Genomic DNA, 72089 nt, shown 5'->3' with positions numbered 1-72089 from the left:
CTAAAACTGGACTAACAGGGGGGTTCAAATCATAGAAAGTTAGAGAGTAAGTCCTCTTGTACTTAAGTCGGCATTGTGCCTTTTGTATTTAATTCCGATGCAATTTCTGTGTTTCATCATCAATAAGAAGGTCCTAGGGATACAGTAAACCTGAAGCGAAGCATCGGAATCTAAAACTGAACTCACAGGAGAGGTTCAAATCATAGATTGTTAGAGTGTCAGTCCTCTTGTACTTAAGTCGGCATTGGGCCTTTTGAATTTAATTCCGACGCAATTTCTGTGCTTCATCGTCAATAAGAAGGTCCAAGGTATACAGTAAAACTAAATTGAAGCATCGGAATCTAAAACTGGACTTACAGGAGAGGTTCAAATTATAGAATGTTAGAGTGTCAGTCCTGTTTTACCTAAGTCGGCATTGTGCCTTTTGTATTAAATTCGGTCGCAATTTCTGTGTTTCATCGTTAATAAGATGGTCCAAGGCATACAGTAAACCTGAAGTGAAACATCGGAATCTAAAACTGGACTCACAGGAGAGGTTCAAATACTAGAAAGTTAGAGTGTCAGTCCTCTTGTACTTAAGTCGGCATTGTGCCTTTTTTTAAAATTCGGATGCAATTTCTGTCTTTCATCGTCAATAAGAAGTTCCAAGGGATACAGTAAACCTGAAGTGAAGGATCGGAATCTAAAACTTGACTCCTTGGAGAGGTTCAAATTATAGAAAGTAAGAGTGTCAGTCCTCATGTACTTAAGTCGGCATTGTGAATTGTGTATTAAATTCGGATGCAATTACTGTGTTTCATCGTCAATAAGAAGGTCCAAGGGATACAGTAAACCTCAAGTGAAGAATCGGAATCTAAAACTGGACTGACAGGAGAGGTTCAAATCATAGAAAGTTAGAGTGTCAGTCCTCTTGTACTTAAGTCGGCATTGTGCTTGATGAATGTAATTCCGATGCAATGTCTGTGCTTCATCGGCAATAAGAAGGTCCAAGGTATACAGTAAACCTGAAGTGAATCATAGGAATCTAAAACTGTACTCACAGGAGAGGTTCAAATCATAGAAAGTTAGAGTGTCAGTTCTCCTGTACTTAAGTTGGCATTGTGCCTTTTGAATTTAACTTCGATGCAATTTTTGTGTCTTATCGTCAACAAGAAAGTCCAAGGGATACAGTAAACCTGAAGTGAAGCATCGGAATCTAAAACTGAACTCACAGGAGAGGTTCAAATCATAGAATGTTAGAGTATAAGTCCTCTTGTACTTAAGTCGGCATTGTGCCTTTTGTATTTAATTCCGATGCAATTTCTGTGTTTCATCGTCAATAAGGAGGTCCAAGGTATACAGTAAACCTGAAGTGAAGCATCGGAATCTAAAACTGGACTCCTAGGAGAGGTTCAAATCATAGAAAGTAAGAGTGTCAGTCCTGTTTTACTTAAGTCGGCATTGTGCCTTTCGAATTTAATTCCGATGCAATTTCAGTGCTTCATCGTCAATAAGAAGGTCCAACGTATACAGTAAACCTGAATTGAAGATTCGGAATCTAAAACTGGACTCACAGGACAGGTTCAAATCATAGAATGTTAAAGTGTCAGTCCTGTTTTACTTAAGTCGGCATTGTGCCTTTTGTATGAAATTCGGGTGCAATTTCTGTGTTTCATCGTCAACAAGATGGTCCAAGGCATACAGTAAACCTGAAGTGAAGCATCGGAATCTAAAACTGGACTCACAGGAGCGGTTCAAATAATAGAAAGTGAGAGTGTCAGTCCTCTTGTACTTAAGTCTTCATTGTGTCTCTTGAAATTAATTCCGACGCAATTTCTGTGCTTCATCGTCAATAAGAAGGTCCAAGGCATACAGTAAACCTGAAGTGAAGCATCCGAATCTAAAACTGGACTCACAGGAGAGGTTCAAATAATAGAAAGTTAGAGTGTCAGTCCTCTTGTACTTAAGTCGGCATTGTGCCTTTTGTATTAAATTCGGATGCAATTTCTGTCTTTCATCGTCAATAAGAAGGTCCAAGGGATACAGTAAACCTGAAGTGAAGGATCGGAATCTAAAACTGGACTCCAAGGAGAGGTTCAAATTATAGAAAGTAAGAGTGTCAGTCCTCTTGTACTTACGTCGGCATTGTGAATTGTGTATTAAATTCGGATGCAATTACTGTGTTTCATCGTCAATAAGGAGGTCCAAGGGATACAGTAAACCTCAAGTGAAGAATCGGAATCTAAAACTGGACTCACAGGAAAGGTTCAAATCATAGAAAATTAGAGTGTATGTCCTCTTGTACTTAAGTCGGCATTGTGCTTTTTGAATTTAATTCCGATGCAATTTCTGTGCTTCATCGGCAATAAGAAGGTCCAAGGTATACAGTAAACCTGAAGTGAATCATCGGAATCTAAAACTGTACTCACAGGAGAGGTTCAAATCATAGAAAGTTAGAGTGTCAGTTCTCTTGTACTTAAGTAGGCATTGTGCCTTTTGAATTTAATTTCGATGCAATTTCTGTGTTTCATCGTCAATAAGAAAGTCCAAGGGATACTGTAAACCTGAATTGTAGCATCGGAATCTAAAACTGAACTTACAGGAGAGGTTCAAATCATAGAAAGTTAGAGTGTCAGACCTCTTGTACTTAAGTCGGCATTGTGCCTTTTGAATTTAATTTCGACGCAATTTCTGCTCTTCATCGTCTATACGAAGGTACAAGGTATACAGTAAACCTGAAGTGAAGCATCCGAATCTAAAACTGGACTCACAGGAGAGGTTCAAATCATAGAAAGTAAGAGTGTCAGTCCTCTTGTACTTAAGTCGGCATTGTGCCTTTTGAAATAAATTCCGACGCAATTTCTGTGCTTCATCGTCAATAAGAAGGTCCAAGGTATACAGTAAACCTGAAGTGAAGCATCCGGATCTAAAACTGGACTCACAGGAGAGGTTCAAATCTTAGAAAGTTAGAATGTCAGTCCTCTTGTACTTAAATCGGCATTGTGCCTTTTGTATTAAATTCGGATGCAATTTCTGTGTTTCATTGTCAATAAGAAGGTCCAAGGGATACAGTAAACCTGAAGTGAAGCATCGGAATCTACAACTGGACTCACAGGAGATGTTCAAATCATAGACAGTTGGAGTGTCAGTCCTGTTTTACTTAAGTCGGCATTGTGCCTTTTGAATCTAATTCCGATGCAATTTCAGTGCTTCATCGTCAATAAGAAGGTCCAACATATACAGTAAACCTGAATTGAAGCATCGGAATCTAAAACTGGATTCACAGGAGAGGTTCAAATCATAGAATGTTAAAGTGTCAGTCCTGTTGTACTTAAGTCGGCGTTGTGCCTTTTGTATTAAATTCGGATGCAATATCTGTGTTTCATCGTCAATAAGATGGTCCAAGGCATACAGTAAACCTGAAGTGAAGCGTCGAAATCTAAAACTGGACTCACAGGAGAGGTTCAAATAATAGAAAGTTAGAGTGTCAGTCCTCTTGTACTTAAGTCGGCATTGTGCCTTTTCTATTAAATTCGGATGCAATTTCTGTCTTTCATCGTCAATAAGAAGGTCCAAGGGATACAGTAAACCTGAAGTGAAGGATCGGAATCTAAAACTGGACTCCAAGGAGAGGTTCAAATTATAGAAAGTAAGAGTGTCAGTCCTCTTGTACTTAAGTCGGCATTGAGAATTGTGTATTAAATTCGGATGCAATTACTGTGTTTCATCGTCAATAAGGAGGTCCAAGGGATACAGTAAACCTCAAGTGAAGAATCGGAATCTAAAACTGGACTCACAGGAAAGGTTCAAATCATAGAAAATTAGAGTGTATGTCCTCTTGTACTTAAGTCGGCATTGTGCTTTTTGAATTTAATTCCGATGCAATTTCTGTGCTTCATCGGCAATAAGAAGGTCCAAGGTATACAGTAAACCTGAAGTGAATCATCGGAATCTAAAACTGTACTCACAGGAGAGGTTCAAATCATAGAAAGTTAGAGTGTCAGTTCTCTTGTACTTAAGTAGGCATTGTGCCTTTTGAATTTAACTTCGATGCAATTTCTGTGTTTCATCGTCAATAAGAATGTCCAAGGCATACAGTAAACCTGAAGTCAAGCATCGGAATCTAAAACTGGACTCACAGGAGAGGTTCAAATCATAGAAAGTTAGAGTGTATGCCCTCTTGTACTTAAGTCGATATTGTACCTTTTGAATTTAATTCCGATGCAATTTCTGTGCTTAATCGTCAATAAGAAGGTCCAAGGTATACAGTAACCTGAAGTGAAGCATCGGAATCTAAAACTGGACTAACAGGGGGGTTCAAATCATAGAAAGTTAGAGAGTAAGTCCTCTTGTACTTAAGTAGGCATTGTGCCTTTTGTATTTAATTCCGATAGTAGTAGGCATAGGCTTCGTGTCAATCTTGGCCACAATAATGCGTTCACTATGCTGTTTGTAGTAGCTTACCCGCATTCCTATTTTCCTATTCATTATTAAACCTACTCCTGCATTACCCCTATTTGACTTTGTGTTTATAACCCTGTAGTCACCTGACCAGAAGTCTTGTTCCTCCTGCCACCGAACTTCACTAATTCCCACTATATCTAACTTTAACCTATCCATTTCCCTTTTTAAAGTTTCTAACCTACCTGCCCGATTAAGGGATCTGACATTCCACGCTCCGATCCGTAGAACGCCAGTTTTCTTTCTCCTGATAACGACATCCTCCTGAGTAGTCCCCGCCCGGAGATCCGAATGGGGGACTATTTTACCTCCGAAATATTTTACCCAAGAGGACGCCATCATCATTTAATCATACAGTAAAAGCTGCATGCCCTCGGGAAAAATTACGGCCGTTGATAGTTGTCTGAAAATAAAAGATTAAACTATTCACTCGGGAGAAGACTTAAACCAAGGACGTCTCGTTCCGCAGCTGCTCACGCTAACCATCATCAATAAGAAGGTCCTAGGGATACAGTTACCCTGAAGTGAAGCATCGGAATCTAAAACTGAACTCACAGGAGAGGTTCAAATCATAGATTGTTAGAGTGTCAGTCCTCTTGTACTTAAGTCGGCATTGTGCCTTTTGAATTTAATTCCAACGCAATTTCTGTGCTTCATCGTCAATAAGAAGGTCCAAGGTATACAGTAAACCTGAAGTGAAGCGTCCGAATCTAAAACTGGACTCACAGGAGACGTTCAAATCATAGAAAGTTAGAGTGTCAGTCCTCTTGTACATAAGTCGGCATTGTGCCTTTTGTATTTAACTTCGATGCAATTTCTGTGTTTCATCGTCAATAAGAATGTCCAAGGCATACAGTAAACCTGAAGTGAAGCATCGGAATCTAAAACTTGACTCCTACGAGAGGTTCAAATCATAGAAAGTAAGAGTGTCAGTCCTCTTGTACTTAAGTCAGCATTGTGAATTTTTTATTAAATTCGGATGCAATTACTGTGTTTCATCGTCAATAATAAGGTCCAAGGGATACAGTAAACCTGAAGTGAAGCATCGGAATCTAAAACTGGACTCACAGGAGAGGTTCAGATCAACGAAAGTTAGAGTGTCAGTCCTCTAGTACTTAAGTCGGCATTGTGCCATTTGAATTTAATTCCGTTGCAATTTCTGTGCTTCATCGTCAATAAGAAGGACCAAGGGATACAGGAAACCTGAAATGAAGCATCGGAATCTAAAACTGGACTCACAGGAGAGGTTCAAATAATAGAAAGTTAGAGTGTCAGTCCTCATGTACTTAAGTCTGCATTGTGCCTTTTGTATTAAATTCGGATGCAATTTCTGTCTTCCACCGTCAATAAGAAGGTCCAAGGGATACAGTAAACCTAAAGTGAAGGATCGGAATCTAAAACTGGACTCCAAGGAGAGGTTCAAATTATAGAAAGTAAGAGTGTCAGTCCTCTTGTACTTAAGTCGCCATTGTGAATAGTGTATTAAATTCGGATTCAATTACTGTGTTTCATCGTCAATAAGAAGGTCCAAGGGATACAGTAAACCTCAAGTGAAGAATCGGAATCTAAAACTGGACTCACAGGAGAGGTTCAAATCATAGAAAGTTAGAGTGTAAGTCCTCTTGTACTTAAGTCGGCATTGTGCTTTTTGAATTTAATTCCGATGCAATTTCTGTGCTTCATCGGCAATAATAAGGTCCAAGGTATACAGTAAACCTGAAGTGAATCATCGGAATCTAAAACTGTACTCACAGGAGAGGTTCAAATCATAGAAAGTTAGAGTGTCAGTTCTCTTGTACTTAAGTAGGCATTGTGCCTTTTGAATTTAACTTCGATGCAATTTCTGTGTTTCATCGTCAATAAGATAGTCCAAGGCATACAGTAAACCTGAAGTGAAGCATCGGAATCTAAAACTGGACTCACAGGAGAGGTTCAAATCATAGAAAGTTAGAGTGTATGCCCTCTTGTACTTAAGTCGATATTGTACTTTTGAATTTAATTCCGATGCAATTTCTGTGCTTCATCGTCAATAAGAAGGTCCAAGGTATACAGGAAACCTGAAGTGAAGCATCGGAATCTAAAACTGGACTAACAGGGGGGTTCAAATCATAGAAAGTTAGAGAGTAAGTCCTCTTGTACTTAAGTCGGCATTGTGCCTTTTGTATTTAATTCCGATGCAATTTCTGTGTTTCATCATCAATAAGAAGGTCCTAGGGATACAGTAAACCTGAAGCGAAGCATCGGAATCTAAAACTGAACTCACAGGAGAGGTTCAAATCATAGATTGTTAGAGTGTCAGTCCTCTTGTACTTAAGTCGGCATTGGGCCTTTTGAATTTAATTCCGACGCAATTTCTGTGCTTCATCGTCAATAAGAAGGTCCAAGGTATACAGTAAAACTAAATTGAAGCATCGGAATCTAAAACTGGACTTACAGGAGAGGTTCAAATTATAGAATGTTAGAGTGTCAGTCCTGTTTTACCTAAGTCGGCATTGTGCCTTTTGTATTAAATTCGGTCGCAATTTCTGTGTTTCATCGTTAATAAGATGGTCCAAGGCATACAGTAAACCTGAAGTGAAACATCGGAATCTAAAACTGGACTCACAGGAGAGGTTCAAATACTAGAAAGTTAGAGTGTCAGTCCTCTTGTACTTAAGTCGGCATTGTGCCTTTTTTTAAAATTCGGATGCAATTTCTGTCTTTCATCGTCAATAAGAAGTTCCAAGGGATACAGTAAACCTGAAGTGAAGGATCGGAATCTAAAACTTGACTCCTTGGAGAGGTTCAAATTATAGAAAGTAAGAGTGTCAGTCCTCATGTACTTAAGTCGGCATTGTGAATTGTGTATTAAATTCGGATGCAATTACTGTGTTTCATCGTCAATAAGAAGGTCCAAGGGATACAGTAAACCTCAAGTGAAGAATCGGAATCTAAAACTGGACTGACAGGAGAGGTTCAAATCATAGAAAGTTAGAGTGTCAGTCCTCTTGTACTTAAGTCGGCATTGTGCTTGATGAATGTAATTCCGATGCAATGTCTGTGCTTCATCGGCAATAAGAAGGTCCAAGGTATACAGTAAACCTGAAGTGAATCATAGGAATCTAAAACTGTACTCACAGGAGAGGTTCAAATCATAGAAAGTTAGAGTGTCAGTTCTCCTGTACTTAAGTTGGCATTGTGCCTTTTGAATTTAACTTCGATGCAATTTTTGTGTCTTATCGTCAACAAGAAAGTCCAAGGGATACAGTAAACCTGAAGTGAAGCATCGGAATCTAAAACTGAACTCACAGGAGAGGTTCAAATCATAGAATGTTAGAGTATAAGTCCTCTTGTACTTAAGTCGGCATTGTGCCTTTTGTATTTAATTCCGATGCAATTTCTGTGTTTCATCGTCAATAAGGAGGTCCAAGGTATACAGTAAACCTGAAGTGAAGCATCGGAATCTAAAACTGGACTCCTAGGAGAGGTTCAAATCATAGAAAGTAAGAGTGTCAGTCCTGTTTTACTTAAGTCGGCATTGTGCCTTTCGAATTTAATTCCGATGCAATTTCAGTGCTTCATCGTCAATAAGAAGGTCCAACGTATACAGTAAACCTGAATTGAAGATTCGGAATCTAAAACTGGACTCACAGGACAGGTTCAAATCATAGAATGTTAAAGTGTCAGTCCTGTTTTACTTAAGTCGGCATTGTGCCTTTTGTATGAAATTCGGGTGCAATTTCTGTGTTTCATCGTCAACAAGATGGTCCAAGGCATACAGTAAACCTGAAGTGAAGCATCGGAATCTAAAACTGGACTCACAGGAGCGGTTCAAATAATAGAAAGTGAGAGTGTCAGTCCTCTTGTACTTAAGTCTTCATTGTGTCTCTTGAAATTAATTCCGACGCAATTTCTGTGCTTCATCGTCAATAAGAAGGTCCAAGGCATACAGTAAACCTGAAGTGAAGCATCCGAATCTAAAACTGGACTCACAGGAGAGGTTCAAATCATAGAAAGTTAGAATGTCAGTCCTCTTGTACTTAAATCGGCATTGTGCCTTTTGTATTAAATTCGGATGCAATTTCTGTCTTTCATTGTCAATAAGAAGGTCCAAGGGATACAGTAAACCTGAAGTGAAGCATCGGAATCTACAACTGGACTCACAGGAGATGTTCAAATCATAGTAAGTTGGAGTGTCAGTGCTGTTTTACTTAAGTCGGCATTGTGCCTTTTGAATCTAATTCCGATGCAATTTCAGTGCTTCATCGTCAATAAGAAGGTCCAACGTATACAGTAAACCTGAATTGAAGCATCGGAATCTAAAACTGGACTCACAGGAAAGGTTCAAATCATAGAACGTTAAAGTGACAGTCCTGTTTTACTTAAGTCGGCATTGTGCCTTTTGTATGAAATTCGGGTGCAATTTCTGTGTTTCATCGTCAACAAGATGGTCCAAGGCATACAGTAAACCTGAAGTGAAGCATCGGAATCTAAAACTGGACTCACAGGAGCGGTTCAAATAATAGAAAGTTAGAGTGTCAGTCCTCTTGTACTTATGTCGGCATTGTGCCTTTTGAAATTAATTCCGACGCAATTTCTGTGCTTCATCGTCAATAAGAAGGTCCAAGGCATACAGTAAACCTGAAGTGAAGCATCCGAATCTATAACTGGACTCACAGGAGAGGTTCAAATCATAGAAAGTTAGAATGTCAGTCCTCTTGTACTTAAATCGGCATTGTGCCTTTTGTATTAAATTCGGATGCAATTTCTGTCTTTCATTGTCAATAAGAAGGTCCAAGGGATACAGTAAACCTGAAGTGAAGCATCGGAATCTACAACTGGACTCACAGGAGAGGTTCAAATCATAGAACGTTAAAGTGACAGTCCTGTTATACTTAAGACGGCATTGTGCCTTTTGTATGAAATTCGGATGCAATTTCTGTGTTTCATCGTCAATAAGATGGTCCAAGGCATACAGCACACCTGAAGTGAAGCATCGGAATGTAAAACTGGACTCACAGGAGAGGTTCAAATAATAGAAAGTTAGAGTGTCAGTCCTCTTGTACTTAAGTCGGCATTGTGCCTTTTGTATTAAATTCGGATGCAATTTCTGTCTTTCATCGTCAATAAGAAGGTCCAAGGGATACAGTATAAGTGAAGTGAAAGATCGGAATCTAAAACTGGACTCCTAGGAGAGGTTCAAATCATAGAAAGTAAGAGTGTCAGTCCTCTTGTGCTTAAGTTGGCATTGTGAATTGTTAATTAAATTCGGATGCAATTACTGTGTTTCATCGTCAATAAGAAGGTCCAAGGGATACATTAAACCTGATTTGAAGCATCGGAATCTAAAACTGAACTTACAGGAGAGGTTCAAATCATAGAATGTTAGAGTGTCAGACCTCTTGTACTTAAGTCGGCATTGTGCCTTTTGATATTAATTTCGACGCAATTTCTGTGCTTCATCGGCAATAAGAAGGTCCAAGGTATACAGTAAACCTGAAGTGAATCATGGGAATCTAAAACCGTACTCACAGGAGAGGTTCAAATCATAGAAAGTTAGAGTGTCAGTTCTCTTGTACTTAACTAGGCATTGTGCCTTTTAAATTTAATTTCGATGCAATTTCTGTGTTTCATCGTCAATAAGAAAGTCCAAGGGATACAGTAAACCTGAATTGTAGCATCGGAATCTAAAACTGAACTTACAGGAGAGGTTCAAATCATAGAATGTTAGAGTGTCAGACCTCTTGTACTTAAGTCGGCATTGTGCCTTTTGATATCAATTTCGATGCAATTTCTGTGCTTCATCGGCAATAAGAAGGTCCAAGGTATACAGTAAACCTGAAGTGAATCATCGGAATCTAAAACTGTACTCACAGGAGAGGTTCAAATCATAGAAAGTTAGAGTGTCAGTTCTCTTGTACTGAAGTAGGCATTGTGCCTTTTGAATTTAATTTCGATGCAATTTCTGTGTTTCATCGTCAATAAGAAAGTCCAAGGGATACAGTAAACCTGAATTGTAGCATCGGAATCTAAAACTGAACTTACAGGAGAGGTTCAAATCATAGAATGTTAGAGTGTAAGACCTCTTGTACTTAAGTCGGCATTGTGCCTTTTGAATTTAATTTCGACGCAATTTCTGCTCTTCATCGTCAATACGAAGGTACAAGGTATACAGTAAACCTGAAGTGAAGCATCCGAATCTAAAACTGGACTCACAGGAGAGGTTCAAATCATAGAAAGTTAGAGTGTCAGTCCTCTTGTACTTAAGTCGGCATTGTGCCTTTTGTATTAAATTCGGATGCAATTTCTGTGTTTCATCGTCAATAAGAAGGTCTAAGGGATACAGTAAACCTGAAGTGAAGCATCGGAACCTAAAACTGGACTCACAGGAGATGTTCAAATCATAGAAAGTTGGAATGTCAGTCCTCTTTTACTTAAGTCGGCATTGTGCCTTTTGAATCTAATTCCGATGCAATTCATGTGCTCATCGTCAATAAGAAGGTCCAAGGTATACTGTAAACCTGAAGTGAAGCATTGGAATCTAAAACTGGACTCACAGGAGAGGTTCAAATCGTAGAAAGTTAGAGTGTCAGTCATGTTTTACTTAAGTCGGCATTGAGCCTTTTGTATTAAATTCGGATGCAATTTCTGTGTTTCATCGTCAATAAGATGGCCCAAGGCATACAGTAAACCTGAAGTGAAGCATCGGAATCTAAAACTGGACTCACTGGAGAGGTTCAAATCATAGAAAGTTAGAGTGTCAGCCCTCTTGTACTTAAGTCGGCATTGTGCCTTTTGAAATTAATTCCGACGCAATTTCTGTGCTTCATCGTCAATAAGAAGGTCCAAGGCATACAGTAAACCTGAAGTGATGCATCCGAATCTAAAACTGGACTCGTAGGAGAGGTTCAAATCATAGAAAGTTAGAATGTCAGTCATCTTGTACTTAAATCGGCATTGTGCCTTTTGTATTAAATTCGGATGCAATTTCTGTCTTTCATAGTCAATAAGAAGGTCCAAGGGATACAGTAAACCTGAAGTGAAGCATCGGAATCTACAACTGGACTCACAGGAGATGTTCAAATCATAGTAAGTTAGAGTGTCAGTCCTGTTTTACTTAAGTCGGCATTGTGCCTTTTGAATCTAATTCCGATGCAATTTCAGTGCTTCATCGTCAATAAGAAGGTCCAACGTATACAGTAAACCTGAATTGAAGCATCGGAATCTAAAACTGGACTCACAGGAGAGGTTCAAATCATAGAATTTTAAAGTGTCAGTCCTGTTTTACTTAAGTCGGCATTGTGCCTTTTGTATGAAATTCGGATGCAATTTCTGTGTTTCATCGTCAATAACATGGTCCAAGGCATACAGCACACCTGAAGTGAAGCATCGGAATCTAAAACTGGACTCACAGGAGTGGTTCAAATTATAGAAAGTTAGAGTGTCAGTCCTCTTGTACTTAAGACGGCATTGTGCCATTTGTATTAAATTCGGATGCAATTTCTGTCTTTCATCGTCAATAAGAAAGTCCAAGGGATCCAGTAAACCTGAAGTGAAACATCAAAATCTAAAACTGGAATCACAGGAGAGGGTTCAGATCATAGAAAAGTAGAGTGTCAGTCCTCTTGTACTTATGTCGGCATTGTGATTTTGAATTAAGATCGGATGCAATTTCTGTGTTTCATCGTCAATAAGAAGGTCCAGGGATACAGGAAACCTGAAGTGAAGCATCGGAATCTAATACTGGACTCACAGGAGACGTTCAAATCATACAAAGTTAGAGTGTCAGTCGTCTTGTACTTAAGTCGGCATTGTGCCTTTTGTATTTAATTCCGACGCAATTTCTGTGCTTCATCGTCAATAAGAATGTCCAAGGTATACAGTACAAATGAAGTGAAGCATCGGAGTCTAAAACTGGACTCACAGGAGTGGTTCAAATCATAGAAAGTTAGAGGGTCAGTCCTCTTGTACATAATTCGGCATTGTGCCTTTTGTATTAAATTGGAATGCAATTATTATGTTTCATCGTAAATAAGAAGGTCCAAGGTATACAGTAAACCTGGAGTGAAGCATCGGAATCTAAAACTGGACTCACAGGAGACGTTCAAATCATAGAAAATTAGAGTGTATGTCCTCTTGTACTTAAGTCGATATTGCACCTTTTGATTTTAATTGCGACGCAATTTCTGTGCTTCATCGGCAATAAGAAGGTCCAAGGTATACAGTAAACCTGAATTGAATTATCGGAATCAAAAACTGTACTCACAGGAGAGGTTCAAATCATAGAAAGATAGAGTGTCAGTTCTCTTTTACTTAAGTAGGCATTGTGCCTTTTGAATTTAATTTCGATGCAATTTCTGTGTTTCATCGTCAATAAGAAAGTAAAAGGGATACAGTAAACCTGAATTGAAGCATCGGAATCTAAAACTGAACTCACAGGAGAGGTTCAAATCATAGAATGTTAGAGTGTCAGTCCTCTTGTACTTAAGTCGGCATTGTGCCTTTTGAATTTAATTTCGATTCAATTTCTGCTCTTCATCGTCAATACGAAGGTACAAGGTATACAGTAAACCTGAAGTGAAGCATCCGAATCTAAAACTGGACTCACAGGAGAGGTTCAATCATAGAAAGTTAGAGTGTCAGTCCTCTTGTACTTAAGTCTGCATTGTGCCTTTTGTATTAAATTCGGATGCAATTTCTGTGTTTCATCGTCAATAAGAAGGTCCAAGGGATACAGAAAACCTGAAGTGAAGCATCGGAACCTAAAACTGGACTCACAGGACATGTTCAAATCATAGAAAGTTGGAATGTCAGTCCTCTTTTACTTAAGTCGGCATTGTGCCTTTTGAATCTGATTCCGATGCAATTTATGTGCTCATCGTCAATAAGAAGGTCCAAGGTATACTGTAAACCTAAAGTGAAGCATTGGAATCTAAAACTGGACTCACAGGAGAGGTTCAAATCATAGAAAGTTAGAGTGTCAGTCATGTTTTACTTAAGTCGGCATTGAGCCTTTTGTATTAAATTCGGATGCAATTTCTGTGTTTCTTCGTCAATAAGATGGCCCAAGGCATACAGTAAACCTGAAGTGAAGCATCGGAATCTAAAACTGGACTCACAGGAAATGTTTAAATCATAGAAAGTTAGAGTGTCAGTCGTCTTGTACTTAAGTCGGCATTGTGCCTTTTGTATTATATTCGGATGCAATTTCTGTCTTTCATCGTCAATAAGAAGGTCCAAGGGATACAGTAAACCTGAAGTGAAGCATCGGAATCTAAAACTGTACTCACAGGAGAGGTTCAAATCATAGAAAGTTAGAGTGTCAGTCATGTTTTACTTAAGTCGGCAGTGTTCCTTTTGTATTTAATTCCGACGCAATTTCTGTGCTTCATCGTCAAAAAGAAGGTCCAAGGTAGACAGTACACCTGAAGTGGAGCATTGGAATCTGAAACTGGACTCACTGGAGAGGTTCAAATCATAGAAAGTTAGAGTGACTGTTCTCTTGTACTTAAGTCGGCTTGTGCCTTTTCAATTTAATTCGATGCAATTTCTCTGTTTCATCGTCAATAATAAAGTCCAAGGATTTCAGTAAACCCGAGGTGAAGCATTGGAATCTAAAACTGGACTCACAGGAGAGGTTCTAATCAAAGAAAGTCAGAGTGTCAGTCCTCTTGTACTTAATTCGGCATTGTGCCTTTTGTATTAAATTCGGATGCAATTACTATGTTTCGTCGTCAATAAGAAGGTCCAAGGTATACAGTAAACCTGAAGTGAAGAATCGGAATCTGAAATTGGACTCACAGGAGAGGTTCAAATCATAGAAAATTAGAGTGTCAGTCTTCATGTACTTAAGTCGGCATTGTGCCTTTTGTATTAAATTCGGATGCAATTTCTGTGTTTCATCGTCAATAAGAAGGTCCAAGGCATACAGTAATCCTGAAGTTAAACATCGGTATCTAAAACTGGAATCACAGGAGAGGTTCAGATCATAGAATGTTAGAGTGTCAGTCCTCTTGTACTTAACTCGGCATTGTGCCTTTTGAATTTGATTCCGATGCAATTTCTGTGCTTCATCGACAATAAGAAGGTCCAAGGTATACAGTAAAATTAAAGTGAAGCATCGAAATCTAAAACTGGACTCACTGGACAGGTTCAAATCATAGAAAGTTAGAGTGTCAGTCCTCTTGTACCTAAGTCGGCATTGTTACTTTTGTATTAAATTCGGATGGAATTTCTGTGTTTCATCGTCAATAAAGAGGTCCAAGGTATACAGTAAAACTTAAGTGAAGCATCGGAATCTAAAACTGGACTCCTAGGAGAGGTTCAAATCATAGAAAGTAAGAGTGTCAGTCCTCTTGTACTTAAGTCGGCATTGTGACATTTGAATTTAATTCCGATGCAATTTCTGTACTTCATCGTCAATAAGAAGGTCCAAGATTTACAGTAAACCTGAAGTGAAGCATCGGAATCTAAAACTAAACTCACAGGAGAGGTTCAAATCATAGAAAGTTAGAGTGTCAGTTCTCTTGTACTTAAGTCGGCATAGTGACTTTTGTATAAAATTCTGATGCAATTTCTGTGTTTCATCGTCAACAAGAAGGTCCAATGGATACAGTAAACCTGATGCGAAGCATCGGAATCTACAACTGGACTAACAGGAGAGGTACAAATCATAGAAAGTTAGAGTGAAAGTCCTCTTGTACTTAAGTCGGCATTGTGCCTTTTGTATTTAATTCCGACGCATTTTCTGTGCTTCATCGTCAATAAGAAGGTCCAAGGTATACAGTACTCCTGAAGTGAAGCATCGGAATCTAAAACTGGACTCACAGGAGAGGTTCAAATCATAGAAAGTTAGAGTGTCAGTCCTAATGTACTTAAGTCGGCATTGTGACTTTTGTATTAAATTCGGATGCAATTTCTGTGCTTCATCGTCAATAAGAAGGTCCAAGGGATCCAGTAAACCTGAAGTGAAACATCAAAATCTAAAACTGGAATCACAGGAGAGGTTCACATCATAGAAAAGTAGAGTGTCAGTCCTCTTGTACTTATGTCGGCATTGTGATATTCAATTAAGTTCGGATGCAATTTCTGTGTTTCATCGTCAATAAGAAGGTCCAAGGGATACAGGAAACCTGAAGTGAAGCATCGGAATCTAAAACTGGACTCACAGGAGACGTTCAAATCATACGAAGTTAGCGTGTCAGTCGTCTTGTACTTAAGTCGGCATTGTGCCTTTTGTATTTAATTCCGACGCAATTTCTGTGCTTCATCGTCAATAAGAATGTCCAAGGTATACAGTACACCTGAAGTGAAGCATCGGAGTCTAAAACTGGACTCACAGGAGTGGTTCAAATCATAGAAAGTTAGAGGGTCAGTCCTCTTGTACTTAATTCGGCATTGTGCCTTTTGTATTAAATTGGGATGCAATTACTATGTTTCATCGTCAATAAGAAGGTCTAAGGTACACAGTAAACCTGAAGTGAAGCATCGGAATCTAAAACTGGACTCACAGGAGACGTTCAAATCCTAGAAAGTTAGAGGGTCAGTCCTCTTGTACTTAAGTCGGCATTGTGAATTTTGTATTAAATTCGGATGCAATTACTGTGTTTCATCGTCAATAAGAAGGTCCAACGGATACAGTAAACCTGAAGTGAAGCATTGGAATCTAAAACTGGACACACTGGATAGGTTCAAATCTTAGAAAGTTAGAGTGTCAGTCCTGTTTTACTTAAGTCGTCATTGTGCCTTTTGTATTAAATTCGGATGCAATTTCTGTGTTTCATCGTCAATAAGATGGCCCAAGGCATACAGTAAACCTGAAGTGAATCATCGGAATCTAAAACTGGACTCACAGGAGAGGTTGAAATCATAGAAAGTTAGAGTGTCAGTTCTCTTGTACTTAAGTAGGCATTGTGACTTTTGAATTTAATTTCGATGCAATTTCTGTGTTTCATCGTCAATAAGAAGGTCCAAAGAATACAGTAAACCTGAAGTGAAGCATCGGAACCTAAAACTGGACTCACAGGAGATGTTCAAATCATAGAAAGTTAGAGTGTCAGTCGTCTTGTGCTTAAGTCGGCATTGTGCTTTTTGTATTATATTTGGATGCAATTTCTGTCTTTCATCGTCAATAAGAAGGTCCAAGGGATACAGTAAACCTGAAGTGAAGCATCGGAATCTGAAACTGGACTCATTGGAGTGGTTCAAATCATAGAAAGTTAGAGTGTCAGTCCTCTTGCACTTAAGTCGGCATTGTGCCTTTTGTATTAAATTCGGAAGCAATTTCTGTGTTTCATTGTAATAAGAAGGTCCAAGGGATACAGTAAACCTGAAGTGAAGCATCGGAATCTAAAACTAAACTCACAGGACAGGTTCAAATCATAGAAAGTTAGATTGTCAGTCCTTCTCGTACTTAAGTCGGCTTTGTGCCTTATGTATTAAATTCGGATGCAATTTCTGCTTTTCATCGTCAATAAGAAGGTCCAAGGGATACAGAAACCTGAAGCTAAGCATCCGAATCTAAAACTGGACTCACAAGAGTGCTCAAATCATAGAAAGTTAGAGTGTCAGTCCTCTTGCATTTAAGTCTGCATTGTGCCTTTTGTATTAAATTCGGATGCAATTTCTGTGTTTCATCGTCAATAAGAAGGTCCAAGGGATACAGTAAACCTGAAGTGAAGCATCGGAGTCTAAAACTGGACTCACAGGAGAGGTTCAGATCATAGAAAGTTAGAGTGTCGGTCCTCATGTACTTAATTCGGCATTGTGCCTTTTGAATTTAATTCCGTTGCAATTTCTGTGCTTCATCGTCAATAAGAAGGTCCTAGGGATACAGTAAACCTGAAGTGAAGCATCCGAATCTAAAACTGGACTCACAGGAGAGGTTCAAATCATAGAAAGTTAGAATGACAGTTCTCTTTTACTTAAGTCGGCATTGTGCCTTTTGAATCTAATTCCGATGCAATTTCTGTGCTTCATCGTCAATAAGAAGGTCCTAGGTATACCGTAAACCTGAAGTGAAGCATCGGAATCTAAAACTGGACTCACTGGATAGGTTCAAATCTTAGAAAGTTAGAGAGTCAGTCCTGTTTTACTTAAGTCGTCATTGTGCCTTTTTTATTAAATTCGGATGCAATTTCTGTGTTTCTTCGTCAATGAGATGGTCCAAGGCATACAGTAAACCTGAAATGAAGCATCGGAATCTAAAACTGGACTCACAGGACATGGTCAAATCATAGAAAATTAGAGTGTCAGTCCTCTTGTACTTAAGTCGGCATTGTGCCTTTTGTTTTAATTTCGGATGCAATTTCTGTCTTTCATCGTCAATAAGAAGGTCCAAGGGATACAGTAAACCTGAAGTGAAGAATCGGAATCTAAAACTGGACTCCTAGGAGAGATTCAAATCATAGAAACTAAGAGTGTCAGTCCTCTTGTACTTATGTCGGCATTATGAATTGTGTATTAAATTCGGATGCAATTTCTGAGTTTCATCGTCAATAAGAAGGTCCAAGGGATACAGTAAACCTGAAGTGAAGCATCGGAATCTAAAACTGGACTCACAGGAGACGTTCAAATCATACGAAGTTAGCGTGTCAGTCGTCTTGTACTTAAGTCGGCATTGTGCCTTTTGTATTTAATTCCGACGCAATTTCTGTGCTTCATCGTCAATAAGAATGTCCAAGGTATACAGTACACCTGAAGTGAAGCATCGGAGTCTAAAACTGGACTCACAGGAGTGGTTCAAATCATAGAAAGTTAGAGGGTCAGTCCTCTTGTACTTAATTCGGCATTGTGCCTTTTGTATTAAATTGGGATGCAATTACTATGTTTCATCGTCAATAAGAAGGTCTAAGGTACACAGTAAACCTGAAGTGAAGCATCGGAATCTAAAACTGGACTCACAGGAGACGTTCAAATCATAGAAAGTTAGAGGGTCAGTCCTCTTGTACTTAAGTCGGCATTGTGAATTTTGTATTAAATTCGGATGCAATTACTGTGTTTCATCGTCAATAAGAAGGTCCAAGGGATACAGTAAACCTGAAGTGAAGCATTGGAATCTAAAACTGGACACACTGGATAGGTTCAAATCTTAGAAAGTTAGAGTGTCAGTCCTGTTTTACTTAAGTCGTCATTGTGCCTTTTGTATTAAATTCGGATGCAATTTCTGTGTTTCATCGTCAATAAGATGGCCCAAGGCATACAGTAAACCTGAAGTGAATCATCGGAATCTAAAACTGGACTCACAGGAGAGGTTGAAATCATAGAAAGTTAGAGTGTCAGTTCTCTTGTACTTAAGTAGGCATTGTGACTTTTGAATTTAATTTCGATGCCATTTCTGTGTTTCATCGTCAATAAGAAGGTCCAAACAATACAGTAAACCTGAAGTGAAGCATCGGAACCTAAAACTGGACTCACAGGAGATGTTCAAATCATAGAAAGTTAGAGTGTCAGTCGTCTTGTACTTAAGTCGGCATTGTGCTTTTTGTATTATATTTGGATGCAATTTCTGTCTTTCATCGTCAATAAGAAGGTCCAAGGGATACAGTAAACCTGAAGTGAAGCATCGGAATCTAAAACTGGACTCATTGGAGTGGTTCAAATCATAGAAAGTTAGAGTGTCAGTCCTCTTGCACTTAAGTCGGCATTGTGCCTTTTGTATTAAATTCGGAAGCAATTTCTGTGTTTCATTGTAATAAGAAGGTCCAAGGGATACAGTAAACCTGAAGTGAAGAATCGGAATCTAAAACTGGACTCACAGGAAAGATTCAAATCATAGAAAGTTAGAGTGTCAATCCTCTTGTACTTAAGTCGGCATTGTGCCTTTTGTATTAAATAGGGATGCAATTTCTGTGTTTCATCGTCAATAAGAAGGTCCAAGGGATACCAGTAAACCTGAAGTGAAGCATCGGAATCTAAAACTGGACTCACAGGAGTGGTTCAAATCATAGAAAGTTAGTGTGTCAGTCCTCTTGTACTTAAGTCGGCATTGTGCCATTTGTATTAAATTCGGATGCAATTTCTGTGTTTCATCGTCAATAAGAAGGTCCAAGGTATACAGTAAACCTGAAGTGAAGCATCCGAATCTAAAACAGGACTGACAGGTGAGGTTCAAATCATAGAAAGTTGGAGTGTCAGTCCTCTTGTACTTAAGTCGGCATTGTGCATTTTGTATTAATTTCGGTTGCAATTTCTGTGTTTCATTGTCAATAAGAAGGTCCATGGGATACAGTAAACCTGAAGTGAAGCATCGGAATCTAAAACTGCTTTCACAGGAGTTGTTCAAATCATAGAAAGTTGGAGTGTCAGTCCTCCTTTACTTAAGTCGGCATTGTGCCTTTTAAATCTAATTTTGATGCAATTTCTGTGCTTCATCGTCAATAAGAAGGTCCAAGGGATACAGTAAACCTGAAGTGAAGCATCGGAATCTAAAACTAAACTCACAGGACAGGTTCAAATCATAGAAAGTTAGATTGTCAGTCCTTCTCGTACTCAAGTCGGCTTTGTGCCTTATGTATTAAATTCGGATGCAATTTCTGCTTTTCATCGTCAATAAGAAGGTCCAAGGGATACAGAAACCTGAAGCTAAGCATCCGAATCTAAAACTGGACTCACAAGAGTGCTCAAATCATAGAAAGTTAGAGTGTCAGTCCTCTTGCATTTAAGTCTTCATTGTGCCTTTTGTATTAAATTCGGATGCAATTTCTGTGTTTCATCGTCAATAAGAAGGTCCAAGGGATACAGTAAACCTGAAGTGAAGCATCGGAGTCTAAAACTGGACTCACAGGAGAGGTTCAGATCATAGAAAGTTAGAGTGTCGGTCCTCATGTACTTAATTCGGCATTGTGCCTTTTGAATTTAATTCCGTTGCAATTTCTGTGCTTCATCGTCAATAAGAAGGTCCAAGGGATACAGTAAACCTGAAGTGAAGCATCCGAATCTAAAACTGGACTCACAGGAGAGGTTCAAATCATAGAAAGTTAGAATGACAGTCCTCTTTTACTTAAGTCGGCATTGTGCCTTTTGAATCTAATTCCGATGCAATTTCTGTGCTTCATCGTCAATAAGAAGGTCCTAGGTATACCGTAAACCTGAAGTGAAGCATCGGAATCTAAAACTGGACTCACTGGGTAGGTTCAAATCTTAGAAAGTTAGAGAGTCAGTCCTGTTTTACTTAAGTCGTCAATGTGCCTTTTTTATTAAATTCGGATGCAATTTCTGTGTTTCTTCGTCAATAAGATGGTCCAAGGCATACAGTAAACCTGAAATGAAGCATCGGAATCTAAAACTGGACTCACAGGACATGGTCAAATCATAGAAAATTAGAGTGTCAGTCCTCTTGTACTTAAGTCGGCATTGTGCCTTTTGTTTTAATTTCGGATGCAATTTCTGTCTTTCATCGTCAATAAGAAGGTCCAAGGGGTACAGTAAACCTGAAGTGAAGAATCGGAATCTAAAACTGGACTCCTAGGAGAGATTCAAATCATAGAAACTAAGAGTGTCAGTCCTCTTGTACTTATGTCGGCATTATGAATTGTGTATTAAATTCGGATGCAATTTCTGAGTTTCATCGTCAATAAGAAGGTCCAAGGGATACAGTAAACATGAAATGAGCATCGGAATCTAAAACTGGACTCACAGGAGAGGTTCAAATCATAGAAAGTTAGAGTGTCAGTCCTCTTGTACTTAAGTCGGCATTGTGCCTTTTGTATTAAATAGGGATGCAATTTCTGTGTTTCATCGTCAATAAGAAGGTCCAAGGGATACGAGTAAACCTGAAGTGAAGCATCGGAATCTAAAACTGGACTCACAGCAGTGGTTCAAATCATAGAAAGTTAGAGTGTCAGTCCTCTTGTACTTAAGTCGGCATTGTGCCTTTTGTATTAAATTCGGATGCAATTTCTGTGTTTCATCGTCAATAAGAAGGTCCAAGGTATACAGTAAACCTGAAGTGAAGCATCCGAATCTAAAACAGGACTGACAGGAGAGGTTCAAATCATAGAAAGTTAGAGTGTCAGTCCTCTTGTACTTAAGTCGGCATTGTGCATTTTGTATTAATTTCGGATGCAATTTCTGTGTTTCATTGTCAATAAGAAGGTCCATGGGATACAGTAAACCTGAAGTGAAGCATCGGAATCTAAAACTGCTTTCACAGGAGTTGTTCAAATCATAGAAAGTTGGAGTGTCAGTCCTCCTTTACTTAAGTCGGCATTGTGCCTTTTGAATCTAATTCCGATGCAATTTCTGTGCTTCATCGTCAATAAGAAGGTCCAAAGGATACAGTAAACCTGAAGTGAAGCATAGGAATCTAAAACTAAACTCACAGGACAGGTTCAAATCATAGAAAGTTAGAGTGTCAGTCCTTCTCGTACTTAAGTCGGCTTTGTGCCTTTTGTATTAAATTCGGATGCAATTTCTGCTTTTCATCGTCAATTAGAAGGTCCAAGGGATACAGTAAACCTGAAGCTAAGCATCCGAATCTAAAACTGGACTCATAAGAGTGCTCAAATCATAGAAAGATAGAGTGTCAGTCCACTTGCATTTAAGTCTGCATTGTGCCTTTTGTATTAAATTCGGATGCAATTTCTGTGCTTCATCGTCAATAAGAAGGTCCTAGGTATACCGTAAACATGAAGTGAAGCATCGGAATCTAAAACTGGACTCACTGGATAGGTTCAAATCTTAGAAAGTTAGAGTGTCAGTCCTGTTTTTCTTAAGTCGTCATTGTGCCTTTTGCATTAAATTCGGATGCAATTTCTGTGTTTCATCGTCAATAAGATGGTCCAAGGCATACAGTAAACCTAAAATGAAGCATCGGAATTTAAAACTGGACTCACAGGAAAGATTCAAATCATAGAAACTAAGAGTGTCAGTCCTCTTGTACTTATGTCGGCATTACGAATTGTGTATTAAATTCGGATGCAATTTCTGTGTTTCATCGTCAATAAGAAGGTCATAGGGATACAGTAAACATGAAGTGAAGCATCGGAATCTAAAACTGGACTCACAGGAGAGGTTTAAATCATAGAAAGTTAGAGTGTCAGTCGTCTTGTACTTAAGTCGGCATTGTGCCTTTTGTATTATATTCGGATGCAATTTCTGTCTTTCATCGTCAATAAGAAGGTCCAAGGGATACAGTAAACCTGAAGTGAAGCATCGGAATCTAAAACTGGACTCACTGGAGTGGTTCAAATCATAGAAAGTTAGAGTGTCAGTCCTCTTGCACTTAAGTCGGCATTGTGCCTTTTGTATTAAATTCGGAAGCAATTTCTGTGTTTCATTGTCAATAAGAAGGTCCAAGGGATACAGTAAACCTGAAGTGAAGAATCGGAATCTAAAACTGGACTCACAGGAAAGATTCAAATCATAGAAAGATAGAGTGTCAGTCCTCTTGTACTTAAGTCGGCATTGTGCCTTTTGTATTAAATAGGGATGCATTTCTGTGTTTCATCGTCAATAAGAAGGTCCAAGGGATACAGTAAACCTGAAGTGAAGCATCGGAATCTAAAACTGGACTCACAGGAGTGGTTCAAATCATAGAGAGTTAGAGTGTCAGTCCTCTTGTACTTAAGTCGGCATTGTGCCTTTTGTATTAAATTCAGATGCAATTTTTGTGTTTCATCGTCAATAAGAAGGTCCAAGGTATACAGTAAACCTGAAGTGAAGCATCCGAATCTAAAACAGGACTGACAGGAGAGGTTCAAATCATAGAAAGTTAGAGTGTCTGTCCTCTTGTACTTAAGTCGGCATTGTGCATTTTGTATTAATTTCGGATGCAATTTCTGTGTTTCATTGTCAATAAGAAAGTCCAAGGGATACAGTAAACCTGAAGTGAAGCATCGGAATCTAAAACTGCTTTCACAGGAGTTGTTCAAATCATAGAAAGTTGGAGTGTCAGTCCTCCTTTACTTAAGGCGGCATTGTGCCTTTTGAATCTAATTCCGATACAATTTCTGTGCTTCATCGTCAATAAGAAGGTCCAAGGGATACAGTAAACCTGAAGTGAAGCATCGGAATCTAAAACTGGACTCACAGGAGAGGTTCAAATCATAGAATGTTCAAGTCTCAGTCATATGTTACTTAAGTCGCCATTGTGCCTTTTGTATTAAATTCGGATGCAATTTCTGTGTTTCATCGTCAATAAGATTGTCCAAGGCATACAGTAAACCTGAAGTGAAGCATCGGAATCTAAAACTGGACTCACTGGAGTGGTTCAAATCATAGAAAGTTAGAGTGTCAGTCCTCTTGCACTTAAGTCGGCATTGTGCCTTTTGTATTAAATTCGGAAGCAATTTCTGTGTTTCATTGTCAATAAGAAGGTCCTAAGGATACAGTAAACCTGAAGTGACGCATCCGAATCTAAAACAGGACTCACAGGAGAGGTTCAAATCATAGAAAGTTAGAATGTCAGCCCTCTTTTACTTAAGTCGGCATTGTGCCTTTTGAATCTAATTCCGATGCAATTTCTGTGCTTCATCGTCAATAAGACGGTCCTAGGTATACCGTAAACCTGAAGTGAAGCATCGGAATCTAAAACTGGACTCACTGGATAGGTTCAAATCTTAGAAAGTTAGAGTGTCAGTCCTGTTTTACTTAAGTCGTCATTGTGCCTTTTGTATTAAATTCGGATGCAATTTCTGTGTTTCATCGTCAATAAGATGGTCCAAGGCATACAGTAAACCTGAAGTGAAGCATCGGAATCTAAAACTGGACTCACTGGAGTGGTTCAAATCATAGAAAGTTAGAGTGTCAGTCCTCTTGCACCTAAGTCGGCATTGTGCCTTTTGTATTAAATTCGGAAGCAATTTCTGTGTTTCATTGTCAATAAGAAGGTCCTAGGGATACAGTAAACCTGGAGTGAAGATTCGGAATCTAAAACTGGACTCACAGGAAAGATTCAAATCATAGAAAGATAGAGTGTCAGTCCTCTTGTACTTAAGTCGGCATTGTGCCTTTTGCATTAAATATTGATGCAATTTCTGTGTTTCATCGTCAATAAGAAGGTCCAAGGCTTACAGTAAACCTGAAGTGAAGCATCGGAATCTAAAACTGGACACACAGGAGTGGTTCAAATCATAGAGAGTTAGAGTGTCAGTCCTCTTGTACTTAAGTCGGCATTTTGCCTTTTGTATTAATTCCGATGCAATTTTTGTGTTTCATCGTCAATAAGATGGTCCAAGGTATACAGTGAACCTGAAGTGAAGCATCCGAATCTAAAACAGGACTGACAGGAGACGTTCAAATCATAGAAAGTTAGAGTGTCAGTCCTCTTGTACTTAAGTCGGCATTGTGCATTTTGTATTAATTTCGGATGCAATTTCTGTGTTTCATTGTCAATAAGAAGGTCCAAGGGATACAGTAAACCTGAAGTGAAGCATCGGAATCTAAAACTGCTTTCACAGGAGTTGTTCAAATCATAGAAAGTTGGAGTGTCAGTCCTCCTTTACTTAAGGCGGCATTGTGCATTTTGAATCTAATTCCGATGCAATTTCTGTGCTTCATCGTCAATAAGAAGGTCCAAGGGATACAGTAAACCTGAAGTGAAGCATCGGAATCTAAAACTGGAGTCACAGGAGACGTTGAAATCATAGAATGTTCAAGTCTCAGTCATGTATTACTTAAGTCAGCATTGTGCCTTTTGTTTTAAATTCGGATGCAATTTCTTTTATTCATCGTCAATAAGAAGGTCCAAGGGATACAGTAAACCTGAAGCTAAGCATCCGAATCTAAAACTGGACTCACTAGAGTGCTCAAATCATAGAAAGTTAGAGTGTCAGTCCTCTTGCATTTAAGCCGGCATTGTGCCTTTTGTATTAAATTTGGATGCAATATCTGTGTTTCATCGTCAATAAGAAGGTCCAAGGGATACAGTAAACCTGAAGTGAAGCATCGGATTCTAAAACTGGACTCACAGGAGAGATTCAAATCGTAGAATGTTAGAGGGTCAGTTCTCTTGTACTTAAGTCGGCATTGTGCCTTTTGTATTAAATTGGGATGCAATTTCTGTGTTTCATCGTCAACAAGAAGGTCCAAGGGATACAGTAAACCTGAAGTGAAGCATCGGAATCTAAAACTGAACTCACAGGAGAGGTTCAAATCAAAGTATGTTAGGGTGTCAGTCCTCTCGTACTTAAGTTGGCATTGGCCCTTTTGAATTTAATTCCGACGCAATTTCTGTGCTTCATCGTCAATAAGAAGGTCCAAGGTATACAGTAAACCTGAAGTGAAGCATCGGAATGTAAAACTGGACTCACAGGAAAGGTTCAAATCATAGAAAGTTAGGGTGTCAGTCCTCTTGCACTTAATTATGCATTGTGCCTTTTCTATTAAATTCGGATGTAATTACTATGTTTCATCGTCAATAAGAAGGTCCAGGGTATACAGTAAACCTGAAGTGAAGCATCGGAATCTAAAACTGGACTCACAGGAGAGGTTCAAATCATAGAAAGTTAGAGTGTCAGTCCTCATGTACTTCAGTCCGCATTGTGCCTTTTGTATTATATTTGGATGCAATTTCTGTGTTTCATCGTCAATAAGAAGATCCAAGGGATACAGTAAACCTGAAGTGAAGCATCGGAATCTAAAACTGGACTCACAAGAGGGGTTCAAATCATAGAAAGTAAGAGTGTCAGTCCTCTTGTACTTAAGTCGGCATTGTGCCTTTTGAATATAATTCCGATGCAATTTCTGTGCTTCATCGTCAATAAGAAGTTCCAAGGTATACAGTAAACCTGAAGTGAATCATCGGAATCTAAAACTGGACTCACAGGAGAGGTTCAAATCATAGAAAGTTAGTGTGTCAGTCCTCTTGTACTTATGTCGGGATTGTGGCTTTTGAATTTAGTTCCGATGCAATTTCTGTTTTTCATCGTCAATAAGAATTTCCAAGGGATACAGTAAACCTGAAGTGAAGCATCGGAATCTAAGACCGAACACACAGGAGAGGCTCAAATCATAGAATGTTAGAGTGTCAGTCCTCTCGTACTTAAGTCGGCATTGTGAATTTTGAATTTAATTCCGACGCAATTTCTGTCCTTCATCGTCAATAAGAAAGTCCAAGGTATACAGTAAACCTGAAGTGAAGCATCGGAATCTATAACTGGACTCACAGGAAATGTTCAGATCATAGAAAGTTAGAGTGTCAGTCCTCTCGTATTTAAGTCGGCATTGTGATTTTGAATTAATTTCGGATGCAATTTATGTGTTTCATCGTCAATAAAATGGTCCAAGGGATACAGTAGACCTGAAGTGAAGCATCGGAATCTAAAACTGGACTCACTGGAGAGGTTCAAATCATAGAAAGTTAGAGTGTCAGTCCTCTTGTACTTCAGTCGGCATTGTGCCTTTTGTATAAAATTCGAATGCAATTTCTGTCTGTCATCGTCAATAAGATGGTCCAAGGGATACCCTGAAGTGAAGCATCGGAATCCAAAATCGGAGTCACAGGAAAGGTTCAAATCAAAGAAAGTTAGAGTGTCAGTCCTCTTGCACTTAAGTCGGCATTGTGCCTTTTGTATTAAATTCGGATGCAATTTCTGTGTTTCATCGTCAATAAGAAGGTCCAAGGGATACAGGAAACCTGAAGTGAAGCATCGGAATCTAAAACTGGACTCACAGGACACGTTCAAATCATACAAAGTTAGAGTGTCAGTCGTCTTGTACTTAAGTTGGCATTGTGCCTTTTGTATTTAATTCCGACGCAATTTCTGTGCTTCATCGTCAGTAAGAATGTACAAGGTATACAGTATACCTGAAGTGAAGCATCGGAGTCTAAAACTGGACTCACAGGAGTGGTTCAAATCATAGAAAGTTAGAGGGTCAGTCCTCTTGTGCTTAATTCGGCATTGTGCCTTTTGTATTAAATTGGGATGCAATTTCTTTCATCGTCAATAAGAAGGTCCAAGGGATACAGTAAACCTGAAGTGAAGAATCGGAATCTAAAACTGGACTCCTAGGAGAGATTCAAATCATAGAAACTAAGAGTGTCAGTCCTCTTGTACTTATGTCGGCATTATAATTTGTGTATTAAATTCGGATGCAATTTCTGTGTTTCATCGTCAATAAGAAGGTCCAAGGGATACAGTAAACATGAAGTAAAGCATCGGAATCCAAAACTGGACTCACAGGAGAGGTTGAAATCATAGAAAGTTAGAGAGTCAGTTCTCTTGTACTTAAGTAAGCATTGTGACTTTTGAATTTAATTTCGATTCAATTTCTGTGTTTCATCGTCAATAAGAAGGTCCAAAGGATACAGTAAACCTGAAGTGAAGCATCGGAACCTAAAACTGGACTCACAGGAGATTTTCAAATCATAGAAAGTTAGAGTGTCAGTCGTCCTGAACTTAAGTAGGCATTGTGCCTTTTGTATCATATTCGGATGCAATTTCTGTCTTTCATCGTCAATAAGAAGGTCCAAGGGATACAGTAAACCTGAAGCGAAGCATCGGAATCTAAAACTGGACTCACTGGAGTGGTTCAAATCATAGAAAGTTAGAGTGTCAGTCCTCTTGCACTTAAGTCGGCATTGTGCTTTTTGTATTAAATTCGGAAGCAATTTCTGTGTTTCATTGTCAATAAGAAGGTCCAAGGTATACAGTAAACCTGAAGTGAAGGATCGGAATTTAAAACTGGACTCACAGGAAAGATTCAAATCATAGAAAGATAGAGTGTCAGTCCTCTTGTACTTAAGTCGGCATTGTGCCTTTTGTATTAAATAGGGATGCAATTTCTGTGTTTCATCGTCAATAAGAAGGTCCAAGGGATACAGTAAACCTGAAGTGAAGCATCGGAATCTAAAACTGGACTCACAGGAGTGGTTCAAATCATAGAGAGTTAGAGTGTCAGTCCTCTTGTACTTAAGTCGGCATTGTGCCTTTTGTATTAAATTCAGATGCAATTTTTGAGTTTCATCGTCAATAAGAAGGTCCAAGGTATACAGTACACCTGAAGTGAAGCATCCGAATCTAAAACTGGACTCACAAGAGAGGTTCAAATCATAGAAAGTAAGAGTGTCAGTCCTCTTGTACTTAAGTCGGCATTGTGCCTTTTGAATATAATTCCGATGCAATTTCTGTGCTTCATCGTCAATAAGAAGTTCCAAGGTATACAGTAAACCTGAAGTGAATCATCGGAATCTAAAACTGTACTCACAGGAGAGGTTCAAATCATAGAAAGTTAGTGTGTCAGTCCTCTTGTACTTATGTCGGGATTGTGGCTTTTGAATTTAGTTCCGATGCAATTTCTGTTTTTCATCGTCAATAAGAATTTCCAAGGGATACAGTAAACCTGAAGTAAAGCATCGGAATCTAAGACTGAATTCACAGAAGAGGTTCAAATCATAGAATGTTAGAGTGTCAGTCCTCTCGTACTTAAGTCGGCAGTGTGAATATTGAATTTAATTCCGACGCAATTTCTGTCCTTCATCGTCACTAAGAAAGTCCAAGGTATACAGTAAACCTGAAGTGAAGCATCGGAATCTAAAACTGGACTCACAGGAAATGTTCAGATCATAGAAAGTTAGAGTGTCAGTCCTCTCGTACTTAAGTCGGCATTGTGATTTTGAATTAAGTTCGGATGCAATTTATGTGTTTCATCGTCAATAAGAAGGTCCAAGGGATACAGTAGACCTGAAGTGAAGCATCGGAATCTGAAACTGGACTCACTGGAGAGGTTCAAATCATAGAAAGTTAGAGTGTCAGTCCTCATGTACTTCAGTCGGCATTGTGCCTTTTGTATAAAATTCGAATGCAATTTCTGTCTGTCATCGTCAATAAGATGGTCCAAGGGATACAGTAAACCTGAAGTGAAGCATCGGAATCCAAAATCGGAGTCACAGGAAAGGTTCAAATCAAAGAAAGTTAGAGTGTCAGTCCTCTTGCACTTAAGTCGGCATTGTGCCTTTTGTATTAAATTCGGATGCAATTTCTGTGTTTCATCGTCAATAAGAAGGTCCAAGGGATACAGTAAACCTGAAGTGAGGCATCGGAATCTACAACTGGACTAACAGGAGAGGTTCAGATCATAGAAACTTAAAGTGTCAGTTCTCTTGTACTTAAGTCGGCATAGTGACTTTTGTATAAAATTCGGATGCAATTTCTGTGTTTCATCGTCAACAAGAAGGTCCATAGGATACAGTAAACCTGATGCGAAGCATCGGAATCTACAACTGGACTAACAGGAGAGGTTCAAATCATAGAAAGTTAGAGTGAAAGTCCTCCTGTACTTAAGTCGTCATTGTGCCTTTTGTATTTAAATCCGACGCAATTTCTGTGCTTCATTGTCAATAAGAAGGTCCAAGGTATACAGTACTCCTGAAGTGAAGCATCGGTATCTAAAACTGGACTCACAGAAGAGGTTCAAATCATAGAAAGTTAGAGTGTCAGTCCTAATGTACTTAAGTCGGCATTGTGCCTTTTGTATTAAATTCGGATGCAATTTCTGTGCATCATCGTCAATAAGAAGGTCCAAGGGATCCAGTAAACCTGAAGTGAAACATCAAAATCTAAAACTGGAAACACAGGAGAGGTTCAGATCATAGAAAAGTAGAGTGTCAGTCCTCTTGTACTTATGTCGGCATTGTGATTTTGAATTAAGTACGGATGCAATTACTGTGTTTCATCGTCAATAAGAAGGTCCAAGGGATACAGGAAACCTGAAGTGAAGCATCGGAATCTAAAACTGGACTCACAGGAGTGGTTCAAATCATAGAAAGTTAGAGGGTCAGTCCTCTTGTACTTTATTCGGCATTGTGCCTTTTGTATTAAATTGGGATGCAATTATTATGTTTCATCGTCAATAAGATGGTCCAAGGTATACAGTAAACCTGAAGTGAAGCATCGGAATCTAAAACTGGACTCACAGGAGACGTTCAAACCATAGAAAGTTAGAGTGTATGTCCTCTTGTACGTAAGTCGATATTGTACCTTTTGATTTTAATTTCGACGCAATTTCTGTGCTTCATCGGCAATAAGAAGGTCCAAGGTATACAGTAAACCTGAAGTGAAGCATCGGAACCTAAAACTGGACTCACAGGAGATTTTCAAATCATAGAAAGTTAGAGTGTCAGTCGTCCTGAACTTAAGTCGGCATTGTGCCTTTTGTATCATATTCGGATGCAATTTCTGTCTTTCATCGTCAATAAGAAGGTCCAGGGGATACAGTAAACCTGAAGCGAAGCATCGGAATCTAAAAATGGACTCACTGGAGTGGTTCAAATCATAGAGAGTTAGAGTGTCAGTCCTCTTGCACTTAAGTCGGCATTGTGCCTTTTGTATTAAATTCGGAAGCAATTTCTGTGTTTCATTGTCAATAAGAAGGTCCAAGGGATACAGTAAACCTGAAGTGAAGAATCGGAATTTAAAACTGGACTCACAGGAAAGATTCAAATCATAGAAAGATAGAGTGTCAGTCCTCTTGTTCTTAAGTCGGCATTGTGCCTTTTGTATTAAATAGGGATGCAATTTCTGTGTTTCATCGTCAATAAGAAGGTCCAAGGGATACAGTAAACCTGAAGTGAAGCATCGGAATCTAAAACTGGACTCACAGGAGTGGTTCAAATCATAGAGAGTTAGAGTGTCAGTCCTCTTGTACTTAAGTCGGCATTGTGCCTTCTGTATTAAATTCAGATGCAATTTTTGTGTTTCATCGTCAATAAGAAGGTCCAAGGTATACAGTAAACCTGAAGTGAAGCATCCGAATCTAAAACTGGACTCACAAGAGAGGTTCAAATCATAGAAAGTAAGAGTGTCAGTCCTCTTGTACTTAAGTCGGCATTGTGCCTTTTGAATATAATTCCGATGCAATTTCTGTTTTTCATCGTCAATAAGAATTTCCAAGGGATACAGTAAACCTGAAGTAAAGCATCGGAATCTAAGACTGAATTCACAGAAGAGGTTCAAATCATAGAATGTTAGAGTGTCAGTCCTCTCGTACTTAAGTCGGCAGTGTGAATATTGAATTTAATTCCGACGCAATTTCTGTCCTTCATCGTCACTAAGAAAGTCCAAGGTATACAGTAAACCTGAAGTGAAGCATCGGAATCTAAAACTGGACTCACAGGAAATGTTCAGATCATAGAAAGTTAGAGTGTCAGTCCTCTCGTACTTAAGTCGGCATTGTGATTTTGAATTAAGTTCGGATGCAATTTATGTGTTTCATCGTCATTAAGAAGGTCCAAGGGATACAGTAGACCTGAAATGAAGCATCGGAATCTGAAACTGGACTCACTGGAGAGGTTCAAATCATAGAAAGTTAGAGTGTCAGTCCTCTTGTACTTCATTCGGCATTGTGCCTTTTGTATAAAATTCGAATGCAATTTCTGTGTGTCATCGTCAATAAGATGGTCCAAGGGATACAGTAAACCTGAAGTGAAGCATCGGAATCCAAAATCGGAGTCACAGGAAAGGTTCAAATCAAAGAAAGTTAGAGTGTCAGTCCTCTTGCACTTAAGTCGGCATTGTGCCTTTTGTATTAATTTCGGATGCAATTTCTGTGTTTCATCGTCAATAAGAGGGTCCAAGGGATACAGTAAACCTGAAGTGAGGCATCGGAATCTACAACTGGACTAACAGGAGAGGTTCAGATCATAGAAAGTTAAAGTGTCATTTCTCTTGTACTTAAGTCGGCATAGTGACTTTTGTATAAAATTCGGATGCAATTTCTGTGTTTCATCGTCAACAAGAAGGTCCATAGGATACAGTAAACCTGATGCGAAGCATCGGAATCTACAACTGGACTAACAGGAGAGGTTCAAATCATAGAAAGTTAGAGTGAAAGTCCTCCTGTACTTAAGTCGTCATTGTGCCTTTTGTATTTAAATCCGACGCAATTTCTGTGCTTCATTGTCAATAAGAAGGTCCAAGGTATACAGTACTCCTGAAGTGAAGCATCGGTATCTAAAACTGGACTCACAGAGGAGGTTCAAATCATAGAAAGTTTGAGTGTCAGTCCTAATGTACTTAAGTCGGCATTGTGCCTTTTGTATTAAATTCGGATGCAATTTCTGTGCATCATCGTCAATAAGAAGGTCCAAGGGATCCAGTAAACCTGAAGTGAAACATCAAAATCTAAAACTGGAAACACAGGAGAGGTTCAGATCATAGAAAAGTAGAGTGTCAGTCCTCTTGTACTTATGTCGGCATTGTGATTTTGAATTAAGTACGGATGCAATTACTGTGTTTCATCGTCAATAAGAAGGTCCAAGGGATACAGGAAACCTGAAGTGAAGCATCGGAATCTAAAACTGGACTCACAGGAGACGTTCAAACCATAGAAAGTTAGAGTGTATGTCCTCTTGTACGTAAGTCGATATTGTACCTTTTGAATTTAATTTCGACGCAATTTCTGTGCTTCATCGGCAATAAGAAGGTCCAAGGTATACAGTAAACCTGAAGTGAATCATCGGAATCTAAAACTGTACTCACAGGAGAGGTTCAAATCATAGAAAGTTAGAGTGTCAGTTCTCTTGTACTTAAGTAGGCATTGTGCCTTTTGAATTTAATTTCGATGCAACTTCTGTGTTTCATCGTCAATAAGAAAGTAAAAGGGATACAGTAAACCTGAATTGAAGCATCGGAATCTAAAACTGAACACACAGGAGAGGTTCAAATCATAGAATGTTAGAGTGTCAGTCCTCTTGTACTTAAGTCGGCATTGTGCCTTTTGAATTTAATTTAGACGCAATTTCTGCTCTTCATCGTCAATACGAAGGTACAAGGTATACAGTAAACCTGAAGCATCCGAATCTAAAACTGGACTCACAGGAGAGGTTCAAATCATAGAAAGTTAGAGTGTCAGTCCTCTTGTACTTAAGTCGGCATTGTGCCTTTTGTATTATATTCGGATGCAATTTCTGTCTTTCATCGTCAATAAGAAGGTCCAAGGGATACAGTAAACCTGAAGTGAAGCATCGGAATCTAAAACTGGACTCACTGGAGTGGTTCAAATCATAGAAAGTTAGAGTGTCAGTCCTCTTGCACTTAAGTCGGCATTGTGCCTTTTGTATTAAATTCGGAAGCAATTTCTGTGTTTCATTGTCAATAAGAAGGTCCAAGGGATACAGTAAACCTGAAGTGAAGAATCGGAATCTAAAACTGGACTCACAGGAAAGATTCAAATCATAGAAAGTTAGAGTGTCAATCCTCTTGTACTTAAGTCGGCATTGTGCCTTTTGTATTAATTAGGGATGCAATTTCTGTCTTTCATCGTCAATAAGAAGGTCCAAGGGATACCAGTAAACCTTAAGTGAAGCATCGGAATCTAAAACTGGACTCACAGGAGTGGTTCAAATCATAGAAAGTTAGAGTGTCAGTCCTCTTGTACTTAAGTCGGCATTGTGCCTTTTGTATTAAATTCGGATGCAATTTCTGTGTTTCATCGTCAATAAGAAGGTCCAAGGTATACAGTAAACCTGAAGTGAAGCATCGGAATCTAAAACAGGACTGACAGCAGAGGTTCAAATCATAGAAAGTTAGAGTGTCAGTCCTCATGTACTTAAGTCGGCATTGTGCATTTTGTATTAATTTCGGCTGCAATTTCTGTGTTTCATTGTCAATAAGAAGGTCCATGGGATACAGTAAACCTGAAGTGAAGCATCGGAATCTAAAACTGCTTTCACAGGAGTTGTTCGAATCATAGAAAGTTGGAGTGTCAGTCCTCCTTTACTTAAATCGGCATTGTGCCTTTTGAATCTAATTCCGATGCAATTTCTGTGCTTCATCGTCAATAAGAAGGTCCAAGGGATACAGTAAACCTGTAGTGAAGCATAGGAATCTAAAACTGGACTCACAGGAGAGGTTCTAATCATAGAATGTTCAAGTCTTAGTCATGTATTACTTAAGTCGCCATTGTGCCTTTTGTATTAAATTCGGATGCAATTTCTGTGTTTCATCGTCAATAAGATGGTCCAAGGCATACAGTTAACCTGAAGTGAAGCATCGGAATCTAAAACTAAACTCACAGGACAGGTTCAAATCACAGAAAGTTAGAGTGTCAGTCCTTCTCGTACTTAAGTCGGCTTTGTGCCTTTTGTATTAAATTCGGATGCAATTTCTGCTTTTCATCGTCAATAAGAAGGTCCAAGGGATACAGAAACCTGAAGCTAAGCATCCGAATCTAAAACTGGACTCACAAGAGTGCTCAAATCATAGAAAGTTAGAGTGTCAGTCCTCTTGCAATTAAGTCTGCATTGTGCCTTTTGTATTAAATTCGGATGCAATTTCTGTGTTTCATCGTCAATAAGAAGGTCCAAGGGATACAGTAAACCTGAAGTGAAGCATCGGAGTCTAAAACTGGACTCACAGGAAAGGTTCAGATCATAGAAAGTTAGAGTGTCAGTCCTCTTGTACTTAAGTCGGCATTGTGCCTTTTGAATTTAATTCCGTTGCAATTTCTGTGCTTCATCATCAATAAGAAGGTCCGAGGGATACAGTAAATCTGAAGTGAAGCATCGGAATCTAAAACTGAAATCAAAGGAGAGGTTCAAATCATAGAATGTTACAGTGTCAGTCCTCTTGTACTTAAGTCGGCATTGTGCCTTTTGAATTTAATTCCGACGCAATGTCTGTGCTTCATCGTAATTAAGAATTTCCAAGGTATACAGTAAACCTGAAGTGAAGCATCCGAATCTAAAACAGGACTCACAGGAGAGGTTCAAATCATAGAAAGTTAGAATGACAGTCCTCTTTTACTTAAGTCGGCATTGTGCCTTTTGAATCTAATTCCGATGCAATTTCTGTGCTTCATCGTCAATAAGAAGGTCCTAGGTATACCGTAAACCTGAAGTGAAGCATCGGAATCTAAAACTGGACTCACTGGATTGGTTCAAATCTTAGAAAGTTAGAGTGTCAGGCCTGTTTTACTTAAGTCGTCATTGTGCCTTTTGTATTAAATTCGGATGCAATTTCTGTGTTTCATCGTCAATAAGATGGTTCAAGGCATACAGTAAACCTGAAATGGAGCATCGGAATCTAGAACTGGACTCACAGGACATGGTCAAATCATAGAAAATTAGAGTGTCAGTACTCTTGTACTTAAGTCGGCATTGTGCCTTTTGTATTAATTTCGGTTGCAATTTCTGTCTTTCATCGTCAATAAGAAGGTCCAAGGGATACCAGTAAACCTGAAGTGAAGCATCGGAATCTAAAACTGGACTCCTAGGCGAGTTTCAAATCATAGAAACTAAGAGTGTCAGTCCTCTTGTACTTATGTCGGCATTATGAATTGTGTATTAAATTCGGATGCAATTTCTGTGTTTCATCGTCAATAAGAAGGTCCAAGGGATACAGTAAACATGAAGTGAAGCATCGGAATCTAAAACTGGACTCACTGGAGAGGTTCAAATCATAGAAAGTTAGAGTGTCAGTCCTCTTGTACTTAAGTCGGCATTGTGCCTTTTGAATTTAATTCCGAAGCAATTTCTGTGCTTCATTGGCAATGAGAATGTCCAAGGTATACAGTAAACCTGAAGTGAATCATCGGAATCGAAAACTGGACTCACAGGAGAGGTTGAAATCATAGAAAGTTAGAAAGTCAGTTCTCTTGTACTTAAGTAAGCATTGTGACTTTTGAATTTAATTTCGATGCAATTTCTGTGTTTCATGGTCAATAAGAAGGATACAGTAAACCTGAAGTGAAGCATCGGAGCCTAAAACTGGACTCACAGGAGATGTTCAAATCATAGAAAGTTAGAGTGTCAGTCGTCTTGTACTTAAGTCGGCATTGTGCCTTTTGTATTATATTCGGATGCAATTTCTGTCTTTCATCGTCAATAAGAAGGTCCAAGGGATACAGTAAACCTGAAGTGAAGCATCGCAATCTAAAACTGGACTCACTGGAGTGGTTCAAATCATAGAAATTTAGAGTGTCAGTCCTCTTGCACTTAAGTCGGCATTGTGCCTTTTGTATTAAATTCGGAAGCAATTTCTGTGTTTCATTGTCAATAAGAAGGTCCAAGGGATACAGTAAACCTGAAGTGAAAAATCGGAATCTAAAAGTGGACTCACAGGAAAGATTCAAATCATAGAAAGATAGAGTGTCAGTCCTCTTGTACTTAAGTCGGCATTGTGCCTTTTGAATTAAATAGGGATGCAATTTCTGTGTTTCATCGTCAATAAGAAGGTCCAAGGGATACAGTAAACCTGAAGTGAAGCATCGGAATCTAAAACTGGACTCACAGGATTGGTTCATATCATAGAGAGTTAGAGTGTCTGTCCTCTTGTACTTAAGTCGGCTTTGTGCCTTTTGTATAAAATTCAGATGCAATTTTTGTGTTTCATCGTCAATAAGAAGGTCCAAGGTATACAGTAAACCTGAAGTGAAGCATCCGAATCTAAAACAGAACTGACAGGAGAGGTTCAAATTATAGAAAGTTAGAGTGTCAGTCCTCTTGTACTTAAGTCGGCATTGTGCACTTTGTAGTATATTTCGGATGCATTTTCTGTGTTTGATTGTCAATAAGAAGGTCCAAGGGATACAGTAAACCTGAAGTGAAGCATCGGAATCTAAAACTGCTTTCACAGGAGTTGTTCAAATCATAGAAAGTTGGAGTGTCAGTCCTCCTTTACTTAAGGCGGCATTGTGCCTTTTGAATCTAATTCCGATGCAATTTCTGTGCTTCATCGTCAATAAGAAGGTCCAAGGGATACAGTAAACCTGAAGTGAGGCATCGGAATCTAAAACTGGACTCACAGGAGAGGTTCAAATCATAGAATGTTCAAGTCTCAGTCATATATTACTTATGTCGCCATTTTGCCTTTTGTATTAAATTCTGATGCAATTTCTGTGTTTCATCGTCAATAAGATGGTCCAAGGCATGCAGTTAACCTGAAGTGAAGCATCGGAATCTAAAAGTAAATTCACAGGACAGATTCAAATCATAGAAAGTTAGAGTGTCAGTCCTTCTCGTACTTAAGCCGGCTTTGTGCCTTTTGTATTAAATTCTGATGCAATTTCTGTTTTTCATCGTCAATAAGAAGGTCCAAGGGATACAGTAAACCTGAAGCTAAGCATCCGAATCTAAAACTGGACTCACAAGAGTGCTCAAATCATAGAAAGTTAGAGTGTCAGTCCTCTTGCATTTAAGTCTGCATTGTGCCTTTTGTATTAAATTCGGATGCAATTTCTGTGTTTCATCGTCTATAAGAAGGTCCAAGGGATACAGAAAACCTGAAGTGAAGCATCGGAATCTAAAACTGGATTCACAGGAGAGGTTCAGATCTTAGTAAGTTTGAGTTTCAGTCCTGTTTTACTTAAGTCGTCATTGTGCCCTTTGTATTAAATTCGGATGCAATTCATCGTCAATAAGATGGTCCAAGGCTTACAGTTAACCTGAAGTGAAGCATCGGAATCTAAAACTAAATTCACAGGACAGATTCAAATCATAGAATGTTAGAGTGTCAGTCCTTCTCGTACTTAAGCCGGCTTTGTGCCTTTTGTATTAAATTCTGATGCAATTTCTGTTTTTCATCGTCAATAAGAAGGTCCAAGGGATACAGTAAACCTGAAGTGAAGCATCGGAATCTAAAACTGAACTCACAGGAGAGGTTCAAATCATAGAAAGTTAGAATGTCAGCCCTCTTTTACTTAAGTCGGCATTGTGCCTTTTGAATCTAATTCCGATGCAATTTCTGTGCTTCATCGTCAATAAGAAGGTCCAAGGGATACAGTAAACCTGAAGTGAAGAATCGGAATCTAAAACTGGACTCCTAGGAGAGATTCAAATCATAGAAACTAAGAGTGTCAGTCCTCTTGTACTTATGTCGGCATTATGAATTGTGTATTAAATTCGGATTCAATTTCTGTGTTTCATCGTCAATAAGAAGGTCCAAGGGATACAGTAAACCTGAAGTGAAGCATCGGAATCTAAAACTTTACTCACAGGTGAGGTTCAAATCATAGAAAGTTAGAGTGTCAGTCCTCTTGTACTTAAGTCGGCATTGTGCCTTTTGAATTTAATTCCGAGGCAATTTCTGTGCTACATCGGCAATAAGAAGGTCCAAGGTATACAGTAAACCTGAAGTGAATCATCGGATTCTAAAACTGGACTCACAGGAGAGGTTGAAATCATAGAAAGTTAGGGAGTCATTTCTCTTGTACTTAAGTAAGCATTGTGACTTTTGAATTTAATTTCGATTCAATTTCTGTGTTTCATCGTCAATGAGAAGGTCCAAAGGATACAGTAAACCTGAAGTGAAGCATCGGAATCTAAAACTGGTCTCACTGGAGTGGTTCAAATCATAGAAAGTTAGAGTGTCAGTCCTCTTTCACTTAAGGCGGCATTGTGCCTTTTGTATTAAATTCGGAAGCAATTTCTGTGTTTCATTGTCAATAAGAGGGTCCAAGGGATACAGTAAACCTGAAGTGAAGAATCGGAATCTAAAACTGGACTCACAGGAAAGATTCAAATCATAGAAAGATAGAGTGTCAGTCCTCTTGTTCTTAAGTCGGCATTGTGCCTTTTGTATTAAATAGGGATGCAATTTCTGTGTTTCATCGTCAATAAGAAGGTCCAAGGTATACAGTAAACCTGAAGTGAAGCATCCGAATCTAAAACAGGACTGACAGGAGAGGTTCAAACCATAGAAAGTTAGAGTGTCAGTCCTCTTGTACTTAAGTCGGCATTGTGTATTTTGTATTAATTTCGGATGCAATTTCTGTGTTTCATTGTCAATAAGAAGGTCCAAGGGATACAGTAAACCTGAAGTGAAGCATCGGAATCTAAAACTGCTTTCACAGGAGTTGTTCAAATCATAGAAAGTTGGAGTGTCAGTCCTCCTTTACTTAAGGCGGCATTGTGCCTTTTGAATCTAATTCCGATGCGATTTCTGTGCTTCATCGTCAATAAGAAGGTCCAAGGGATACAGTAAACCTGAAGTGAAGCATCGGAATCTAAAACTGGAGTCACAGGAGACGTTGAAATCATAGAATGTTCAAGTCTCAGTCATGTATTACTTAAGTCGCCATTGTGCCTTTTGTATTAAATTCGGATGCAAATTCTGTTTTTCATCGTCAATAAGATGGTCCAAGGCATACAGTTAACGTGAAGCGAAGCATCGGATTCTAAAACTAAACTCACAGGGGAGGTTCAAATCATAGAAAGTTAGAGTGTCAGTCCTTCTCGTACTTAAGTCGGCGTTGTGCCTTTTGTATTAAATTCGGATGCAATTTCTTTTATTCATCGTCAATAAGAAGGTCCAAGGGATACAGTAAACCTGAAGCTAAGCATCCGAATCTAAAACTGGACTCACAAGAGTGCTCAAATCATAGAAAGTTAGAGTGTCAGTCCTCTTGCATTTAAGTCGGCATTGTGCCTTTTGTATTAAATTCGGATGCAAATTCTGTGTTTCATCGTCAATAAGACGGTCCAAGCGATACAGTAAACCTGAAGTGAAGCATCGGATTCTAAAACTGGACTCATAGGAGAGATTCAAATCATAGAATGTTAGAGGGTCAGTTCTCTTGTACTTAAGTCGGCATTGTGCCTTTTGTATTAAATTGGGATGCAATTTCTGTGTTTCATCGTCAATAAGAAGGTCCAAGGGATACAGTAAACTTGAAGTGAAGCATCGGAATCTAAAACTGAACTCACAGGGGAGGTTCAAATCAAAGTATGTTAGGGTGTCAGTCCTCTCGTACTTAAGTTGGCATTGGCCCTTTTGAATTTAATTCCGACGCAATTATTGTGCTTCATCGTCAATAAGAAGGTCCAAGGTATACAGTAAACCTGAAGTGAAGCATCGGAATGTAAAACTGGACTCACAGGAAAGGTTCAAATCATAGAAAGTTAGAGTGTCAGTCCTCTTGTACTTAATTATGCATTGTGCCTTTTGTATTAAATTCGGATGTAATTACTATGTTTCATCGTCAATAAGAAGGTCCAAGGTATACAGTAAACCTGAAGTGAAGCATCGGAATCTAAAACTGGACTCACAGGAGAGGTTCAAATCATAGAAAGTTAGAGTGTTAGTCCTCATGTACTTCAGTCGGCATTGTGCCTTTTGTACTAAATTTGGATGCAATTTCTGTGTTTCATCGTCAATAAGAAGGTCCAAGGGATACAGTAAACCTGAAGTGATGCATCGGAATCTAAAACTGGACTCACAGGAGAGGTTCAAATCATAGAAACTTAGAGTGTCAGTCCTCTTGTACTTAAGTCGGCATTGTGCCTTTTGAATATAATTCCGATGCAATTTCTGTGCTTCATCGTCAATAAGAAGTTCCAAGGTATACAGTAAACCTGAAGTGAATCATCGGAATCTAAAACTGGACTCACAGGAGAGGTTCAAATCATAGAAACTTAGAGTGTCAGTCCTCTTGTACTTATGTCGGGATTGTGGCTTTTGAATTTAGTTCTGATGCAATTTCTGTTTTTCATCGTCAATAAGAATTTCCAAGGGATACAGTAAACGTGAAGTGAAGCATCGGAATCTAAAACTGGACTCACAGGAAAGGTTCAAATCATAGAAAGTTAGAGTGTCAGTCCTCTTGTACTTAATTATGCATTGTGCCTTTTGTATTAAATTCCGATGTAATTACTATGTTTCATCGTCAATAAGAAGGTCCAAGGTATACAGTAAACCTGAAGTGAAGCATCGGAATCTAAAACTGGACTCACAGGAGAGGTTCAAATCATAGAAAGTTAGAGTGTCAGTCCTCATGTACTTAAGTCGGCATAGTGCCTTTTGTACTAAATTTGGATGCAATTTCTGTGTTTCATCGTCAATAAGAAGGTCCAAGGGATCAGGTAAACCTGAAGTGAAGCATCGGAACCTAAAACTGGACTCAAAGGCGAGATTCAAATCGTAGAAAGTTAGAGTGTCAGTCCTCTGGTACTTAAGTCGGCATTATGCCTTTTGTATTAAATTGGGATGCAATTTCTGTGTTTCATCGTCAATAAGAAGATCCAAGGGATACAGTAAACCTGAAGTGAAGCATCGGAATCTAAAACTGGTCTCACAAGAGAGGTTCAAATCATAGGAAGTTAGAGTGTAGGTCCTCTTGTACTTTAGTCGGAATTGTGCCTTTTTGTATTAAATTCGGATGCAATTTCAGTGTTTCATCGTCAATAAGAAGGTCCAAATGATACAGTAAACCTGAAGTGAAGCATCGGAATCTAAAACTGGACTCACAGGAGACGTTCAAATCAAAGTATGTTAGGGTGTCAGTAATATCGTACATAAGTCGGCATTGGGCCTTTTGAATTTAATTCCGACACAATTTCTGTGCTTCATCGTCAATAAGAAGGTCCAAGGTATACAGTAAACCTGAAGTGAAGCATCGGAATCTAAAACTGGACTCACAGGAAAGGTTCAAATCAAAGAAAGTTAGAGTGTCAGTCCTCTTGTACTTAATTATGCATTGTGCCTTTTGTATTAAATTCCGATGTAATTACTATGTTTCATCGTCAATAAGAAGGTCCAAGGTATACAGTAAACCTGAAGTGAAGCATCGGAATCTAAAACTGGACTGACAGGAGAGGTTCAAATCATAGAAAGTTAGAGTGTCACTCCTCATGTACTTAAGTCGGCATTGTGCCTTTTGTACTAAATTTGGATGCAATTTCTGTGTTTCATCGTCAATAAGAAGGTCCAAGGGATACAGTAAACCTGAAGTGATGCATCGGAATCTAAAACTGGACTCACAGGAGAGGTCCAGATCATAGAAATTTAGAGTGTCAGACCTCTCGTACTTAAGTCGGCATTGTGATTTTGAATTAAGTTCGGATGCAATTTCTGTGTTTCACCATCAATAAGATGGTCCAAGGGATACAGTAAACCTGAAGCGAAACATCTGAATGTAAAACTGGGCTCACAGGAGAGGTTCAAATCATAGAAAGTTAGAGTGTCAGTCCTCATGTACTTAAGTCGGCATTGTGACTTTTGTATTAAATTCGGATGCAATTACTGTGTTTCATCGTCAATAAGATGGTCCAAGGGATACAGTAAACCTGTAGTGAAGCATCGCAATCTAAAACTGGACTCACAGGAGAGGTTCAAATCATAGAAAGTAAGAGTGTCAGTCCTCTTGTACTTAAGTCGGCATTGTGATTTTTAATTAAGTTAGGATGCAATTTCTGTGTTTCATCATCAATAAGATGGTCCAAGGGATACAGTAAACCTGAAACGAAGCATCGGAATGTAAAACTGGGCTCACAGGAGAGGTTAAATCATAGAATGTTACAGTGTCAGTCCTCTTGTACTTAATTATGCATTGTGCCTTTTGTATTAAAAACGGATGTAATTACTATGTTTCATCGTCAATAAGAAGGTCCAAGGTATACAGTAAACCTGAAGTGAAGCATCAGAATCTAAAACTGGACTCACAGGAGAGGTTCAAATCATAGAAAGTTAGAGTGTCAGTTCTCATGTACTTCAGTCGGCATTGTGCCTTTTGTATTATATTTGGATGCAATTTCTGTGTTTCATCGTCAATAAGAAGATCCAAGGGATACAGTAAACCTGAAGTGAAGCATCGGAATCTAAAACTGGACTCACAAGAGAAGTTCAAATCATAGAAAGTAAGAGTGTCAGTCCTCTTGTACTTAAGTCGGCATTGTGCCTTTTGAATATAATTCCGATGCAATTTCTGTGCTTCATCGTCAATAAGAAGTTCCAAGGTATACAGTAAACCTGAAGTGAATCATCGAAATCTAAAACTGGACTCACAGGAGAGGTTCAAATCATAGAAACTTAGTGTGTCAGTCCTCTTGTACTTATGTCGGGATTGTGGCATTTGAATTTAGTTCCGATGCAATTTCTGTTTTTCATCGTCAATAAGAATTTCCAAGGGATACAGTAAACCTGAAGTGAAGCATCGGAATCTAAGACTGAACTCACAGGAGAGGTTCAAATCATAGAATGTTAGAGTGTCAGTCTTCTCGTACTTAAGTCGGCATTGTGATTTTGAATTAAGTTCGGATGCAATTTATGCGTTTCATCGTCAATAAGAAGGTCCAAGGGATACAGTAGACCTGAAGTGAAGCATCGGAATCTAAAACTGGACTCACTGGAGAGGTTCAAATCACAGAAAGTTAGAGTGTCAGTCTTCATGTACTTATGTCGGCATTGTGCCTTTTTTATTAAATTTGGATGCAATTTCTGTGTTTCATCGTCAATAAGAAGGTCCAAGGGATACAGTAAACCTGAAGTGAAGCATCGGAATCTAAAACTGGACTCACAGGAGAGGTTAAGATTATAGAAAGTTAGACTGTCAGTCCTGTCGTACTGAAGTCGGCATTGTGATTTTGAATTAAGTACAGGTGCAATTTCTGTGTTTCATCGTCAATAAGAAGGTCCATGGGATACAGTATACCTGAAGTGAAACATCAGAATCTAAAACTGGACTCACAGGAGAGGTTCAAATCATAGAAAGTTAGAGTTTCAGTCCTCTTGTACTTAAGTCGACATTGTGCCTTTTGAATTTAATTCCGATGCAATTTCAATGCTTCATCGTCAATAAGAAGGTCCAAGGTATACAGTAAACCTGAAGTGAAGCATCGGAATCTAAAACTGGACTCACCGGAGAGGTTAGGATTATAGAAATTTAGACTGTCAGTCCTCTCGTACTGAAGTCGGCATTGTGATTTTGAATTAAGTACGGGTGCAATTTCTGTGTTTCATCGTCAATAAGAAGGTCCATGGGATACAGTATACCTGAAGTGAAACATCAGAATCTAAAACTGGACTCACAGGAGAGGTTCAAATCATAGAAAGTTAGAGTTTCAGTCCTCTTGTACTTAAGTCGACATTGTGCCTTTTGAATTTAATTCCGATGCAATTTCAATGCTTCATCGTCAATAAGAAGGTCCAAGGTATACAGTAAACCTGAAGTGAAGCATCCGAATCTAAAACAGGACTGACAGGAGAGGTTCAAATCATAGAAAGTTAGAGTGTCAGTCCTCTTATACTTAAGTCGGCATTGTGTATTTTGTATTATTTTCGGATGCAATTTCTGTGTTTCATTGTCAATAAGAAGGTCCAAGGGATACAGTAAACCTGAAGTGAAGCATCGGCATCTAAAACTGCTTTCACAGGAGTTGTTCAAATCATAGAAAGTTGGAGTGTCAGTCCTCCTTTACTTAAGGCGGCATTGTGCCTTTTGAATCTAATTCCGATGCAATTTCTGTGCTTCATCGTCAATAAGAAGGTCCAAGGGATACAGTAAACCTGAAGTGAAGCATCGGAATCTAAAACTGGAGTCACAGGAGACGTTGAAATCATAGAATGTTCAAGTCTCATACATGTATTACTTAAGTCGCCATTGTGCCTTTTGTATTAAATTCGGATGCAAATTCTGTTTTTCATCGTCAATTAGATGGTCCAAGGCATACAGTTAACCTGAAGTGAAGCATCGGAATCTAAAACTAAACTCACGGTAGAGGTTCAAATCATAGAAAGTTAGAGTGTCAGTCCTTCTCGTACTTAAGTCGGCGTTGTGCCTTTTGTATTAAATTCGGATGCAATTTCTTTTATTCATCGTCAATAAGAAGGTCCAAGGGATACAGTAAACCTGAAGCTAAGCATCCGAATCTAAAACTGGACTCACAAGGGTTCTCAAATCATAGAAAGTTAGAGTGTCAGTCCTCTTGCATTTAAGTCGGCATTGTGCCTTTTGTATTAAATTCGGATGCAATTTCTGTGTTTCATCGTCAATAAGAAGGTCCAAGCGATACAGTAAACCTGAAGTGAAGCATCGGATTCTAAAACTGGACTCACAGGAGAGATTCAAATCATTGAATGTTAGAGGGTCAGTTCTCTTGTACTTAAGTCGGCATTGTGCCTTTTGTATTAAATTGGGATGCAATTTCTGTGTTTCATCGTCAATAAGAAGGTACAAGGGATACAGTAAACATGACGTGAAGCATCGGAATCTAAAACTGAACTCACAGGGGAGGTTCGAATCAAAGTATGTTAGGGTGTCAGTCCTCTCGTACTTAAGTTGGCATTGGCCCTTTTGAATTTAATTCCGACGCAATTTCTGTGCTTCATCGTCAATAAGAAGGTCCAAGGTATACAGTAAACCTGAAGTGAAGCATCGGAATGTAAAACTGGACTCACAGGAAAGGTTCAAATCGTAGAAAGTTAGAGTGTCAGTCCTCTTGTTCTTAATTATGCATTGTGCCTTTTGTATTAAAAACGGATGTAATTACTATGTTTCATCGTCAATAAGAAGGTCCAAGGTATACAGTAAACCTGAAGTGAAGCATTGGAATCTAAAACTGGACTCACAGGAGAGGTTCAAATCATAGAAAGTTAGAGTGTCAGTTCTCATGTACTTCAGTCGGCATTGTGCCTTTTGTATTATATTTGGGTGCAATTTCTGTGTTTCATCGTCAATAAGAAGATCCAAGGGATACAGTAAACCTGAAGTGAAGCATCGGAATCTAAAACTGGACTCACAAGAGAAGTTCAAATCATAGAAAGTAAGAGTGTCAGTCCTCTTGTACTTAAGTCGGCATTGTGCCTTTTGAATATAATTCCGATGCAATTTCTGTGCTTCATCGTCAATAAGAAGTTCCAAGGTATACAGTAAACCTGAAGTGAATCATCGGAATCTAAAACTGGACTCACAGGAGAGGTTCAAATCATAGAAACTTAGTGTGTCAGTCCTCTTGTACTTATGTCGGGATTGTGGCATTTGAATTTAGTTCCGATGCAATTTCTGTTTTTCATCGTCAATAAGAATTTCCAAGGGATACAGTAAACCTGAAGTGAAGCATCGGAATCTAAGACTGAACTCACAGGAGAGGTTCAAATCATAGGAAGTTAGAGTGTAGGTCCTCTTGTACTTTAGTCGGAATTGTGCCTTTTTGTATTAAATTCGGATGCAATTTCAGTGTTTCATCGTCAATAAGAAGGTCCAAATGATACAGTAAACCTGAAGTGAAGCATCGGAATCTAAAACTGGACTCACAGGAGACGTTCAAATCAAAGTATGTTAGGGTGTCAGTAATATCGTACTTAAGTCGGCATTGGGCCTTTTGAATTTAATTCCGACGCAATTTCTGTGCTTCATCGTCAATAAGAAGGTCCAAGGGATACAGTAAACCTGAAGTGAAGCATCGGAATCTAAAACTGGACTCACAGGAGAGGTTCAGATTATAGAAAGTTAGACTGTCAGTCCTCTCGTACTGAAGTCGGCATTGTGATTTTGAATTAAGTACAGGTGCAATTTCTGCGTTTCATCGTCAATAAGAAGGTCCATGGGATACAGTATACCTGAAGTGAAACATCAGAATCTAAAACTGGACTCACAGGAGAGGTTCAAATCATAGAAAGTTAGAGTTTCAGTCCTCTTGTACTTAAGTCGACATTGTGCCTTATGAATTTAATTCCGATGCAATTTCAATGCTTCATCGTCAATAAGAAGGTCCAAGGTATACAGTAAACCTGAAGTGAAGCATCGGAATCTAAAACTGGACTCACAGGAGACAATCAAGTCATAGAAAGTTAGAGTGTCAGTCCTCTTGTACTTAAGTCGGCATTGTGCCTTTTGTATTTAATTCCGATGCAATTTATGTGTTTCATCGTCAATAAGAAGGTCCAAGGTATACAGTAAATCTGAAGTGAAGCATCGGAATCAAAAACTGGACTCCTCAGAGTAGTTCAAATCATAGAAATTAAGAGTGTCAGTCCTCTTGTACTTAAGTCGGCACTGTGACCTTTGTATTAAATTCGGACGCAATTACTATGTTTCATCATCAATAAGAAGGTCCAAGGTATACAGTAAACCTGAAGTGAAGCATCGGAATCTAAAACTGGACTCACAGGAGAGGTTCCAATCATAGAAAGTTAGAGTGTCAGTCCTCGTGTACTTAAGTCGGCATTGTGACTTTTGTACTAAATTTGGATGCAATTTCTGTGTTTCATCGTCAATAAGAAGGTCCAAGGGATACAGTAAACCTGAAGTGAGGCATCGGAATCTAAAACTGGACTCACAGGAGAGTTTCAGATCATAGAAATTTAGAGTGTCAGACCTCTCGTACTTAAGTCGGCATTGTGATTTTGAATTAAGTTCGGATGCAATTTCTGTGTTTCATCATCAATAAGATGGTCCAAGGGATACAGTAAACCTGAAGTGAAGCATCGGAATCTAAAACTGGACTCACAGGAGAGGTTCAAATAATAGAAAGTTAGAGTGTCAGTCCTCTTGTACTTAAGTCGGCATTGTGCCTTTTGAATATAATTCCGATGCAATTTCAGTGCTTCATCGTCAATAAGAAGGTCCAAGGTATACAGTAAACCTGAAGTGAGTCATCGGAATCTAAAACTGGACTCACAGGAGAGGTTCAAAGCATAGAAAGAAAGAGTGTCAGTCCTCTTGTACTTCAGTCGGCATTGTGCCTTTTGTATTAAATTATGATGCAATTTCTGTCTGTCATCGTCAATAAGATGGTCCAAGGGATACAGTAAACCAGAAGTGAAGCATCGGAATCCAAAACCGGACTCACAGGAAAGGTTCAAATCATAGAAAGTTAGAGTGTCAGTCCACTTGCACTTAAGTCGGCATTGTGCCTTTTGTATTAAATTCGGATGCAATTTCTGTGTTTCATCGTCAATAAGAAGGTCCAAGGGATACAGTAAACCTGAAGTGAAGAATCGGAATCTAAAACTGGACTCACAGGAGAGATTCAAATCGTAGAAAGTTAGAGTGTCAGACCTCTCGTACTTATGTCGGCATTGTGATTTTGAATTAAGTTCGGATGCAATTTCTGTGTTTCATCATCAATAAGATGGTCCAAGGGATACAGTAAACCTGAAGTGAAGCATCAGAAACTAAAACTGGACTCAAAGGAAATGTTCAGATCATAGAAAGTTAGAGTGTCAGTCCTCTCGTACTTAAGTCGGCATTGTGATTTTGATTTAAGTTCGAATGCAATTTATGTGTTTCATCGTCAATAAGAAGGTCCAAGGGATACAGTAGACCTGAAGTGAAGCATCGGAATCTAAAACTGGACTCACAGAAGAGGTTCAAATCATGGAAAGTTAGAGTGTCAGTCCTCTTGTACTTCAGTCGGTATTGTGCCTTTTTGTATTAAATTCGGATGCAATTTCAGTGTTTCATCGTCAATAAGAAGGTCCAAGGGATACAGTAAACCTGAAGTGAAGCATCGGAATCTAAAACTGGACTCACAGGAGAGGTTCAGATTATAGAAAGTTAGACTGTCAGTCCTCTCGTACTGAAGTCGGCATTGTGATTTTGAATTAAGTACAGGTGCAATTTCTGTGTTTCATCGTCAATAAGAAGGTCCATGGGATACAGTATACCTGAAGTGAAACATCAGAATCTAAAACTGGACTCACAGGAGAGGTTCAAATCATAGAAAGTTAGAGTTTCAGTCCTCTTGTACTTAAGTCGACATTGTGCCTTTTGAATTTAATTCCAATGCAATTTCAATGCTTCATCGTCAATAAGAAGGTCCAAGGTATACAGTAAACCTGAAGTGAAGCATCGGAATCTAAAACTGGACTCACAGGAGACATTCAAGTCATAGAAATTTAGAGTGTCAGTCCTCTTGTACTTAAGTCGGCATTGTGCCTTTTGTATTTAATTCCGATGCAATTTCTGTGTTTCATCGTCAATAAGAAGGTCCAAGGTATACAGTAAATCTGAAGTGAAGCATCGGAATGAAAAACTGGACTCCTCGGAGAAGTGCAAATCATAGAAATTAAGAGTGTCAGTCCTCTTGTACTTAAGTCGGCATTGTGACTTTTGTATTAAATTCGGACGCAATTACTATGTTTCATCATCAATAAGAAGGTCCAAGGTATACAGTAAACCTGAAGTGAAGCATCGGAATCTAAAACTGGACTCACAGGAGAGGTTCCAATCATAGATAGTTAGAGTGTCAGTCCTCGTGTACTTAAGTCGGCATTGTGCCTTTTGTACTAAATTTGGATGCAATTTCTGTGTTTCATCGTCAATAAGAAGGTCCAAGGGATACAGTAAACCTGAAGTGAGGCATCGGAATCTAAAACTGGACTCACAGGAGAGGTTCAGATCATAGAAATTTAGAGTGTCAGACCTCTCGTACTTAAGTCGGCAATGTGATTTTGAATTAAGTTCGGATGCAATTTCTGTGTTTCATCATCAATAAGATGGTCCAAGGGATACAGTAACCCTGAAGTGAAGCATCGGAATCTAAAACTGGACTCACAGGAGAGGTTCAAATAATAGAAAGTTAGAGTGTCAGTCCTCTTGTACTTATGTCGGCATTGTGCCTTTTGAATATAATTCTGATGCAAATTCAGTGCTTCATCGTCAATAAGAAGGTCCAAGGTATACAGTAAACCTGAAGTGAATCATCGGAATCTAAAACAGGACTCACAGGAGAGGTTCAAAGCATAGAAAGTTAGAGTGTCAGTCCTCTTGTACTTCAGTCGGCATTGTGCCTTTTGTATTAAATTATGATGCAATTTCTGTCTGTCATCGTCAATAAGATGGTCCAAGGGATACAGTAACCAGAAGTGAAGCATCGGAATCCAAAACCGGACTCACAGGAAAGGTTCAAATCATAGAAAGTTAGAGTGTCAGTCCTCTTGCACTGAAGTCGGCATTGTGCCTTTTGTATTAAATTCGGATGCACTTTCTGTGTTTCATCGTCAATAAGAAGGTCCAAGGGATACAGTAAACCTGAAGAGAAGAATCGGAATCTAAAACTGGACTCACAGGAGAGATTCAAATCGTAGAAAGTTAGAGTGTCAGACCTCTCGTACTTAAGTCGGCATTGTGATTTTGAATTAAGTTCGGTTCCAATTTCTGTGTTTCATCATCAATAAGATGGTCCAAGGGATACAGTAAACCTGAAGAGAAGCATCTGAATGTAAAACTGGACTCACAGGAGAGGTTCAAATCATAGAAAGTTAGAGTGTCAGTCCTCAGGTACTTCAGTCGGCATTGTGCCTTTTGTATTATATTTGGATGCAATTTCTGTGTTTCATCGTCAATAAGAAGATCCAAGGGATACAGTAAACCTGAAGTGAAGCATCGGAATCTAAAACTGGACTCACAAGAGAGGTTCAAATCATAGAAAATAAGAGTGTCAGTCCTCTTGTACTTAAGTCGGCATTGTGCCTTTTGAATATAATTCCGATGCAATTTCAGTGCTTCATCGTCAATAAGAAGGTCCAAGGTATACAGTAAACCTGAAGTGAATCATCGGAATCTAAAACTGGACTCACAGGAGAGGTTCAAATCATAGAAAGTAAGAGTGTCAGTCCTCTTGTACTTAAGTCGGCATTGTGAATTTTGAATTTAATTCCGACGCAATTTCTGTCCTTCATCGTCAATAAGAAAGTTCAAGGTATACAGTAAACCTGAAGTGAAGCATCGGAAACTAAAACCGGACTCACAGGAAATGTTCAGATCATAGAAAGTTAGAGTGTCAGTCCTCTCGTACTTAAGTCGGCATTGTGATTTTGATTTAAGTTCGGATGCAATTTATGTGTTTCATCGTCAATAAGAGGGTCCAAGGGATACAGTAGACCTGAATTGAAGCATCGGAATCTAAAACGGGACTCACAGGAGAGGTTCAAATCATGGAAAGTTAGAGTGTCAGTCCTCTTGTACTTCAGTCGGTAATGTGCCTTTTGCATAAAATTGGATTGCAATTTCTGTCTGTCATCATCAATAAGATGGTCCAAGGGATACAGTAAACCTGAAGTGAAGCATCGGAAACCAAAATCGGAGTCACAGGAAAGCTTCAAATCAAAGAAAATTAGAGTGTCAGTCCTCCTGAACTTAAGTCGGCATTGTGCCTTTTGTATTAAATTCCGATGCAATTTCTGTGTTTCATCGTCAATAAGAAGGTCTAAGGGATACGGTAAACCTGAAGTGATGCATCGGAATCTAAAACTGGACTCACAGGAGAGGTTCAGATCATAGAAATTTAGAGTGTCAGAAATCTCGTACTTAAGTCGGCATTGTGATTTTGAATTAAGTTCGGATGCAATTTCTGTGTTTCATCATCAATAAGATGGTCCAAGGGATACAGTAAACCTGAAGCAAAGCTTCTGAATGTAAAACTGGGCTCACAGGAGAGGTTCAAATCATAGAAAGTTAGAGTGTCAGTCGTCATGTACTTAAGTCTTCATTGTGACTTTTGTATTAAATTCGGATGCAATTACTGTGTTTCATCGTCAATAAGATGGTCCAAGGGATACAGTAAACCTGAAGTGAAGCATCGCAATCTAAAACTGGACTCACAGGAGAGATTCAAATCGTAGAAAGTTAGAGTGTCTGTCCTCTGGTACTTAAGTCGGCATTATGCCTTTTGTATTAAATTGGGATGCAATTTCTGTGTTTCATCGTCAATAAGAAGGTCCAAGGGATCCAGTAAACCTGAAGTGAAGCATCGGAATCTAAAACTGGAATCACAAGAGAGGTTCAAATCATAGGAAGTTAGTGTGTTGGTCCTCTTGTACTTAAGTCGGAATTCTGCCTTTTTGTATTAAATTCGGATGCAATTTCAGTGTTTCATCGTCAATAAGAAGGTCCAAATGATACAGTAAACCTGAAGTGAAGCATCGGAATCTAAAACTGGACTCACAGGAGATGTTCAAATCATAGAAAGTTAGAATGTCAGTCCTCTTGTACTTAAGTCGGCATTCAGCCTTTTGTATTTAATTCCGATGCAATTTCTGTGTTTCATCATCAATAAGAAGGGCCAAGGGATACAGTAAACCTGAAGTGAACCATCGGAATCTAAAACTGGACTCACAGGAGAGGTTCAGATTATAGAAAGTTAGACTGTCAGTCCTCTCGTACTGAAGTCGGCATTGTGATTTTGAATTAAGTACAGGTGCAATTTCTGCGTTTCATCGTCAATAAGAAGGTCCATGGGATACCGTATACCTGAAGTGAAACATCAGAATCTAAAACTGGACTCACAGGAGAGGTTCAAATCATAGAAAGTTAGAGAGTCAGTCCTCTTGCACTTAAGTCGGCATTGTGCCTTTTGTATTAAATTCGGATGCAATTTCTGTGTTTCATCGTCAATAAGATGGTCCAAGGGATACAGTAAACCTGAAGTGAAGCATCGCAATCTAAAACTGGACTCACAGGAGAGATTCAAATCGTAGAAAGTTAGAGTGTCAGTCCTCTGGTACTTAAGTCGGCATTATGCCTTTTGTATTATATTGGGATGCAATTTCTGTGTTTCATCGTCAATAAGAAGGTCCAAGGGATACAGTAAACCTGAAGTGAAGCATCGGAATCTAAAACTGGTCTCACAAGAGAGGTTCAAATCATAGGAAGTTAGAGTGTAGGTCCTCTTGTACTTTAGTCGGAATTGTGCCTTTTTGTATTAAATTCGGATGCAATTTCAGTGTTTCATCGTCAATAAGAAGGTCCAAATGATACAGTAAACCTGAAGTGAAGCATCGGAATCTAAAACTGGACTCACAGGAGACGTTCAAATCAAAGTATGTTAGGGTGTCAGTAATATCGTACTTAAGTCGGCATTGGGCCTTTTGAATTTAATTCCGACGCAATTTCTGTGCTTCATCGTCAATAAGAAGGTCCAAGGGATACAGTAAACCTGAAGTGAAGCATCGGAATCTAAAACTGGACTCACAGGAGAGGTTCAGATTATAGAAAGTTAGACTGTCAGTCCTCTCGTACTGAAGTCGGCATTGTGATTTTGAATTAAGTACAGGTGCAATTTCTGCGTTTCATCGTCAATAAGAAGGTCCATGGGATACAGTATACCTGAAGTGAAACATCAGAATCTAAAACTGGACTCACAGGAGAGGTTCAAATCATAGAAAGTTAGAGTTTCAGTCCTCTTGTACTTAAGTCGACATTGTGCCTTATGAATTTAATTCCGATGCAATTTCAATGCTTCATCGTCAATAAGAAGGTCCAAGGTATACAGTAAACCTGAAGTGAAGCATCGGAATCTAAGACTGGACTCACAGGAGACAATCAAGTCATAGAAAGTTAGAGTGTCAGTCCTCTTGTACTTAAGTCGGCATTGTGCCTTTTGTATTTAATTCCGATGCAATTTATGTGTTTCATCGTCAATAAGAAGGTCCAAGGTATACAGTAAATCTGAAGTGAAGCATCGGAATCAAAAACTGGACTCCTCAGAGTAGTTCAAATCATAGAAATTAAGAGTGTCAGTCCTCTTGTACTTAAGTCGGCACTGTGACCTTTGTATTAAATTCGGACGCAATTACTATGTTTCATCATCAATAAGAAGGTCCAAGGTATACAGTAAACCTGAAGTGAAGCATCGGAATCTAAAACTGGACTCACAGGAGAGGTTCCAATCATAGAAAGTTAGAGTGTCAGTCCTCGTGTACTTAAGTCGGCATTGTGACTTTTGTACTAAATTTGGATGCAATTTCCGTGTTTCATCGTCAATAAGAAGGTCCAAGGGATACAGTAAACCTGAAGTGAGGCATCGGAATCTAAAACTGGACTCACAGGAGAGTTTCAGATCATAGAAATTTAGAGTGTCAGACCTCTCGTACTTAAGTCGGCATTGTGATTTTGAATTAAGTTCGGATGCAATTTCTGTGTTTCATCATCAATAAGATGGTCCAAGGGATACAGTAAACCTGAAGTGAAGCATCGGAATCTAAAACTGGACTCACAGGAGAGGTTCAAATAATAGAAAGTTAGAGTGTCAGTCCTCTTGTACTTAAGTCGGCATTGTGCCTTTTGAATATAATTCCGATGCAATTTCAGTGCTTCATCGTCAATAAGAAGGTCCAAGGTATACAGTAAACCTGAAGTGAATCATCGGAATCTAAAACTGGACTCACAGGAGGGGTTCAAAGCATAGAAAGAAAGAGTGTCAGTCCTCTTGTACTTCAGTCGGCATTGTGCCTTTTGTATTAAATTATGATGCAGTTTCTGTCTGTCATCGTCAATAAGATGGTCCAAGGGATACAGTAAACCAGAAGTGAAGCATCGGAATCCAAAACCGGACTCACAGGAAAGGTTCAAATCATAGAAAGTTAGAGTGTCAGTCCACTTGCACTTAAGTCGGCATTGTGCCTTTTGTATTAAATTCGGATGCAATTTCTGTGTTTCATCGTCAATAAGAAGGTCCAAGGGATACAGTAAACCTGAAGTGAAGAATCGGAATCTAAAACTGGACTCACAGGAGAGATTCAAATCGTAGAAAGTTAGAGTGTCAGACCTCTCGTACTTATGTCGGCATTGTGATTTTGAATTAAGTTCGGATGCAATTTCTGTGTTTCATCATCAATAAGATGGTCCAAGGGATACAGTAAACCTGAAGTGAAGCATCAGAAACTAAAACTGGACTCAAAGGAAATGTTCAGATCATAGAAAGTTAGAGTGTCAGTCCTCTCGTACTTAAGTCGGCATTGTGATTTTGATTTAAGTTCGGATGCAATTTATGTGTTTCATCGTCAATAAGAAGGTCCAAGGGATACAGTAGACCTGAAGTGAAGCATCGGAATCTATAACTGGACTCACAGAAGAGGTTCAAATCATGGAAAGTTAGAGTGTCAGTCCTCTTGTACTTCAGTCGGTATTGTGCCTTTTTGTATTAAATTCGGATGCAATTTCAGTGTTTCATCGTCAATAAGAAGGTCCAAGGGATACAGTAAACCTGAAGTGAAGCATCGGAATCTAAAACTGGACTCACAGGAGAGGTTCAGATTATAGAAAGTTAGACTGTCAGTCCTCTCGTACTGAAGTCGGCATTGTGATTTTGAATTAAGTACAGGTGCAATTTCTGTGTTTCATCGTCAATAAGAAGGTCCATGGGATACAGTATACCTGAAGTGAAACATCAGAATCTAAAACTGGACTCACAGGAGAGGTTCAAATCATAGAAAGTTAGAGTTTCAGTCCTCTTGTACTTAAGTCGACATTGTGCCTTTTGAATTTAATTCCAATGCAATTTCAATGCTTCATCGTCAATAAGAAGGTCCAAGGTATACAGTAAACCTGAAGTGAAGCATCGGAATCTAAAACTGGACTCACACGAGACATTCAAGTCATAGAAAGTTAGAGTGTCAGTCCTCTTGTACTTAAGTCGGCATTGTGCCTTTTGTATTTAATTCCGATGCAATTTCTGTGTTTCATCGTCAATAAGAAGGTCCAAGGTATACAGTAAATCTGAAGTGAAGCATCGGAATCAAAAACTGGACTCCTCGGAGAAGTTCAAATCATAGAAATTAAGCGTGTCAGTCCTCTTGTACTTAAGTCGGCATTGTGACTTTTGTATTAAATTCGGACGCAATTACTATGTTTCATCATCAATAAGAAGGTCCAAGGTATACAGTAAACCTGAAGTGAAGCATCGGAATCTAAAACTGGACTCACAGGAGAGGTTCCAATCATAGATAGTTAGAGTGTCAGTCCTCGTGTACTTAAGTCGGCATTGTGCCTTTTGTACTAAATTTGGATGCAATTTCTGTGTTTCATCGTCAATAAGAAGGTCCAAGGGATACAGTAAACCTGAAGTGAGGCATCGGAATCTAAAACTGGACTCACAGGAGAGGTTCAGATCATAGAAATTTAGAGTGTCAGACCTCTCGTACTTAAGTCGGCAATGTGATTTTGAATTAAGTTCGGATGCAATTTCTGTGTTTCATCATCAATAAGATGGTCCAAGGGATACAGTAAACCTGAAGTGAAGCATCGGAATCTAAAACTGGACTCACAGGAGAGGTTCAAATAATAGAAAGTTAGAGTGTCAGTCCTCTTGTACTTATGTCGGCATTGTGCCTTTTGAATATAATTCTGATGCAAATTCAGTGCTTCATCGTCAATAAGAAGGTCCAAGGTATACAGTAAACCTGAAGTGAATCATCGGAATCTAAAACTGGACTCACAGGAGAGGTTCAAAGCATAGAAAGTTAGAGTGTCAGTCCTCTTGTACTTCAGTCGGCATTGTGCCTTTTGTATTAAATTATGATGCAATTTCTGTCTGTCATCGTCAATAAGATGGTCCAAGGGATACAGTAACCAGAAGTGAAGCATCGGAATCCAAAACCGGACTCACAGGAAAGGTTCAAATCATAGAAAGTTAGAGTGTCAGTCCTCTTGCACTTAAGTCGGCATTGTGCCTTTTGTATTAAATTCGGATGCACTTTCTGTGTTTCATCGTCAATAAGAAGGTCCAAGGGATACAGTAAACCTGAAGAGAAGAATCGGAATCTAAAACTGGACTCACAGGAGAGATTCAAATCGTAGAAAGTTAGAGTGTCAGACCTCTCGTACTTAAGTCGGCATTGTGATTTTGAATTAAGTTCGGTTCCAATTTCTGTGTTTCATCATCAATAAGATGGTCCAAGGGATACAGTAAACCTGAAGAGAAGCATCTGAATGTAAAACTGGACTCACAGGAGAGGTTCAAATCATAGAAAGTTAGAGTGTCAGTCCTCAGGTACTTCAGTCGGCATTGTGCCTTTTGTATTATATTTGGATGCAATTTCTGTGTTTCATCGTCAATAAGAAGATCCAAGGGATACAGTAAACCTGAAGTGAAGCATCGGAATCTAAAACTGGACTCACAAGAGAGGTTCAAATCATAGAAAGTAAGAGTGTCAGTCCTCTTGTACTTAAGTCGGCATTGTGCCTTTTGAATATAATTCCGATGCAATTTCAGTGTTTCATCGTCAATAAGAAGGTCCAAGGTATACAGTAAACCTGAAGTGAATCATCGGAATCTAAAACTGGACTCACAGGAGAGGTTCAAATCATAGAAAGTAAGAGTGTCAGTCCTCTTGTACTTAAGTCGGCATTGTGAATTTTGAATTTAATTCCGACGCAATTTCTGTCCTTCATCGTCAATAAGAAAGTTCAAGGTATACAGTAAACCTGAAGTGAAGCATCGGAAACTAAAACTGGACTCACAGGAAATGTTCAGATCATAGAAAGTTAGAGTGTCAGTCCTCTCGTACTTAAGTCGGCATTGTGATTTTGATTTAAGTTCGGATGCAATTTATGTGTTTCATCGTCAATAAGAAGGTCCAAGGGATACAGTAGACCTGAAGTGAAGCATCGGAATCTAAAACGGGACTCACAGGAGAGGTTCAAATCATGGAATGTTAGAGTGTCAGTCCTCTTGTACTTCAGTCGGTAATGTGCCTTTTGCATAAAATTGGATTGCAATTTCTGTCTGTCATCATCAATAAGATGGTCCAAGGGATACAGTAAACCTGAAGTGAAGCATCGGAAACCAAAATCGGAGTCACAGGAAAGCTTCAAATCAAAGAAAATTAGAGTGTCAGTCCTCCTGAACTTAAGTCGGCATTGTGCCTTTTGTATTAAATTCCGATGCAATTTCTGTGTTTCATCGTCAATAAGAAGGTCTAAGGGATACGGTAAACCTGAAGTGATGCATCGGAATCTAAAACTGGACTCACAGGAGAGGTTCAGATCATAGAAATTTAGAGTGTCAGACCTCTCGTACTTAAGTCGGCATTGTGATTTTGAATTAAGTTCGGATGCAATTTCTGTGTTTCATCATCAATAAGATGGTCCAAGGGATACAGTAAACCTGAAGCAAAGCTTCTGAATGTAAAACTGGGCTCACAGGAGAGGCTCAAATCATAGAAAGTTAGAGTGTCAGTCGTCATGTACTTAAGTCTTCATTGTGACTTTTGTATTAAATTCGGATGCAATTACTGTGTTTCATCGTCAATAAGATGGTCCAAGGGATACAGTAAACCTGAAGTGAAGCATCGGAATCTAAAACTGGACTCACAGGAGATGTTCAAATCATAGAAAATTGGTGTGCCAGTCCTCTTGTACTTAAGTCGGCATTGTGCCTTTTGAATTTAATTCAAATGCAATTTCTGTACTTTATGGTCAATAAGAACGTCCAAGGGAATCAGTAAACCTGAAGTGAAGCATCGGAATCAAAAACTGAACTCACAGGAGAGGTTCAAATCATAGAATGTTAGAGTGTCAGTCCTCTCGTACTTAAGTCGGCATTGTGCCTTTTCAATTTAATTCCGACGCAATTTCTGTGCTTCATCGTCAATAATAAAGTCCAAGGTATACAGTAAACCCGAAGTGAGGCATCGGAATCTAAAACTGGACTCATAGGAGAGGTTCAAATCGTAGAAAGTTAGAGTGTCAGTCCTCTTGTACTTTAGTCGGCATTTTGCATTTTATTATATTAGGATGCAATTTCTGTGTTTCATCGTCAATAAGAAGGTCCAAGGGATACAGTAAACCTGAAGTGATGCATCAGAATCTAAAACTGGACTCACAGCAGATGTTCAAATCATAGGAAATTGAAGTGTCAGTCCTCTTGTACTTAAGACTGCATTGTGCATTTTGAATTTAATTTCGATGCAATTTCTGTGATTCATCGTCAATAAGAAGGTCCAAGGTATACGGTAAACCTGAAGTGAAGCATCGGAATCTAAAACTGGACTCACAGGAGAGGTTCAAATCATAGAAAGTTAGAATGTCAGTCCTCTTGTACTTAAGTCGGCATTCAGCCTTTTGTATTTAATTCCGATGCAATTTCTGTGTTTCATCATCAATAAGAAGGGCCAAGGGATACAGTAAACCTGAAGTGAACCAGCGGAATCTAAAACTGAACTCACTGGAGAGGTTCAAATCATAGAATCTTAGGGTGTCACACCTGTCGTACTTAAGACAGCATTGTGCCTTTTTAATTTAAAGCCGAAGCAATTTCTGTGCTTCATCGTCAATAAGAAGGTCCAAGGTATCCAGTAAACCTAAAGTGAAGCATCGGAATCTAAAACTGGACTCACAGGAGAGGTTCAAATCATAGAAAGTTAGAGTGTCAGTCGTCATGTACTTAAGTCGGCATTGTGCCTTTTTTATTAAATTTGGATGCAATTTCTGTGTTTCATCGTCAATAAGAAGGTCCAAGGGATACAGTAAACCTGAAGTGAAGCATCGGAATCTAAAACTCGACTCACAGGAGAGGTTCAAATCATAGAAAGTTAGAGTGTCAGTCTGCATGTACTTAAGTCGGCATTGTGCCTTTTTTATTAAATTTGGATGCAATTTCTGTGTTTCATCGTCAATAAGAAGGTCCAAGGGATACAGTAATCCTGAAGTGAAGCATCGGAATCTAAAACTGGACTCACAGGAGAGGTTCAAATCATAGAAAGTTAGAGTGTCAGTCCTCTTGTACTTAAGTCGGCACTGTGCCTTTTGAATTTAATTTCGATGCAATTTCTGTGCTTCATCGTCAATAAGAAGGTTCAAGGTATACAGTAAACCTGAAGTGAAGCATCGGAATTTAAAACTGGACTCACAGGAGAGATTCAAATCATAGAAAATTGGTGTGTCAGTCCTCTTGTACTTAAGTCAGCATTGTGTCTTTTGAATTTAATTCCAATGCAATTTCTGTGATTCATCGTCAATAAGAGGGTCCAAGGGATATGTAGACCTGAAGTGAAGCATCGGAATCTAAAACTGGACTCACAGGAGAGGTTCAAATCATAGAAAGTTAGAGTGTCAGTCCTCTTGTACTTCAGTCGGCATTGTGCCATTTGTATTAAATTCGGATGCAATTTCTGTCTGTCATCGTCAATAAGAAGGTCCAAGGGATACAGTAAACCTGAAGAGAAGCATCGGAATCCAAAACCGGACTCACAGGAAAGGTTCAAATCATAGAAAGTTAGAATGTCAGTCCTCTTGCACTTAAGTCGGCATTGTGCCTTTTGTATTACATTCGGATGCAATTTCTGTGTTTCATCGTCAATAAGAAGGTCAAAGGGATACAGTAAACCTGAAGTGAAGCATCGGAATCTAAAACTGGACTCACAGGAGAGATTCAAATCGTAGAAAGTTAGAGTGTCAGTCCTCCGGTACTTAAGTCGGCATTATGCTTTTTGTATTAAATTGGGATGCAATTTCTGTGTTTCATCGTCAATAAGAAGGTCCAAGGGATACAGTAAACCTGAAGTGAAGCATCGGAATCTAAAACTGGACTCACAAGAGAGGTTCAAATCATAGGAAGTTAGAGTGTAGGTCCTCTTGTACTTAAGTCGGAAATCTGCCTTTTTGTATTACATTCGGATGCAATTTCAGTGTTTCATCGTCAATAAGAAGGTCCAAATGATACAAAAACCTGAAGTGAAGCATCGGAATCTAAAACTGGACTCACAGGAGAGGTTAAAATCATAGAAAGTTAGAATGTCAGTCCTCTTGTACTTAAGTCGGCATTCAGCCTTTTGTATTTAATTCCGTTACAATTTCTGTGTTTCATCATCAATAAGAAGGGCTAATGGATACAGTAAACCTGAAGTGAACCATCGGAATCTAAAACTGAACTCACTGGAGAGGTTCAAATCATAGAATCTAAGGGTGTCAGTCCTGTCGTACTTAAAACAGCATTGTGCCTTTTGAATTTAAAGCCGAAGCAATTTCTGTGCTTCATCGTCAATAAGAAAGTCCAAGATATCCAGTAAACCTAAAGTGAAGCATCGGAATCTAAAACTGGACTCACAGGAGAGGTTCAAATCATAGATAGTTAGAGTGTCAGTCCTCTTGTACTTAAGTCGGCATTGTGCCTTTTTTATTAAATTTAATGCAATTTCTGTGTTTCATCGTCAATAAGAAGGTCCAAGGGATACAGTAAACCTGAAGTGAAACATCGGAATCTAAAACTGGACTCACAGGAGAGGTTCAAATCATAGAAAGTCAGAGTTTCAGTCCTCTTGTACTTAAGTCGGCATTGTGCCTTTTGAATTTAATTCCGATGCAATTTCTATGCTTCATCGTCAATAAGAAAGTCCAAGGTATACAGTAAACCTGAAGTGAATCATCGGAATCTAAAACTGGACTCACAGGAGGGGTTCAAAGCATAGAAAGTTAGTGTGTCAGTCCTCTTGTTCTTAAGTCGGCATTGTGCCTTTTGAATTTAATTCCGATGCAATTTCAGTGTTTCTTCGTCAATAAGAAGGTCCAAGGGATTCAGTAAACCTGAAGTGAAGCATCGGAATCTAAAACAGGACTCATAGGAGAGGTTCAATTCATAGAAAGTTAGAGTGTCAGTCCTGTTGTACTTAAGACGGCATTGTGCCTTTTGTATTAAATTCCAATGCAATTTCTGTGTTTCATCGTCAATTGGAAGGTCCAAGGGTTACAGAAAACCTGAAGTGAAGCATCGGAATCTAAAACTGGACTCACAGGGGAGGTTCAAATCATAGAATGTTAGTGTGTCAGTCCTCTTGTACTTAAGTCGGCATTGTGCCTTTTGAATTTCATTCCGATGCTATTTCTTAGTTTCATCGTCAATAAGACGGTCCAAGGGAATCAGTAAACCTGAAGTGAAGCATCGGAATCTAAAACTGCACTCACAGGAGAGGTTCAAATCATAGAATGTTAGAGTGTCAGTCCTCTCGTACTTAACTCGGCATTGTGCATTTTGAATTTATTCCGACGCAATTTCTGTGCTTCATCGTCAATAAGTAGGTCCAAGGTATACAGTAAACCTTAAGTAAAGCATCGGAATCTAAAACTGGACTCACTGGAGAGGTTCAAATCATAGTAAGTTAGAGTGTCAGTCCTGTTGTACTTAAGTCGGCATTGTGCCTTTTGTATTAAATTCGGATGCAATTTCTGTGTTTCATCGTCAATAAGAAGGTCCAAGGGATACAGTAAACCTGAAGTGATGCATCGGAATCTAAAACTGGACTCACAGGAGATGTTCAAATCATAGGAAATTGAAGTGTCAGTCCTCTTGTACTTAAGACTGGATTGTGCATTTTGAATTTAATTTCGATGCAATTTCTGTGCTTCATCGTGAATAAGAAGGTCGAAGGTATAGAGTAAACCTGAAGTGTAGCATCGGAATTTAAAATTGGACTCACAGGAGAGATTCAAATCATAGAAAATTGGTGTGTCTGTCCTCTTGTACTTAAGTCGGCATTGTGCCTTTTGAATTTAATTCCAATGCAATTTCTGTGTTTCATCGTCAATAAGAAAGTCCAAGGTAGACAGTAAACCTGAAGTGAAGCATCGGAATCTAAAACTGGACTCACAGAAGAGGTTCAAATCATAGGAAGTTAGAGTGTAGGTCCTATTGTACTTAAGTCGGAATTCTGCCTTTTTGTATTAAATTCGGATGCAATTTCAGTGTTTCATCGTCAATAAGAAGGTCCAAATGATACAGTAAACCTGAAGTGAAGCATCGGAATCTAAAACTGGACTCACAGGAGAGGTTCAAATCATAGAAAGTTAGAATATCAGTCCTCTTGTACTTAAGTCGGCATTCAGCCTTTTGTATTTAATTCCGATGCAATTTCTGTGTTTCATCATCAATAAGAAGGGCCAAGGGATACAGTAAACCTGAAGTGAACCATCGGAATCAAAAACTGAACTCACTGGAGAGGTTCTAATCATAGAATCTTAGGGTGTCAGTCCTGTCATACTTAAGACAGCATTGTGCCTTTTGCATTAAATTCGGATGCAATTACTATGTTTCATCGTCAATAGGAAGGTCCAAGGTATACAGTAAACCTGAAGTGATGCATCGGAATCTAAAACCGGACTTACAGGAGAGGTTCAAATCATACAAAGTTAGAGTGTCAGTCCTCATGTACATAAATTGGCATTGTGCATTTTGAATTTCATTCCGATGCTATTTCTTAGTTTCATCGTCAATAAGATGGTCCAAGGGAATCAGTAAACCTGAAGTGTAGCATCGGATTCAAAAACTGGACTCACAGGAGAGGTTCAAATCATAGAATGTTAGAGTGTCAGTCCTCTCGTACTTAACTCGGCATTGTGCCTTTTGAATTTATTCCGACGCAATTTCTGTGCTTCAACGTCAATAAGTAGGTCCAAGGTATACAGTAAACCTGAAGTAAAGCATCGGAATCTAAAACTGGACTCACTGGAGAGGTTCAAATCATAGAAAGATAGAGTGTCAGTCCTCTTGTACTTAAGTCGGCATTGTGCCTTTTGTATTAAATTCGGATGCAATTTCTGTCCTTCATTGTCAATAAGAAGGTCCAAGGGATACAGTAAACCTGAAGTGAAGCATCGGAATCTAAAACTGGACTCACAGGAGATGTTCAAATCATAGACAATTGGTGTGCCAGTCCTCTTGTACTTAAGTCGGCATTGTGCCTTTTGAATTTAATTCCAATGCAATTTCTGTACTTTATGGTCTATAAGAACGTCCAAGGGAATCAGTAAACCTGAAGTGAAGCATCGGAATCTAAAACTGAACGCACAGGAGAGGTTCAAATCATAGAATGTTAGAGTGTCAGTCCTCTCGTACTTAAGTCGGCATTGTGCCTTTTGAATTTAATTCCGACGCAATTTCTGTGCTTCATCGTCAATAATAAAGTCCAAGGTATACAGTAAACCCAAAGTGAGGCATCGGAATCTAAAACTGGACTCACAGGAGAGGTTCAAATCGTAGAAAGTTAGAGTGTCAGTCCTCTTGTACTTTAGTCGGCATTTTGCATTTTATTATATTAGGATGCAATTTCTGTGTTTCATCGTCAATAAGAAGGTCCAAGGGATACAGTAAACCTGAAGTGATGCATCAGAATCTAAAACTGGACTCACAGCAGATGTTCAAATCATAGGAAATTGAAGTGTCAGTCCTCTTGTACTTAAAACTGCATTGTGCATTTTGAATTTAATTTCGATGCAATTTCTGTGATTCATCGTCAATAAGAAGGTCCAAGGTATACGGTAAACCTGAAGTGAAGCATCGGAATCTAAAACTGGACTCACAGGAGAGGTTCAAATCATAGAAAGTTGGAATGTCAGTCCTCTTGTACTTAAGTCGGCATTCAGCCTTTTGTATTTAATTCCGATGCAATTTCTGTGTTTCATCATCAATAAGAAGGGCCAAGGGATACAGTAAACCTGAAGTGAACCAGCGGAATCTAAAACTGAACTCACTGGAGAGGTTCAAATCATAGAATCTTAGGGTGTCACACCTGTCGTACTTAAGACAGCATTGTGCCTTTTGAATTTAAAGCGGAAGCAATTTCTGTGCTTCATCGTCAATAAGAAGGTCCAAGGTATCCAGTAAACCTAAAGTGAAGCATCGGAATCTAAAACTGGACTCACAGGAGAGGTTCAAATCATAGAAAGTTAGAATGTCAGTCGTCATGTACTTAAGTCGGCATTGTGCCTTTTTTATTAAATTTGGATGCAATTTCTGTGTTTCATCGTCAATAAGAAGGTCCAAGGGATACAGTAAACCTGAAGTGAAGCATCGGAATCTAAAACTCAACTCACAGGAGAGGTTCAAATCATAGAAAGTTAGAGTGTCAGTCTGCATGTACTTAAGTCGGCATTGTGCCTTTTTTATTAAATTTGGATGCAATTTCTGTGTTTCATCGTCAATAAGAAGGTCCAAGGGATACAGTAAACCTGAAGTGAAGCATCGGAATCTAAAACTGGACTCACAGGAGAGGTTCAAATCATAGAAAGTTAGAGTGTCAGTCCTCTTGTACTTAAGTCGGCACTGTGCCTTTTGAATTTAATTTCGATGCAATTTCTGTGCTTCATCGTCAATAAGAAGGTTCAAGGTATACAGTAAACCTGAAGTGAAGCATCGGAATTTAAAACTGGACTCACAGGAGAGATTCAAATCATAGAAAATTGGTGTGTCAATCCTCTTGCACTTAAGTCGGCATTGTGCCTTTTGTATTACATTCGGATGCAATTTCTGTGTTTCATCGTCAATAAGAAGGTCAAAGGGATACAGTAAACCTGAAGTGAAGCATCGGAATCTAAAACTGGACTCACAGGAGAGATTCAAATCGTAGAAAGTTAGAGTGTCAGTCCTCCGTTACTTGAGTCGGCATTATGCTTTTTGTATTAAATTGGGATGCAATTTCTGTGTTTCATCGTCAATAAGAAGGTCCAAGGGATACAGTAAACCTGAAGTGAAGCATCGGAATTTAAAACTGGACTCACAAGAGAGGTTCAAATCATAGGAAGTTAGAGAGTAGGTCCTCTTGTACTTAAGTCGGAATTCTGCCTTTTTGTATTACATTCGGATGCAATTTCAGTGTTTCATCGTCAATAAGAAGGTCCAAATGATACAGTAAACCTGAAGTGAAGCATCGGAATCTAAAACTGGACTCACAGGAGAGGTTCAAATCATAGAAAGTTAGAATGTCAGTCCTCTTGTACTTAAGTCGGCATTCAGCCTTTTGTATTTAATTCCGTTACAATTTCTGTGTTTCATCATCAATAAGAAGGGCCAAGGGATACAGTAAACCTGAAGTGAACCATCGGAAACTAAAACTGAACTCACTGGAGAGGTTCAAATCATAGAATCTAAGGGTGTCAGTCCTGTCGTACTTAAGACAGCATTGTGCCTTTTGAATTTAAAGCCGAAGCAATTTCTTTGCTTCATCGTCAATAAGAAAGTCCAAGATATCCAGTAAACCTAAAGTGAAGCATCGGAATCTAAAACTGGACTCACAGGAGAGGTTCAAATCATAGAAAGTTAGAGTGTCAGTCCTCTTGTACTTAAGTCGGCATTGTGCCTTTTTTATTAAATTTGGATGCAATTTCTGTGTTTCATCTTCAATAAGAAGGTCCAAGGGATACAGTAAACCTGAAGTGAAACATCGGAATCTAAAACTGGACTCACAGGAGAGGTTCAAATCATAGAAAGTCAGAGTTTCAGTCCTCTTGTACTTAAGTCGGCATTGTGCCTTTTGAATTTAATTCCGATGCAATTTCTATGCTTCATCGTCAATAAGAAAGTCCAAGGTATACAGTAAACCTGAAGTGAATCATCGGAATCTAAAACTGGACTCACAGGAGGGGTTCAAAGCATAGAAAGTTAGTGTGTCAGTCCTCTTGTTCTTAAGTCGGCATTCTGCCTTTTGAATTTAATTCCGATGCAATTTCAGTGTTTCTTCGTCAATAAGAAGGTCCAAGGGATTCAGTAAACCTGAAGTGAAGCATCGGAATCTAAAACAGGACTCATAGGGGAGGTTCAATTCATAGAAAGTTAGAGTGTCAGTCCTGTTGTACTTAAGACGGCATTGTGCCTTTTGTATTAAATTCTAATGCAATTTCTGTGTTTCATCGTCAATTGGAAGGTCCAAGGGTTACAGAAAACCTGAAGTGAAGCATCGGAATCTAAAACTGGACTCACAGGGGAGGTTCAAATCATAGAATATTAGTGTGTCAGTCCTCTTGTACTTAAGTCGGCATTGTGCCTTTTGAATTTCATTCCGATGCTATTTCTTAGTTTCATCGTCAATAAGACGGTCCAAGGGAATCAGTAAACCTGAAGCGAAGCATCGGAATCCAAAACTGCACTCAGAGGAGAGGTTCAAATCATAGAATGTTAGAGTGTCAGTCCTCTCGTACTTAACTCGGCATTGTGCATTTTGAATTTATTCCGACGCAATTTCTGTGCTTCATCGTCAATAAGTAGGTCCAAGGTATACAGTAAACCTTAAGTAAAGCATCGGAATCTAAAACTGGACTCACTGGAGAGGTTCAAATCATAGAAAGTTAGAGTGTCAGTCCTGTTGTACTTAAGTCGGCATTGTGCCTTTTGTATTAAATTCGGATGCAATTTCTGTGTTTCATCGTCAATAAGAAGGTCCAAGGGTTACAGTAAACCTAAAGTGATGCATCGGAATCTAAAACTGGACTCACAGGAGATGTTCAAATCATAGGAAATTGAAGTGTCAGTCCTCTTGTACTTAAGACTGGATTGTGCATTTTGAATTTAATTTCGATGCAATTTCTGTGCTTCATCGTCAATAAGAAGGTCGAAGGTATAGAGTAAACCTGAAGTGTAGCATCGGAATTTAAAATTGGACTCACAGGAGAGATTCAAATCATAGAAAATTGGTGTGTCTGTCCTCTTGTACTTAAGTCGGCATTGTGCCTTTTGAATTTAATTACAATGCAATTTCTGTGTTTCATCGTCAATAAGAAAGTCCAAGGTAGACAATAAACCTGAAGTGAAGCATCGGAATCTAAAACTGGACTCACAGAAGAGGTTCAAATCATAGAAAGTTAGAGTGTCAGTCCTGTTGTACATAAGTCGGCATTGTGCCTTTTGTATTAAATTCGGATGCAATTTCTGTGTTTCATCGTCAATAAGAAAGTCCAAGGGATACAGTAAACTAGAAGTGAAGCATCGGAATCTAAGACTTGACTCACAGGAGAGATTCAAATCGAAGAATGTTACAGTGTCAGTCCTCTTGTACTTAAGTCGGCATTGTGCCTTTTGAATTTAAATCCGCTGCAATTTCTGTGCTTCATCCTCAATAAGACTGTCCAAGGTATACAGTAAACCTGAAGTGAATCATCGGAATCTAAAACTGGACTCACAGGAGAGGTTCAAATCATAGAAAGTTAGAGTGTCAGTCCTCTTGTACTTAAGTCGGCATTGTGCCTTTTGAATTTAATTCCGATGCAATTTCTGTGTTTCATCGTCCATAAGAAGGTCCATGGGATACAGTAAACCTGAAGTGAAGCATCGGAATCTAAAACTGAACTCACAGGAGAGGTTCAAATCATAGAAAGTTAGAGTGTCAGTCCTCTCGTACTTAAGTCGGCATTGTGCCTTTTGAATTTAATTCCGACGCAATTTCTGTGCTTCATCGTCAATAATAAGGTCCAAGGTATACAGTAAACCTGAAGTGAAGCATCGGAATCTAAAACTGGACTCACAAGAGAGGTTCAAATCATGGAAAGTTAGTGTGTCAGTCCTCTTATACTTAAGTCGGGATTGTGCCTTTTGAATTTAGTTCCGATGCAATTTCTGTTTTTCATCGTCAATAAGAATTTCCAGGGGATACAGTAAACCTGAAGTGAAGCATCGGAATCTAAAACTGCACTCACAGGAGAGGTTCAAATCATAGAATGGTAGAGTGTCAGTCCTCTCGTACTTAACTCGGCATTGTGCCTTTTGAATTTATTCCGACGCAATTTCTGTGCTTCATCGTCAATAAGTATGTCCCAGGTATACAGTAAACCTGAAGTAAAGCATCGGAATCTAAAACTGGACTCACTGGAGAGATTCAAATCATAGAAAGTTAGAGTGTCAGTCCTCTTGTACTTAAGTAGGCATTGTGCCTTTTGTATTAAATTCGGATGCAATTTCTGTGTTTCATCGTCAATAAGAAGATCAAAGGGATACAGTAAACCTGAAGTGTAGCATCGGAATCTAAAACAGTACTCACAGGAGATGTTCAAATCATAGAAAATTGGTGTGTCAGTACTCTTGTACTTAAGTCGGCATTGTGCCTTTTGAATTTAATTCCAATGCAATTTCTGTGCCTTATCGTCAATAAGAAAGTCCAAGGTATACGGTAAACCTGAAGTGAAGCATCGGAATCGAAAACCGGACTGACAGGAGAGGTTCAAATCATAGAAAGTTAGAGTGTCAGTCCTGTTGTACTTAAGTCGGCATTGTGCTTTTTGTATTTAATTCGGATGCAATTTCTGTGTTTCATCGTCAATAAGAAGGTCCAAGGGTTACAATAAACCTGAAGTGAAGCAACGGAATCTAAAACTGGACTCACAGGAGAGGTTGAAATCATAGAAAGTTAGTGTGTCAGTCCTCTTGTACTTACGTCGGCATTGTGCCTTTTGAATTTAATTCCGATGCAATTTCTGTGTTTCATCGTCAATAAGAAGGTCCAAGGGAATCAGTAAACCTGAAGTGAAGCATCGGAATCTAAAACTGAACTCACAGGAGAGGTTCAAATCATAGAATATTAGAGTGTCAGTCCTCTCGTACTTAAGTCGGCATTGTGCCTTTTGAATTTAATTCCGACGCAATTTCTGTGCTTCATCGTCAATAATAAAGTCCAAGGTATACAGTAAACCATAAGTGAAGCATCGGAATCTAAAACTGCACTCACAGGAGAGGTTGAAATCATAGAAAGTTAGTGTGTCAGTCCTCTTGTACTTACGTCGGCATTGTGCCTTTTGAATTTAATTCCGATGCAATTTCTGTGTTTCATCGTCAATAAGAAGGTCCAAGGGATACAGTAAACCTGAAGTGATGCATCGGAATCTAAAACTGGACTCACAGGAGATGTTCAAATCATAGGAAATTGAAGTGTCAGTCCTCTTGTACTTAAAACTGCATTGTGCATTTTGAATTTAATTTCGATGCAATTTCTGTGTTTCATCGTCAATAAGAAAGTCCAAGGTATACAGTAAACCTGAAGTGAAGCATCGGAATCTAAAACTGGACTCACAGAAGAGGTTCAAATCATAGAAAGTTAGAGTGTCAGTCCTGTTGTACATAAGTCGGCATTGTGCCTTTTGTATTAAATTCGGATGCAATTTCTGTGTTTCATCGTCAATAAGAAAGTCCAAGGGATACAGTAAACTTGAAGTGAAGCATCGGAATCTAAGACTTGACTCACAGGAGAGATTCAAATCATAGAATGTTACAGTGTCAGTCCTCTTGTACTTAAGTCGGCATTGTGCCTTTTGAATTTAAATCCGCTGCAATTTCTGTGCTTCATCCTCAATAAGACTGTCAAAGGTATACAGTAAACCTGAAGTGAATCATCGGAATCTAAAACTGGACTCACAAGAGAGGTTCAAATCATAGAAAGTTAGTGTGTCAGTCCTCTTGTACTTAAGTCGGCATTGTGCCTTTTGAATTTAATTCCGATGCAATTTCTGTGTTTCACCGCCATAAGAAGGTCCATGGGATACAGTAAACCTGAAGTGAAGCATCGGAATCTAAAACTGAACTCACAGGAGAGGTTCAAATCATAGAATGTTAGAGTGTCAGTCCTCTCGTACTTAAGTCGGCATTGTGCCTTTTGAATTTAATTCCGACGCAATTTCTGTGCTTCATCGTCAATAATAAGGTCCAAGGTATACAGTAAACCTGAAGTGAAGCATCGGAATCTAAAACTGGACTCACAAGAGAGGTTCAAATCATAGAAAGTTAGTGTGTCAGTCCTCTTATACTTAAGTCGGGATTGTGCCTTTTGAATTTAGTTCCGATGCAATTTCTGTTTTTCATCATCAATAAGAAGGGCCAAGGGATACAGTAAACCTGAAGTGAAGCATCGGAATCTAAAACTGAACTCACTGGAGAGGTTCAAATCATAGAAACTTAGGGTGTCAGTCCTGTCGTACTTAAGACAGCATTGTGCCTTTTGAATTTAAAGCCGAAGCAATTTCTGTGCTTCATCGTCAATAAGAAGGTCCAAGGTATCCAGTAAACCTAAAGTGAAGCATCGGAATCTAAAACTGGACTCACTGGAGAGGTTCAAATCATAGAAAGTTAGAGTGTCAGTCCTCTTGTACTTAAGTCGGCATTGTGCCTTTTGTATTAAATTCGGATGCAATTTCTGTGTTACATCGTCAATAAGAAGATCAAAGGGATACAGTAAACCTGAAGTGAAGCATCGGAATCTAAAACTGTACTCACAGGAGATGTTCAAATCTTAGAAAATTGGTGTGTCAGTACTCTTGTACTTGAGTCGGCATTGTGCCTTTTGAATTTAATTCCAATGCAATTTCTGTGCCTTATCGTCAATAAGAAAGTCCAAGGTATACGGTAAACCTGAAGTGAAGCATCGGAATCGAAAACCGGACTCACAGGAGAGGTTCAAATCATAGAAAGTTAGAGTGACAGTCCTGTTGTACTTAAGTCGGCATTGTGCCTTTTGTATTTAATTCGGATGCAATATCTGTGTTTCATCGTCAATAAGAACGTCCAAGGGTTACAATAAACCTGAAGTGAAGCATCGGAATCTAAAACTGGACTCACAGGAGAGGTTGAAATCATAGAAAGTTAGTGTGTCAGTCCTCTTGTACTTACGTCGGCATTGTGCCTTTTGAATTTAATTCCGATGCAATTTCTGTGTTTCATCGTCAATAAGAAGGTCCAAGGGAATCAGTAAACCTGAAGTGAAGCATCGGAATCTAAAACTGAACTCACAGGAGAGGTTCAAATCATAGAATATTAGAGTGTCAGTCCTCTCGTACTGAAGTCGGCATTGTGATTTTGAATTAAGTTCGGATGCAAATTCTGTGTTTCGTCGTCAATAAGATGGTCCAAGGGATACAGTAACCCTGAAGTGAAGCATTTTAATCTAAAACTGGTCTCATAGGATAGGTTCAAATCATAGAAAGTTAGAGTGTCAGTCCTCTTGTACATAAGTCGACATTGTGCCTTTTGAATTTAATTCCGATGCAATTTCTGTGCTTCATCGTCAATTAGAAGGTCCAAGGTATACAGTAAACCTGAAGTGAATAATCGGAATCTAAAACTGGACTCACAGGAGGGGTTCAAATCATAGAAAGTTAGTGTGTCAGTCCTCTTGTACTTAAGTCGGCATTGTGCCTTTTGAATTTAATTCCGATGCAATTTCAGTGTTTCTTCGTCAATAAGAAGCTCCAAGGGATACAGTAAACTTGAAGTGAAGCATCGGAATCGAAAACAGGACTCACAGGAGAGGTTCAAATCATAGAAAGTTAGTGTGTCAGTCCTGTTGTACTTAAGTCGGCATTGTGCCTTTTGTATTAACTTCGGATGCAATTTCTGTGTTTCATCGTCAATAGGAAGGTCCATGGGTTACAGTAAACCTGAAGTGAAGCATCGGTATCTAAAACTGGACTCACAGGGGAGGTTCAAATCATAGAATGTTAGTGTGACAGTCCTCTTGTACTTAAGTTGGCAATGTGCCTTTTGAATTTCATTCCGATGCAATTTCTGTGTTTCATCGTCAATAAGATGGTCCAAGGTATACCGCAAACCTGAAGTA

This window comes from Schistocerca serialis, unplaced genomic scaffold (genome assembly GCF_023864345.2).
Source record: "Schistocerca serialis cubense isolate TAMUIC-IGC-003099 unplaced genomic scaffold, iqSchSeri2.2 HiC_scaffold_1417, whole genome shotgun sequence".
Classification (NCBI taxonomy): Eukaryota; Metazoa; Arthropoda; class Insecta; order Orthoptera; family Acrididae; genus Schistocerca; species Schistocerca serialis.
The sequence above is the reverse complement of the archived record's forward strand: the minus strand, read 5'-3'. Positions refer to the sequence as shown.